The sequence below is a fragment of the Primulina eburnea genome, chromosome 1, assembly GCF_022965805.1.
Source record: "Primulina eburnea isolate SZY01 chromosome 1, ASM2296580v1, whole genome shotgun sequence".
NCBI classification, from domain to species: domain Eukaryota; kingdom Viridiplantae; phylum Streptophyta; class Magnoliopsida; order Lamiales; family Gesneriaceae; genus Primulina; species Primulina eburnea.
Window position 1 is genome coordinate 56889536 of NC_133101.1, and position 60948 is coordinate 56950483.

General features: G+C 34.4%; 7 protein-coding genes across 11 annotated transcripts; 3 read left to right on the top strand and 4 right to left on the bottom strand.

The window, feature by feature from the left end:
- Nucleotides 1-6688: 6688 nt before the first annotated feature.
- LOC140832822 (kinesin-like protein KIN-13B) lies at nt 6689-12509 on the bottom strand. The gene is made up of 12 exons (XM_073197034.1): nt 12169-12509; nt 11831-12049; nt 10999-11193; nt 10779-10880; nt 10227-10304; nt 10030-10111; nt 9156-9315; nt 8763-9065; nt 7958-8176; nt 7535-7880; nt 7384-7449; nt 6689-7199 (listed from the first exon to the last, which is right to left on the bottom strand). Exons 1-12 carry the CDS (start codon nt 12325-12327, stop codon nt 7023-7025), a joined length of 2106 nt encoding a protein of 701 aa, XP_073053135.1. The 5' UTR covers nt 12328-12509; the 3' UTR covers nt 6689-7022.
- A 2964-nt stretch (nt 12510-15473) lies between these two features.
- On the bottom strand, nt 15474-17304 carry LOC140812883 (mitochondrial arginine transporter BAC2-like). Its single transcript, XM_073171262.1, has 2 exons — nt 16855-17304; nt 15474-16465 (listed from the first exon to the last, which is right to left on the bottom strand). The coding sequence occupies exons 1-2, from the start codon at nt 17089-17091 to the stop codon at nt 15797-15799; spliced, it is 906 nt and encodes a 301-aa protein (XP_073027363.1). The 5' UTR covers nt 17092-17304; the 3' UTR covers nt 15474-15796.
- Nucleotides 17305-18955: 1651 nt separating this feature from the next.
- On the top strand, nt 18956-21191 carry LOC140832838 (uncharacterized). Of its 2 annotated transcripts, XR_012118167.1 has the most exons (3): nt 18956-19318; nt 20349-20623; nt 21033-21191. XR_012118167.1 is itself a non-coding variant. In XM_073197068.1 (2 exons), exons 1-2 carry the CDS (start codon nt 19061-19063, stop codon nt 20535-20537), a joined length of 447 nt encoding a protein of 148 aa, XP_073053169.1. In that variant the 5' UTR covers nt 18956-19060; the 3' UTR covers nt 20538-20765. The 2 variants fall into 2 exon arrangements, 1 of the variants encoding a protein (XP_073053169.1); XM_073197068.1 differs by lacking the exon at nt 21033-21191 and having other exon boundaries at nt 20349-20765.
- A 1980-nt stretch (nt 21192-23171) lies between these two features.
- LOC140832827 (trihelix transcription factor ENAP1-like) lies at nt 23172-25291 on the bottom strand. 2 transcript variants are annotated; one of them, XM_073197056.1, is made up of 2 exons: nt 24945-25291; nt 23172-24414 (listed from the first exon to the last, which is right to left on the bottom strand). In XM_073197056.1, the coding sequence occupies exon 2, from the start codon at nt 24359-24361 to the stop codon at nt 23288-23290; it is 1074 nt and encodes a 357-aa protein (XP_073053157.1). In that variant the 5' UTR covers nt 24362-24414; nt 24945-25291; the 3' UTR covers nt 23172-23287. The 2 variants fall into 2 exon arrangements, with proteins under 2 accessions (XP_073053157.1, XP_073053149.1); XM_073197048.1 differs by having other exon boundaries at nt 23172-24524.
- Nucleotides 25292-39584: 14293 nt separating this feature from the next.
- Nucleotides 39585-42545, bottom strand: LOC140832843 (uncharacterized). The gene is given in 4 exon segments (XM_073197086.1): nt 39585-39898; nt 40977-41183; nt 41186-41202; nt 42162-42545. Coding segments are annotated over 4 exon segments (456 nt in total). The 5' UTR covers nt 42386-42545; the 3' UTR covers nt 39585-39890.
- A 1798-nt stretch (nt 42546-44343) lies between these two features.
- On the top strand, nt 44344-54838 carry LOC140832852 (coatomer subunit beta'-2). 3 transcript variants are annotated; one of them, XR_012118171.1, is made up of 26 exons: nt 44344-44497; nt 44753-44773; nt 44887-44948; nt 45240-45294; nt 45964-46000; nt 46107-46432; nt 46522-46653; nt 46740-46888; nt 47024-47092; nt 47452-47602; nt 47680-47745; nt 48210-48398; nt 48593-48733; nt 48834-48908; nt 49005-49181; nt 49277-49368; nt 49508-49624; nt 50409-50523; nt 50633-50704; nt 51423-51619; nt 51696-51789; nt 51917-52023; nt 52313-52442; nt 52885-53113; nt 53706-53769; nt 54623-54838. XR_012118171.1 is itself a non-coding variant. In XM_073197109.1 (26 exons), exons 1-25 carry the CDS (start codon nt 44495-44497, stop codon nt 53723-53725), a joined length of 2751 nt encoding a protein of 916 aa, XP_073053210.1. In that variant the 5' UTR covers nt 44344-44494; the 3' UTR covers nt 53726-53769; nt 54623-54838. The 3 variants fall into 3 exon arrangements, 2 of the variants coding, with proteins under 2 accessions (XP_073053210.1, XP_073053201.1); XM_073197109.1 differs by having other exon boundaries at nt 52885-53038; XM_073197100.1 differs by lacking the exons at nt 53706-53769; nt 54623-54838 and having other exon boundaries at nt 52885-53364.
- Nucleotides 54839-55609: 771 nt separating this feature from the next.
- LOC140832863 (uncharacterized) lies at nt 55610-59277 on the top strand. Its single transcript, XM_073197123.1, has 3 exons — nt 55610-56306; nt 57369-57975; nt 58624-59277. Exons 2-3 carry the CDS (start codon nt 57635-57637, stop codon nt 59018-59020), a joined length of 738 nt encoding a protein of 245 aa, XP_073053224.1. The 5' UTR covers nt 55610-56306; nt 57369-57634; the 3' UTR covers nt 59021-59277.
- Nucleotides 59278-60948: the final 1671 nt, after the last annotated feature.

Here is a 60948-nt window from a genome sequence, read left to right on the forward strand (position 1 = left end):
TATAAGCATAATCGTCGCTAAATATAGCGACGTTGTTGAAATTACCGTCGCTACAATTAGCGTCGGTGTTATTTTGATCGTCGCTATACTGGAGACGGACTTCATCCTACAGACGGTCGCCAAATTGTCACGGTTATTGTGTCGCGTCGCTTGGGTGAGGCGACGACCCAAAAGGTCACGGGTCAACGGCACGTCGCTAGAACCGTCGCTTTGACGAAGTCGCGACGGTTTTAGCGACGGATAAACCCGTCGCAAATCGCTTTGGTTTTTTGTAGTGGGAGGTCCCCACTCAATCCCACCTCTAATTTTTTAAAGTTAATTAGTTACAAAACATCAAATTAAATAAGTGAATGTTAGTAAATGAATAGAAAAAAATTGCTAAATATTGTACATGCATATATATTTGGAACAAACAAAAAGGAAACATGACATATATAATTGAGACGAAAAGAGTATAATTGAAATAACTAGACAAATTAAAAGGGAAATACAACCAATGTATTTGATAAGGCAGTGTAAATTTTTACAGAGTAGGTTTCTTGTGAGACGATCTCACGAATCTTTATCTGATGGGTCAATCCTGCCGATATTCACAATAAAAAGTAATATTCTTAACATAAAAGTAAAGCAAAAACTTGTGTGAGACGGTCTCACGGGTCGTATTTTTTGAGACGGATCTCTTATTTGGATAATCCATTAAAAAAATTACTTTTTATGCTAAGAATATTACTTTTTATTGTGAATATCGGTAAGGTTGACCCGTCTCACAGATAAAGATTCGTGAGATCATCTCACAAGAGACATACTCTAAAAGTAATATTTTTTCATGGATGACTCAAATAGAAGATATGTCTCACAAAATACGACCGTCTCACACAAGTTTTTGACATTTTTATAATCCCTTATTCATTAATAAAAACTCAACAAGCATCAATATTAATTACTTGAAATTTAAAGTACAGATGCATAAGGCCATCCACAATAGTAAATGTATTTCCTCCAAATATTTGTGGGTCTTATAGTCCACATCATCAATCAAATATTTCACTACTCAAATATCTCACATTTCACAATCAAATATCTCACCAATGGGGATTATCAGGAACCATGAGGGACAACCGATTCTTGTCTTTGGTCAGAAGATTGAGAAGCCTTCCTCGATTACTTTTGCTGAACTACTAGCTATTCTAGTTGGTGTTAATATTTCAAGGGATCATAACATCGGGATTCATCTGATTACCTCTGATTCTCTCCTCGCTGTGCAAGCAGTCATTGGTGGAGAAGAGAATCGTAGTTATACTGGGGCCCTAGCATCTGAAATTCGTGGTCTACTATCTCTTCTAGGGAGCCCTTCTCTTAGGCATGTTCGTCGGACTGTAAATCATGTTGCACATTCTATTGCTTTTTTTGCATGTTCCTCCCCTTCCCCATTTGTTTGGAAGTGTGGAGATTTTCCTTTTTGGCTGATTAATCTTGTAATCAAGGACCTGACTCTTATTCAATAAATTACAAAAATTTTCACCGTCAAAAAAAAAAATCTCACCAATGAAATATTTATAGATCTCGTTGTAACTTTAATTGATAGTTTATTTTCATTTAAATAAAATAACATACAATTTTATTAAAAAATATTAAAAATATTTTTGAATATTAAAAAAATTTAAAAAATATTTTTGAATATTAAAATGATTATTAAAATTAGAAAGTTTAATTAAAAGATATTAAAAATATGAATAACCGGTTAGAATTTGTAACTGGTTATTCACTTTGCACACAAATCAAGAGGACACAATTGTGAATATTTGGTGGTGAAAAATATTTGGATGACATGACACCCTCAATACCCACTACTGTGGCTGCCCTAAGCATTAAAATATGAAATGAAGATGCTAAACAATAATTAACAATCCCGGTCCCAAGATGGAAAATAATAAACCAAACTCTATTTAAAAAAAACAAAGAGTAAATAATTTAATCATGTTGTCCCCTAAAATATTCCATTAATCAATCATAGGGCCCTATTGGCCTAAAATGGCAGCATTCTCCCCTAAGTTCTATCATTCATTAATTTTGGGGCCCCATTGGTAAAGAATGACAAAGAATCTTGAGTAGGTCTCTTGTGAGACGGTCTCACGGATCTTTATCTGTGAGACGGCTCAACCCTACCCATATTCACAATAAAAAGTAATACTTGTAGCATAAAATGTAATACTTTTTCATTAATGACCCAAATAGATATCCGTCTCACGAAATAAGACCCGTGAGACCGTCTCACACAAGTTTTTGTCAAGAATCTTGGGTTGCATGATCCACGCGACATGTTTTTTATAATTAAAACGAGATACCAAAATCTCGATTCAGTTTATGCCATTTTTAAATAACATTATTTATACTATAATAGCCCGCATATTATTTTAAATTATTGAATATATCTATATCTATATAAATATACAGATTGAATTGTGATTTTACTCTATTATCTTTGTTAATTAGTTGTCATCATTAAATTTGTACATGACACGTTCTCTTCCTCATCTTTAATTGGTTATCTTTGTATTTATTTAATTGACTCATTTTCATGCATGTACACTTTCTCTTTCACTCACTTTTATATATACATATTTCTTTCACTCACTTTTATATATACATATTTGATATTTGTATTAATTGTGATTTTACTCTATTGTTCTCATTAATTAGTTGTCGTTATTAAATTTGTACATGACACTTTCTCTTTCTCATCTTTAATTTGTTATCCTTTTATTTATTTAATTGACTCTTTCACTCATTTTCATGCATGTTCACTTTCTCTTACACTCACTTTTATATATACATATTTCTTTCACTCACTTTTATATATACATATTTGATATTTGTATTCTGAAATTTACAAGCACGATCATACTTACATATAAATTAATTTATATATGAAGCACAAAAAGTGATAAAAAAAATTTTAATTTTGAGTTAGCAAAAAAATTTCTATGTGAAAAATATTTTAGGTGCAAAATATTTATTTTTTGTTTTCGTTATAAAAACCAGATACGACATAGTTCAAAATATATCAGCAAGTCACTGATTTTTATATAGGTATTTTAACTTTAATGTGACTCAAAAAAATCATAAATCCAAACTGAAAAAGTTGAAAAGAAATTGAACCAAAATGAGATACAAATCATTTTTTTATTCGCGTATAAATATTAAAAATAAAGTTTATATTGTTCAGGTAGTGATATATTTGTCAAAAATAAACCTAACAAAATAATAAAATTTAATTAGATAATAAATAATTTCATTTTATTTTTGTAATATTATATATTTCATATGAAAATAATTAGCCTTTATATTTCTTTTTTGTTTTTGATAATTATTAGCTTTTATATTTCTATGTTTTACAATAACTAATATATATATATATATATATATATATATATATATATATATATATATATATACGCAAAACGATGTAAAAACATAATTCCACCATCAGAGTAATAAAAAAAATATTATTTCTCAGCATAAGCTCATTTCTTTTAACTTTGAAAAAAATTAAACAGACATATATAAATTTACTTTTGCTTCAAATTTAATATTCAAGCATAAGCTCATTTCTTTTAACTTTGAAAAAAATTAAACAGACATATATAAATTTACTTTTGCCTCAAATTTAATATTCATACTCACGTATTTTACTATCAAATTAATCTTTCTTATTTTTTATTTTTTTTCAAAAAACAAGTTACAATGATTCATGGATTGATTTTCTCAATTGTCAATGAATATTTTCGCAAGTTATTGGAAACCAATAAGTGATATACAATATACAACACTCTTATCAAATGCATAGAGTCCATATATTCAAATCAAATGTCAACCCCAAATTTGAGCTGAATTTACAAAAAAATAAATACCATAGTTTCAGAGCTACCTCGGATGCTAAAGATGCCACATCTAACATTTAAATTCAAAGAATTTGACGAACTCGCCAATATCATGAATGCAAAAGAAGTTCTGCGTAAGTTCCCTTATCTTGAATAAATAATTTTTCCAGCTGAAAGTAGAAGTCATATTTATATTCATAACACCAATGAAATGTGTACAGATACAGATGTGATCGGTATACCAAATAAAGTCATGCCATTAAGAAATTTCACAAGACCAGATAAAACAGAAGGTCAAAGGGACAAGTTATGCTTCTCAACATGAGGTAAATTTAAATAAAAAAATGCCACATATAAACATGCATATCTTAAAATTTGTAACAATAAATATTCTATTTAGAATGGAAACTATTTATGTCACTATGTGGGACGACTTGGCAATATACGAAGGGCAATTGATGAAGCGCATTGAGTCTGAACATCCTATTGTTGAATTTTTCAATCTGACCATGCAAATCTTTCTCAGTATGTTATAAAACAAACCTTCTTTCTTCATTTCCTAAATGTTTTTTTTAATAGCTAAAATGACTAATGTTTGGTGTAAATCGAAAAAATGAAATAGATGCACAACATTTACAAACTACGCCGACAACTATAATGATTCTTAACCCACTATGTGACACTGCCAAAAAAATACAAACATTGTACATATTTCTGAATTTCTAACTCTTCGTATATGTGAGTTATACATTTCATTGTATAAATTGTATGAACTTATTTATTATTCACAAAAATTATTCTAGCATGACAACTTTCTTTTTAAATATATAAAATGATGCTAGAAACTAGATAAAAACAGTGGACATTTTGTTTATTATAGTATATGAATACTTAAAGACTATTATTAATAATAAATTTGTAGGTTGTATGCAGATAAAAAACAAGATAAGTTAAAAGAACTTTGGGTTACGAAGACACTCACAGATGCCAAACAAGTGACATTAGATTATGTAACAAAAAATCGAGCTATGTTGACATAGGTAATGCATTTACTATTTATGAATCTTAAGAGTTTTAATTACTAAAATGATACAAAACAAAAACCAGATAATTTGCTCATGCTAAATATTAAAAATTTTAACAACTAACATTCAAACTAAACCAAGATTCGAAATGCTTCTTATTTTTACATACAACAACTACTATTTGATACGGAGCAAGATAAAGGAAATCGAAACAAAGCTGCTCCATTGTATGAAGCATGTGATCATTGTTTCCAATCTGCTACAAAAACAAACAAAGCAAGTTGTGCCAATTGCATCAACTATCCAATTAAATCATTCCAAGGTAATAAAAAATACGAATACCCAACCCAAGGATTAGATCACGGTAAAAAAAAAAAAGAGATGATCACTACTTTGCTTCTTTATGTTGCAGGTATAGAATAACAATCACAATTGAATATGAGAATGAGACGCTAAGAATAATATTATTTGGAAAAGTCGTAGCATCTTTTGTTGGATGTTCTATTGAAGATTTCATTCAAATTCATGAACAGGTATAAGATAAAACAAACAAACGATTTTATATCTACATAAATAGAATATTTAGATTTTCAATCTAACAATGAAAGTTGCTATGCAAAATTTACCAAATAACCCATATAAAGATTTGCTAAGTCAACCAAGCTCCACACATTCTTGTTCAAGTTGGATAATTCAGTAGAAATACATGATGGAGTGTTAAAGATTGTGGCAAAAGCTATTGAGATACATCACAATTATCCAACAACAAATGTCAATATCAGGAAACGGAGATCTCGAAAGATTATCAAGCAAACTAAACAAAGCAATGTACCGTCAAAGGTAGAAAAATCAAATAAATTAAGTCAACAGAAACATAAATATCCATGAAGATAAAATAGAGATTCAAGACGACGAACCAATTGACGCCTACAAAAAAAGAGCTAAGAAGATAAAAATCGATGGGTACAAAAATATTTCAGGGGGTCTTCAAATCAAAGACTAGAAATTGTGATGATTTTAACCAAATAATTATTTATTAATCTATTAATAATTATTCTTATTGCAAAAATAATTCCAACATATTTAAATAAGATTATCATATACAAATTATCTCTATTTCTCTATGTGCAACGCACATGCATTTATCTAGTTGTATTAAAATATATAAAGAACCATTATCAAAATAAGATAAATTAAGGATTTATAATGGAAACCATTATCAAAATAAGATAAATTATACGGCATAAGTATGCCAGTAAAAATTCGTGAAGGTTCACGATGAATACTAAGTTCACTTTCCAAGTACTAAACAAAATCGAGTCAAGCTAAACGAAACATGAATGTCTAGCTATTTTCATAAGCTCTCTTTTCTGTATAGTGCCGAGAGTAACTCGTTGCTGCAATTCTCACTTCAGTAGTTCGGCTCAGGTCTGATTACGGCCGGGTTAGATTGAGCTCAACCTACGAACAGTTGGCCTGAAGTAAGTTCTAGGCCAGACCAAACAGTCAATGAATCGTTGGATTGGCAATGAATCATAATCTTACTAAGCTCATCATTTTGAATTTACAAATTGTAAAACCAAAAATAAGACATTATAGCAAAGAACTAGCGCAAACAACAAGAATACAGCTTATATTTGTTAAACTTGAAACAATCAAAACACCACATTTTCATCAACCATATTACAAATACAACTGCACAAAACGGAGTGGGTAGTGATCGGTCCCAACATATGACTAAATTTAAGATAATTTAATATTTTGTAAATCAACCAAACAAGATACAAAAGGAAGAGTTTCATTATCAGAAATCACAAAGCTGATGAGCTTTACAATATCATATCATCTGGTCTCCTATAATTCGCTGGAATATAAGTGAATAACAAACATGAGAGAAGCAATCAAAAGGTAAAAGAGAAAAAAACTGGACTGGATATCCAGATAATCATCAAATGACTTAGCTGGAGGTCCATATTTCAACTCAGAAGCTTAGTATCACATAGGCTCGCAGTTTACATGCAAAGTTGGGCCAATCAAACACAATGGATGGTACTGGCGTCCTACTCAAGCTGCACCACAACCGACTCTCAACATGCATCATCATGCCAGACTACGGTTAATAGCCAGATGACACAAGAACATTGTGTTCCTTCAAGCGTTTTTGGAATAGAGCCAAGCGATTCTGTAACTGTAAGATACCAGCAGCTTTCTGGGATAGGATTGTGTTTAATTTGGAGATATAGTCATCCAGTTGATTTCCTGGTTGATCTGCCTCAACCAATAGATTCATCTCCTGAAAACATCGGACATGAGAACCATAACTGCGACGAAGGGAAAATATAGGAATTTGTCTCTAGGTCATTGACCAAATAGAATAGTCCAATTCCTGTTAAATATATCACCAACAATGTCCCTAGCAAGGAAGGGTTGAAAACCGAAAAGAGAAACAGTAAATACATCTAGTGACTATAACAGACCTCTCTAACAAGATCCATTGTTTCCTCCACTTGTCTCCTGTGAGCATTGACAAGATCTTCCTCTTCCTAAAAGAATTTCACAGCATGTCTTACTATCAACATTTAAATTGGATAATATTTAGTTGCTCAAAGCAAATTATGTTTTTGTAACCTTCAATAGAGCATCTAGATCGTCATCTGAATTTGAATAAGTCATTTCTGATTTAGGTGGCTCCTTCCACTTCGCCTGGCCATTAGCTCTCTTTGTTTTATCATCCGAAGTTGCGAAGTTAAGTGACTCAGCTTTCGAGTTCTTCAATGACGGCTTCTCTTGCTCATATAAATCTTCTTCATATTCATCCTTCTCAGTTTGTTCAAGCCATGAATCACCTGCTTCATCTTCAAACGTTGATGTTGGTGGCATGATTGAAGATAAAGGCTGTGTTGTTGACTCCTTCAGATTTGCAGTTGAAGATAAAACATCTCTTTTGGAGTTTCCTTTTGAAAGGCTCTTCACCCTAAACCAAAACAAAAGGCATGGTAAAGCCCTAAAAAGGAAGAAATGTTAAAATGTTAGCACATAAAAGATTTCAACCTATCTGCATATCGTAATGTATTCAATGTATGTTCACAAGATCCTGCATTTGGTGAGACACAGGAGATCATTACAGTGCGAGAATTTCCAACAAATGAATCCCTTAAAACTTCTGTCAATTTACTGCCTCGAAATGGAATGTGGCCTTGATCATTGTCAAGTGCTCTAATACACTCCTTCAATGCTAGCAAACTTTTATTTATCTCAGCCCCTTCCATTCTGCACAATTAGAATTCAGAAAGAAGATAGGATGAGAATTAGGAGAGACAATAAACAAAGGGCATGTTTGGGTTCATTTTCCCCACTTCCCTCAGCTCCAGAAAAAGAGCCGAAATATTTTTCAGTTTTCAAAGTATCACAAAAAAATAAAAAAAATAAAAATATATATATATATATATATATATATATCTCCTATGTCACATCACTCACCCGACATTTTTTAATGTAAGATAACATCTACACTAAAAAATAAATACTTCAGAAAATAAAAACAAACATACACACACACACACATATATATATCACTTTGTCCAGAATATTTTTCAAAAAAATTCTGAGACAACATAAAAAAACCATAGCTTAATCTTTTGCTTCAGAAAACATAAAAAACCACAGCTTAATCTTTTGCTTCATAATAAACAACACATGAGGGTGGGATGATCCACATGTTCATTATATTTCTTGAGCAGCAAAATTCTCATGTATGCCAAGTGCAATCATAATAAATTTAATCACTTTTAATACTGTTAAATTTTATGCATTTGGCAGAACTTATTTGACTGATTAAGAAGCTCTTAATATATACCTGGTCTGCTTATCATTATCAGTTGTATCTGCACCCCGTTCGCTTCCAGCAAGGTCAATGAAGGAGAGTTTGCCAACAACCCGAGCAGGTTTGGTTTCACTGACATCAGCTGACCTCTTAACAGAAAGCTGAAGAATGGCATGTGATCGAGATGATTCTTCATTTGCACCTGTGGTGCCAGTACTTCTTGTTGCATTTCCTCGCTCAATAAGTTCCTTGACTGTCTCCACATCTGAAACTCGATACTCTTGCAAGCCAACAATACACACTTGTTGCTTCCCATCCTCTCTCATGCAAAGTTTTCTGCCATGACAGATGTTGGAAGCATTATTGCAATGAAGTGATGTATGGCAAAAGCTACTGACTTAAATAAGATCAAGTGAGACAGTTTACTTTCTATCACTGAGCAGATCAAAGAGTTTTCCTCCATATATCTCAAAGAAACTGACAAATAGTTGAAAGCCTTGGTTCTTGTAAGTGTGATGCATGAGCCTCAAGATATCCCTAACTGCTTTGAGCGGCAGTGGTTTCATTGTATATGTTTTGCCACTTCCTGATTGGTTTCCAGATGGTAGTAAAATAGAATAATTGAGATGGGAGGAAGATAGAAGGGGAAAGAAACGGTGTCAGCCAAAGCTTAGTGATGAATAAAAATGAAAAAAAACGAACAAGTTCACGATGAGTTAGTGAGAGGTATAGAATTGAAAAGATATGCAAACACGATATCTCTATTAAAAAATAAAAGCTTAATCATGCTACAGACATTTCCAAATCTTAATGTCTTACATAGATACAAGTTCCCACAAGTAAATTCATCAATTAATATAAAATAACGGCAAAATAAGTCAAATACATGCTATCAATGACCGGAGATAGCAGGAACTTTTGTAGTAGAATATTAAAATCACACAAACACTAGTCTCATAAAACAGAGAGTTTAGCTCAAAAAAGTCCAAAAAAAGTCTCTAAATAGTCTCCAACCCGATCTCTTGTTCCAGGTTAGCAAACATAGAAACCATGAACTTGTTTTTTAGATAAATCAAGTAATTGAGTGTGTTTCTCCCTGCATCTTTAAATGCTTCCATTGAAGGAAATTCACAGTCATTTGATGAAACTTCAAGAAAGTTGAAGCAAGAGACTTATCAATATTTACAAAGCTGCTCTCCCATAATCTGCATCTTCCAGTATATGGTGAGAAACGAAACTAGCCTAACTACAGGTATCATGTTTACAAACCCTGATTTCATCTGGTGATTTCATGCAATACCTGTTTGCCCATAAGCAAAGCAAGTTGCTTTTGTACGTTGGAAAATGATGGGGACAATAGGCTCCACTGTTTCACGGTACACCTACACAAATTAGATACATGGCACAATTAGAAACACAAAAGTTTAAAAGAGAAACATGATGAGAAACAAATTAAAGCCATCTTGGTATCAGATCCAGCTCATGCCCTGGAGTCACCTCATCATTTGAAACTTCTTCATCCAGCACAGCATCAAAGACAAATTCATGTTTCTCCAAATACTCAGTCAAATCAACCTGTAGCACATTTAAATTCAGAATATTGATTGTTTTAACCAAAGGACTGATACATTAATTGTTTTAACGAAAGGACTGATTCTATTCAGCTGAATAAACTCAGAACCAGGTCATTTGATTTTTCCATAGAATCCTTATCTGGATGAATCTTGTCAAATAACACTAGTTAGTACTCTAGAAATTCTTGGAAAAGCAAAAGAGAAAATTAATCTAATAACGATTCTACAACCAAAAAACAGTGTTTTTCCTACCAAAGTGATTAAAGATAATTAACTGAAAAGTGAAAACTAATTGGGCATATGTAGAAAGAAAAGAATTTATCGAATAATTTTAATCTAGTTAACTCAATCTTTGAGCATACCTTCAAATTCTAGAGAGATTACTCTAAACCACATGGACAAAAGTTCTGTGGAAAATAGTATAGCCTAACAGAAATTTTAAAAAACTATTATTGAGGGATACAGAGATACCGACCTTAAGTTTTGTCTCATGGACCACAAGAGAATTTGAAAAGGTTTCTATAATGTCCTCCTCATTCTTAGCCAATTCCTTTTTGTTAATTGGTCTTTTGCGGACCTGATCATTTATGAGCAATTGTAAGGGCAGATAAGTCGAAAGTTGTATTCAGGCTTTGGTAACCAAAAAATTGAACTATTGAGATATGGAAATTTTGAATAGAGTTGAAAATACTTACCACCACTTTAATCTTTGCAACATTGCTTGCCTTCATATTATCAGATGACAGGCTTTTCAGAACATTGCCCTCTTCCAAGCCCCGAGTTTTGCCAGCTTGTTTGATGTTTCCAAAATATGCATCTGCATCATCAAAGCTTCTTCCCCGTGAAATATGATTCATTGAGGGCACATCATAAAGACCAGGAACTGGAATCTTTCCACAGCAACACACCCAAAACAGAAAAAATAAGAAGAGAATCAGGCAATGTCTAAACAAAGTAACATATTCAGACAAAAAAAAATATCAGGATCAAAACCAAATTCAAGAGACCAACACCAATTATATATCAAACTATTCATGTCAATTAATACTCAAACGGTTAGAAGTTAGTTTTAAAGTAACTGAGTGAATATGCATGGATCCCCAACTGGAAATTGAGGGGTCCCTCCGCCAGCCCCAAAGAGTAAAACTAAGATCAGAGAGCACAAAAGTTGGCCATCATATGAAATGCAACGGTGCATATGACTGGAAAATGAAGCGAAGCATGAGCACAAGGTTCAAGCTACAGAAAGCCAAGCTAATAAACATTGTATTAAAAGGGTAATAAATCATTTTACAGAAAAACATTTAGCTAGAACGCTAAAATATTAAGTTAAATCACCACATTAGACCAATATAAGCAGGATAAAATCAAAAATCAGAGTTCAATACCCAATCACATAATCCACAAATGCACACAGCAAGATTGAAGTCGGGAGTTGTAGCACCCAAAAGAAAATATAAATGTCGCCCATACCATACTAAAAAGCAACAGCTGGAAAACAAATTTGACTCCAAATCAGAAGTTTACCTCCGAAAGCAACTCAGTGTCGAACGAATTCAGATCCAAGAGCCCCGGGCTATACTCATTCAACGGAACTGGCTCCTCCCCATTCTTCCTCTGCCTCGGATACCCCGGAGGCGTCAACGGCTCCGAAAGAAAATCACTTCCCCCTCCGAACATTCTCTGCCCCTGCACACTCCTATACATTCTCGAATCCTGACCCCCTCCATTGAAATACCCAAAATCCTAATTTCCGGGTAAACGAAATGATCAAACAAAATTAGCTGAATAATAATCATGGGTTTTAGATTTTAGTATCATCAGATCTAAATATAATTACAAGTTAGAAAATTCCGAGCATTCACCTGAATTGGAGGAACTGCATTGTTCGCGGACTGCTGGTGTTGCAGACCAGCTGATTGCAGCCAACGGCCATTCGAGGAAGTCTCGAGAAAGTTTTCGGAGTACTGCCGCTGATGGTGAGCCCCCGATGCACCCGATCTTTGCCTTCCCACAGCATTCATTTTCTCTCAAGAACAAAAATGGAGGAAAAACAAAACCCAACAATCTCTCCTCAGCTTCGATCGATTGCGAAAAACTTCAGCCTCGCCAAAAAATAAAAAATCGATATTTTTCTTCCTAGAGTACAGTATGGTATGATTACAGACAAATGTGGGATAATTTTTTGGGAACGAATGAATTATTAAGACGGGTCGACAGGAAAAAAAAAAAAAGGCTTTGAAATTTAACGGTTCAGATCCAATTCACTGTTTCACTCACTGTAAAAAAAAGATGGAAACTCACGCAAATTCACCGCAGAAAACAGAGAAAACGAAAGGATGGGTTCCAGTAGAAATTTTGAATTTTGAAGAGCGGCACGTGTGGAGGGACTGGCGCGTGCGAGAATGAGTTTGAGGGTGGGCCCCACCTGTGTTTTGAATTAAAGGGGGCTGTTTTTGTGCATTCCATGGCTCCACATGGTGGGGGTTGTGCCGTTTACGGACAGCCTCTATTATTATTTTTTTAAAAAATACTTTTTAATTATTAAATTTAAATAATTATACAGACTAGTATTTTAATTTTAATTATATTTGAATAATATAAGGGTGTGTTTAGTTGAGTGTATTAAACAAAGATAGATTAATAGTTAAATACTTATCTAATGTTAGTTAAAATTTTAAGATCTTTTAGTAATCATTTTGACCTGATTTAATATACGATTTTGTGGATAACTATTTGATTATTAATCTAACAAATCAAAGGACATTATCAAAACTCAATAAATTACATTTTTCCTCTCTTATTTCTTAGAGTGTTAAATTATTTATTGAATAAAAAGTTTATTTTATATTATTGTACGTTAGCTGTCGATCCTGATAATTATTATTTTATTTGATTTAAACTTTAAAAAATATAAAGATATATTTTTATTTTGAAAAATAATTTATTTGTATATATTTTAATAAAATAATAAAAACTAAATTTTAATGTTGATTATGATTATCAATAATATTTATATTTTTATTATGTTTAATTTTATGATATTTACACTTATTAATTCAAAGATTAATAATATCTTTATTATTAACATTATTATTATTATCTAGTATTATGTATTGCTTCCATATGTATATGATAAATAAGTAAACTTGCAAGGACATAATAGTAAATTTATTAATATTTAAAAGCTAATAACATATTCAAATTATTGAACCAAACAATCTTAATAGTATCATATGATGTTTAATTAATAATATACCAATCTTACTATCTATAGCATAATCAATCATTTATTTATCTCATCATTCATACGAAACACACCATAAGGCATAGTTTGGTACATGAGATAAGTGAATGATTGATAAATAATCTTCATTATCTAATGTCTGGTATCTTTTTAAAAAGCTCATGATATTGATAAATAATTTTTGAGAAGGATAAAATGTTCCTTCTATTACGTGTGATAATTTTAATTTAAGAATAAAATACACTATAAATGACTTAAGTACCCTCGATTTATATATGATTTTTATAAATCTATGCTAGTAGATAGAAATTAAAATCAAATAAATGTTTTTATTTATTTTTTTATATTATATAATATGATAAGTATATAAATGAATTCGAGATAATTATATAAATAATTTTTATAAATGTCAATAAAATTATTAATTTCACCCGATTAACCTTAAAAATTGATATTTTACTTGACTCGCAAAATCAAGGGCTCAATTATCATATTATATAATATATATAATTAGGAAAAAAATAAATAAATCATGCAAGCATTATCGGCGCATTAACAGATAAAAATATGAACTCAAGCAACAACTTTGAAATTATAAAATTTATTATGATAAAGTTAATTTTGTCATTACAATCTAATATATAAATTTAATCACTCTTATTAAAATAATATCAAACATTAAATATAATATCCTACATCTTATTTATCCTTAATTTATCTTTATATTATATATCACATCCTATCATGTGTACCAAACTATGCCTAAGAGTATTATATTTAAATAAGACATATTTTAGGTTGTACATTTGAATAATTTCAAACCATATTACATAATTTATATAATATTTGCCACAAATTTTATGCATGACTATAATTCTAAAAATATTACAAAATAAAAAAATAATATTGTGAATCTATTTAGACTCATCATTGTGGTAATTTTTACAAAATAAAAAAAATCATATTGTGAATCTATTTAGACTCATCATTGTGGTAATTTTTGTAGCAGGGGAATGAGTTTAGAATTCTAAATTTCGTATTGTAATTCAATAATTTTTGTAATTTAGAATTCAAAATATTACAAAATTAAAAAAATCGTATTGTGATTTTGTAATTGAGTTTAGAATTCAAAATTTCGTATTGTAATTCAATAATTTTTGTAACATAGAATTCAAATATTACAAAATAAAAAAATTCGTGTTGTAATTTTTGTAATTGAGTTTAGAATTCAAAATTTCGTTTCGATCTTCAGATCTTGATTCGTTGACATTCTAACATAATAATTTTGAACACTAAACATTTTTAAAAAAATGTCGAAAGATTGGATTTAAGTCATTAATTTTAACACATAAACTCATGTGGCACGATCTCACACGTCAATTTTGTGATAAAAATATCATGTTTGGGTCACTTATGAAAAAATATTACTTTTGATCGTAAATATGAACAAAATTAACTTATCTCACGAATAAAAATATGTAGATCGTCTGACAAAATGCATACTTTAATTTTAATGACAAAATCAAGTGCTACGAGAAAAAAATATATATATATAAATTAAAAACGCTATTTTGTCCCCTCCTCCCGGGGTTTCATCTCCCTTTGTCTGATCAAAGATGGTTCGAATTGTCACTTCAACTATACCGTCTACCACTACCTTCCAAATTCTAAGTATTTACCACCCAATAATTGATATAAGGGCTTCTGAATCCATCACTGTTTATTCCTCTGGGTATTGATCCAATTATGGTAAAGATCCATATATGTGCATTGTGACAAGTATTCATCCAATTATTCTGAAGGATCTATATTTGTTTTTCACATATATGGATGATTGAATTACGCTATCTTGACGTAAAATCTCGGGTTAGGGCTGTTGAACTAACGCTTTAGGCGTCTACGTACCACTCCAAACACAACAAAAACAACACAAGATTCAGATCTATTTAGCAAGTTTTTGATCTTACAGTGTAGAAATCAAATCATACTTCAATGAATGTTTTTAAATCATAGTTTGGAGAGATTTTCATAATCATGAACAATAAATCCCATGCTCACAATGTCGAATGTATGTAAAGACTGGAGATCAAGAAATGTATCAGTCTCTTCCCTTCAAGTGTTTGCTTACTTCCCTTTACTTGAATGGCAAATCTTGCAGCAATTCATGCCATTTTAGCTTGCAGGAGTCGGCATAAACTCCCCGGTTTCTCTGCATGCGAGTTTCATGCCTATACCACGTTATCTGTTCAAGTACCATTGTCGTGAAACAAGCACCTGAGAGCTACCTCATATGCGGTAAAAATGGCCCCATTCACGATAAATGCTCTAGTAACAGCGGTACCTAAACCTCTCCAGAGCACATTATACCCTTCATCTCTCACAATTCGCGTAAAGCAATCGACGATCCCGGAATATCTCAAAGGCAACGACTGTGATTGGATTCTCGTTTTGATCACATCTAAAGGATAGGAACCGATCCAACTAGCCACTCCCGCAAGACCACCTGCCAGAAGCATGGTTCCAAATGGTTCTTGACCGTTCTTCCGGCATCCTGGATGGAGTTGTTCTCTCATATACTCGTATGTCAAAAAGTACACACCGTGAGCCGGTGCATCTCTCAGAACAGTGATGGTTAAACCGCGGTATAGCCCTCTCCAACCTTCCGTTTTGAATATGAATTTGACGACGTCTATTGGACCCTTTTGGATACTCGATTGGCTGGTTGTTTGGTTGGTTTGCTGCTGCAGCTGTAGACGTATTTTTATCAACTCGACAGGGCTGAGAAGCAGGCTTTGTACAGCTCCTGTGCTGATTCCTCCGAGAGCAACTCCTCTGTATGAGGGTGGATCATCTGCAGCGATGTTTGAGTCTAGTACTCTAGATAGTATGGCATATGTCTGGAAAGCGATGGCATTCTGCATTTGCAAAGGAAGTGACATCAGTGAAGATCGAGTGTAAATTAGCCCCAAAAGCAAAATAATTATCACCATTATACTGCATATAATTCTATGAATTGCAAGTTTTGAACAAATATTTATTCAGTTGTGAAAAAAATGTGACATTTGAAAACTTGGTCAAAAATTGACATGACCCAAAGCTCAAAACTGAAAAGTAGCACGCCGCGTAGAGATCCCACCATTGGAGATCTTCTCCCAGCATAAAAGGGAGCCTAAAGTACGCACATATAGCACAGTAAAAAGTGAACAGTAGGTGACCAAAATTCCATGATCCACGTTAACAAATCCGACACGGATATTCACGATTATTCAATCCCAAATCCCAATAACACAACGAGAAAAGGAACCTGGAAAGTGACAGAAGCAAACGGAGCCGCCATTCCCCGGTACAGAGCGGAGGGGCCATCAGTCGCAACCACGCGGCGGAGAATGCTGAAAGCAGACCCAGTTTTGCCCGATTGCTGCTGCAGAATTCTCAGCGTATCTAGAGGATAGCCCGTGATAACACCGGCGGTGCCGCCGAACCCGCCTGCCACAAATTCTCTGCCCCAACTGCTCGCTAGATACTCCGGCCAAAAATCCATTATTTCACCACCCACGCAACAATTCCAAATGCAATCAGTTTACAGCCAATTTTCTGTGCTTTTATTCATTGAAAATCAAAGAGATTTGGCGACACAAGTGAATGTACCAACTTTGAACTGAAGAAAACCGATTCGCTTTCGTTTCGGTTTCTCGTGATTCGCGTGGACAGTAGTACACGAATGATGTAGGGGATGGGACGCTCACACTGCCGCCTTCTGTGTCCTTCTATATGTTTTTTTTTAATAAAAAATTTGTACCCAAATATAATTTTTTTAAAAATAATGAATATAACTCGCAAACCGCCCTCTTGTGAGACGATTTCACAAATCTTTGTCTGTGAGATCAGTCAATCATATCGAAATTCACAATAAAAAGTAATACTCTTAGCATAAAAAGTAATATTTTTCATTAACGACTCAAATAAGAGATATGTCCTCACAAAATACGACCCGTGAGACCGTCTCACACAAGTTTTGACATTTTTTTATTATAAAAACATTTTAAAAACAGTTGTCCAAACAAGATTTATACTTACAACAAATTTTAAAATTTTTTATAAACTTTTTTTTAAAAATATATACTTTTATTAAAGTGTTTTATAATTATTTGTCTTACCCCACCTCGTCAAATAAGTGAATCGGGTCCTCTCAAATGAATGGTTGCGTGGCCAACAAGTATAAATAAAAATAATATTTATTTAATATGATATTTCAAATATAATTATTAGTATAAAATTGTATGGGAAATTTGGGTTTCATCCCCAGCCGTCATTTTTTTTTTGTGGTTCCGTCCCCTAGGTACTTTTTTAGTACCACATTTTCCACCTGAAGTGTACCACATTTCCACATGAGGTGTACCACATTTGTATGACCCTAGTACCACATTTTGTGGGTAGGGAGTGAAGCCAAAGAAATTTTTTGATTGGGGATTTTTCAAAAACTTCCCCTAAAATTGTATTAAAATAGGGTTTTAAGATATTTTTAAGAAATGATCGTTATCTAAATACCATATTTAACTTTATAACACAATACTTAAAATATTTATCCCCTTCAAATAATTGTGTGGTTAAGTTTAAAACCTACAATATTTTATATAAGAGTGATTTATAAAATAAAATATCAATAAAAATTATATAAAAATAATTTTTTAATCATTTAATACACTGCAAATATTTCATGATATATCTTTATTTTTCAAGATTGATGGAAACTTTTTTTTAATTTTAGATAAAAACACAAGAAATAGATATAGATATAGATAGATATATAGATAATATATAATACAGTAATATTATTTTTTTAATTCTAAAGATCTTTAACGTGTATATAAATTTAATAAAAAAAGTATTTATCAAAGTTTAAATCTAAAAAATACATATATAATCAATATATATAGATAAAATTAGATCAAGACATGCTCTCATATTATTAAAATGATATTTTTAACAAAATTCAAAATCTAAATAATCATATATATATATAATTAAAATAAATTTAAGATATGATAAATACGTTTTTTGCTATATAAGAAAATAATCAAAATTTCAAAAAAATTAAAAAGTAGTTAATCGATCGGACCGATTTTTAAACTGTTCACTAATACACGATCAGACTGACCAATTTGATCGTAAAAACGATTATTAAGATTGGTTCGGTCTGATTCTAGGTTTATTCCATGCTATCTTTGTGAGCACTGCCCTGATTCTATCGGATCCGACTGCATCAACACCATACTACTGTGAAAAAAAGAATAAGATTCTAAAAATTAATATAATAAACTAAAATAAAATTTAAGGATATAAAAAATAAAAATCGTCTGAACGTACCAAAATTATGATTTTCCTTTTTATTTAAATTTAAAAAAAGGCCTGGGTCAAATCTGGGTGCTGGGCCTGGCGGTTTGCGAGTGGATATTTGTAGGTGGAGAAGCTCACAGCAACACCGCATAAGCTTTCGCACGACGCCATACATGGCGTTTCTCCAATTATCCCTCTCTTTATCAAGCAAAATCCCGGCTATGACGCCGGTGTCGTCTCCATGTCTTACTTCAACCTCATGCGAAATGGGGACAAAGACAATGGCGTCTGTTTCTCTTCCTCCGCCTTTGATTGGTTTCAGGAGAATTCGCTTTCCGGTATTGAGGCGAGGAATTCGAAGGTCATTGGTTGTGGGTATGGCTCCGAAAGAAGAGAAGATGACTCGACGCTCCCCTCTCGATTTTCCTATCGTGAGTTCCTCTTTGTTTATTTGCCTTCTTTTTTTTTCTCGTTTATGCTTCTCGTGGGGTGGGGGCTGTGGAGAAATTAGTTATGAAATCCCCTCGTCGTGTCCCCGTCTTGGATTTGTTTTTGATTGATCAGTGGCAGAAAAGTTCTGCTAGGGTGACTTTTGAGTGTGGATATGAACGAAATTGATTCATGGGGATGGCACAAAAGCAGAAGAAAACAGGCATTGTCGAGTCGAGAGTATTTGCACTTGTATTTAGAACTTATTCATGCTCGTGAAGAAGGGTTCAAGAATACTACTCTGTTTGCATGTTCATGTTTTCAGTGGTTCATAGTTTTGCTTCATTCGTTATTTTGGATTCACAAAACATATCTTCTAAGCTTCGTTTTCACCATCCGAAATGGTTGAGGTGTAACTTTCAAGTCTTTGTATCTTCTTTGTGAATCTTTCTTGGCATATTTAGAAGAATAGAACAGAACTAACCGACCATTTTTTTATGAGACTAGAACAACATCCATGTGAAAGAGAAGTTAGATGAATCTTCCTTACATTTCTTGTATTGCTGCTTCGATAAATTATTTAATATATGCAATTGTTAACGGTAATCTTATGCATTGCATTCAAATATCAGTGAGGGAGATAATACTAGTTCATTGACACGATGTGCGTTTGATTTATGGCTCTTTTCTACTTTGGCACTCCTGTAAACGATGTCTATGCAGCGGTCCTTGATTGATATCTGACTCAATTCAACATGTTTAAGCAGTTGGATGTTTCCTCCATGGGACCAGGATTCATAGAAGTGGCCTTTTTTTTTTACCTGGGGTATTTTATTTTTTAACCTCGGTCAACTATTTTTTTAAGAAAATGATCCTTAAGTATAATTAAATACACTTAATGATGTCATTTTCTTAAAAAAAGAGTTGACCGAGGTTGTTTAGCCAATTACCAGTGCTTTGTTTTCTAATCTTGTCGGATTCCTTCTAATTTGAAGCTTGACTTTCATAATTGAGATCATATTGTGTTTTCAGGAGTGGGATAGGCCAAAGCCTGGAAGGAGACCCGACATATTCCCCCAGTTCAGCCCAATGAAAACTCCATTGCCGTCACCAATGCCGGCCGATCCGCCTGAAGAAGACGATGAAGAGGAAGAAGAAAAGGAAGAGGAAGAGGAGGAAGATCCTGATAAAGAGAATCCAGAAGAGCCCGAACAGCTGTAACATAAATCACAGGGCCAGATCATACACGAATTTTGATTGCTTTAGCGACACACTATGCATTTTGAGCATAACCTGTAGGGTCTTGAGTTCTATTGTAAAGCATGTTTTTGCAAGATTGACAGGTCAAGTAGGCGGTGGATCGTAATTGATTTAAACAATGTTGTCAAACAATCCGAGTTACATTTTCACTCCTTTGTATCTTTTCAATCTGGTAATCTCATTTGTGTCTATTCCGCTCGAAATGATCATCAACACACAAAATCCATTGTCCAAGTTAATCATGGTTGATACATGTGATCATTAAAATGTAGTAGACTCCTAATGAACAACTCCTGTCGAGTTTTATCACAAGCAACCATCATTTCTTCCCACTTTTATTCAGACCAGAGCTACCAAATGGACCCTTTCGTTGCGCCTTCGCCTTGACCTCCTTCAGAGCCTGCCAACGGGAGAAAAACACGACAAATATAGGTTAGAGGCCATGGAAAAGAACAGGCATCCAAGAAAAACCAGTGTTTTACCTTTTCTTCATCCTTTTTCTTTTGAAGATTAGCCTAATCAACCTGCAATATACCAAAACCAAAGATATATGTACAAGAAAGTAATTTACCGAAGGCCACTTGACAAACAACATAAACGAATTACGTTTTGTTAGTGTTTCAATTCCCTCATTTTCTTTCTTAAGGTTCGAATGCTCAAACAGTTTGCATTGATACAAGCACTCGAGGTTAAAACAATCGGAAAGAAAACTAGCACTATCTCATGATATCATACACCAAAAATCTGGTCCTAGCATCGAGCACGTGGCGCAGCCCTTTGAAGATGATGGTATCGATCTTGGCAAGAAATCCATATCGAACAGCCCACATAAAATCTATACAGCATTTGGCAGATGACAGCTTTCATCCATTACTTTTCATACTTCATAGGGTGACATTGAGTTTGTGTCTTCCTCAAGCATTTTGAAAAGTTTGAGCGAAAGAAAGGCGCTACCTCTCCATGCACAAAAGGCAAAAAACTAAGAATCCGGAAGACTGATTGATAGGTATGGTTCAAATTTCTCTGCATGCACCATTGAAACAAATAATTCCATCTTTCACAAGCATATATCCATTCACACGCTTGGTTAAATCTACCTCCCTCAATTTCCAATAATGGGAAATTAGTTGCAGAAGATCAATACCTCGTCGTTAACTTTCTTTTCGACCTTTGGTTGCTTCAATGGCTTAGCTTTTCCTCCTGTTTGAAAAGAAAATAAAGGATTCGACAAAATTTCATGTCTTTTTCGTTTAAAATTGGAACAAGATATTGATCAGACAAAAACAAATTAATCAAACGTTAAAAACATATAAATAATTGATCGATCTCAACTTCCATGTTGCACGATAACCCAGCTGCTCGACATGGTTGAATCCTACAATGGGGCTTCGCAATGATCACAAAATGAAGCTCTGAAGAGTGGGAAAATAATCATTTTCAAATAACAATTATGTCAAAAAATGTATACTCTTATAAAAAATAATATACACAAAAACTTGTGTGAAACGGTCTCACAGATAGTATTTTGTGAGACGGATCTCTTATTTGGGTCATCCATTAAAAATTATTACTTTTTATGCTAAGAGTATTACTTTTAATTGTGAACATCGGTAGGATTGACCCGTCTCACAGATAAAGATTCGTGAGATAATCTCACAAGAGACCTACTCAAAAATATATATACTTATATCCTTTTTGATTTTGAATCTTGATTCATCCCTTATTTGTTTAAATATACCCAAAAATGAATACTATTTCAACATTACAAAGAGCAAGCTGCAAACGTTTTAACAACACTGCCCAATAAATTTGGAGCATTTTGAGTTTTTGATCAAATGCTCACCATTAGCTAAAAACAAATTCACGAGGGATCAAACGTTTATCCTATGCGATTGGCCAACGATGAGCATTGGATCGGGATTATTGTGCTGTTTTAATGTCTAATTTTTCCATTAAAGGACCGAACCATGAATTCTATCACTTTGTTTATCCTTTTATTGCTCTTTACCACTGTAGCAGAAATAATGGCTTTTACAAACAATACTGATATTTATTTTAGATTATTAAACAATATAAAATAAAGTCAATTTTAACTCGAGAGGGCTATATTTCATGAAAAACTAAATGAAGCTGGAACTTGAGCTCAAAATGGTCTAACCACCCTGCTTTCTGCTGAATTTTGAAAGTCTACGACAGTGTCTGCAGTGGGGAGTGAAAAGTAATGCAAGATCATCCTCAGCCTTCAGTGAAACAAAAAGGAATGAAAGTTGGTTTAAAATAAAACGCTCCAGATTTCATATTCCAATACCGTAGATCCATTAATTGTGGCTTCTTGTAAAATAATGCGTCAACGGTTCTTTCCATCCTGGTAACAGCCAAATCAACGAAAGGAAGGATAAAATGCAACTCCTGAATTGAAGCTTCAGCAAACAAAGATTATAGAAGTTCATATATTATTCACCAAAATGCGGGACTGACTCCGGATCACTCTACCTGACTTTAGTCAATCTGCGATGATCAATCTATCTAACGGTCATTCAAGCTTATACTATCATGCTAATGTAATAGTCGATACACTCTTTTGTCATTATTAAGTAATCTCTAACTAATATTTCAACCTTTTATTGTCTTGCAGATCAACAATGTTATGATACATCTATAAGCAGTAGATTTTTCAAACACGGCAAAAAAATTGAACCATATACACTAGATCAACCGCTGCCATTCTCATTTCCTTCATCTTCTCCATGGTGTATCTTCGCAATCTCAGCTTGAGTTTTCTCAAGAATCTGCCTCCTCTGCAATTCCAAATCTCTATGGAACTCCATCCTCATATTCTCCAGCTCTACCAATTGCTGCCTCTTACTATTCTCGATCCTTTCATAAATCTCACTGAACTTCAGAATAGAATCAGCAAGCAGTTTTACAGAAGCTCCACTTCGCCTGTATTTTGCAGTCTTCATTTTCTTGGGCGGAAGAAGGTTGTCCGATTCATGTTCCTCACCCTTGGAGGATTCTGAATTTCCAGGGCTATCCCTCATCTCATCCAACCCATTTGAGCGATTCAGATAAACTTTAGGGTTCATGAAAACATATTCTCCCGAGTCAACACCACAAGAAAGACCAGCTTGTTGTGCATGTGATGATAATAGCATATCCATCTTCTTGAAGTACACCCAATCACAAGTTGAGCCTTCACCCTCTCCCGACTTTATCTTCTCCTTTTTGTACTTCTTCTTCAACGTATCCAAACGATTCCGACACTGAGCATTGGTTCTTTCAATTTTTGACTCATGAGAAACCATGTCGGCAACTTCTTGCCACTCTTCAGAGCGTAGACTTTTTTTCCCCTGTTTGATAAACCTATCACCCCAAACATTAAGCAAGATAAAAGTCTCCTTTTCCGTCCATTCTGTAGGTGAATTACGTCCACCATGAGTTGGTTTTGGTACTCTAGGCGCAAATTCATAACTCGACAAGGTCTTTATCTTCCTTTTCTTTGGGTAATTCTGTAAGTTGTTATAATCATCGTCTTCGTGATCATCTTCGTCATTTTCATAATCATCTGGGTCGATCCTTTGAACACCATTCCCTCCATCAACATCATCCTCATTATCATTGTCATCTTCTTCTCCTTCACTATCTCTATTCTCCTCCTCATTATCATCATCGTCATTCTCAACAAACGGACGACCAGGAGAAGTGTTGACATTTTTGGTAGAAAATTTCTTATTTATTGCACCAAAAGCATTGGGATGATAGCTTGCTTCATCCTCATCATCCATCGTACTCCACAACCAAAGAAGCAACTATATAGTGCTGTAACAATAACTATTTTCTTGTTTTACAAAAAAAATAGTTCTTAGAGAACAAAACCCATACACGGGGCCAAGACAAATATTGTGTCTTCTACTTCAAGAAACACGATATTGCTTCTCTATGGAACACCTAAATATTCAGATCATTATCGTTAAAAGATATGACAAAATTTATTTTGATAGGTCTAACCGTACCTAAAAAGGATCCGAATCAGTGAGGGCAAAGCGAAAAAACCATAAAAAAATGTATGTGTAATTTTTCCATGTCCCATCAAAATTCTTGGATACGCCCGAGCTACCATTTAAGTATTTTTTGACAATAGGAACACCATAATATTTGTATCTTAAATGAAAAGTAAGTTTCTTTAGGATCTCAAACCACAAATCAGAGTGTTAATTTCAATGAAAAAATACTGTTTCATATTTATTTTCAATACAATAAAATAACTCATTAATGAAGTAGAACGTCATCCAAAACGCCTAGATCAGACTCAATAACCAATCACGCAAAATTTCCACAAATTGAAAACAAAAACATTTAAATTCTTACCTCATACAGCTCGATCATCCATCACGTGGTGTGATCACACACTCCAGATTATATTTTCTTATTACCACAGATAAGATTCCGACGCAGTCGAAAAGGCAATTATAAATTCAAAGAAATGGTTTTCGAAGAAATAGGATTGAGAATTCTCGTGGAATCCTACAAATTTCGGTGGAATCAAAGAGAAAATGAAAGAAAAATGTTTCCCTTGGCATCGGTTAACGGGGAATGTGAAGGGGCGGTCACTAACATGCGCTTGGGTAGCGCATACCGAGAAGCGCATCTCACCGGATTCGGGTCCACTCCAGCTGCAAGCATTAAGCATTACCGGCTTAGAGGTAGAACCGGCGTCGCATCAAATGTTTAATTTAAAAGCGGTTTTTTCCTTCTTAAAAATATATATTTAATCAAGTATTTAAATGGATTAATTAAGATATAATCTATTTAATTTATTTTAATTCTCGATTAAATATTTTAATTCTCGAAATTTCTATCAAGTAATAAAGGATAATGAACAGCAATAGCCACGACCCACAAGATCCGGAAATATTATCCATGAAAAATTGGCATAATTAAAAAAAGATTAAGTCTCTGATGAGATAATCTCACGAATCTTTACTGTGAGACGGATCAATTTTATCGATATTCACAATAAAAAATAATACTCTTAGTATAAAAAGTAATATTTTTTAATGGATAACCAAAATAAGATATTTGTCTCACTAAATACGACTCGTGAGACCGTCTCCCACAAGTTTTTATCTTGAAAAATTATTGAGTTCTTAAAATAAAATAATTATTGTTAGGATCGAATTAAAGTCTAGAGAAGGTACGAATAAATTCTTTTAATTTTTATTTCAAATTTGGACTACAACAGAACACATTGAGAAATATTATTAAGTTCAGTTCTATATAGAACGAAAAAAACTTAACATAATCTTCTAAAAAAATTGATTAAAAAATTTGTTAAACATTTCAAAAGATATACAAGTTCACATAATAAAAGCAGTTCGTTTGAAACATGTTATGAGACACTTTGTATGCAATATTTTAGTATTTGAAATAATAAATAAAATGCTTCAACAATACATCTCAAAACAACAACAATAAGTAAATTAAATTCAGTAAAATAATGATGCACGAATTTGTTTATGTATAAATGATTAAATTTGCAGAATGTATAATGTCTCTTTTTCTGATGCTATAATACAATATTTTAATATCTTTATGTGAAGACTATCACTCATCGATTATTTGAATCTTAACTCTCATATATGTGTGCATGTGTGTGTGTGTGAGTGACTTTGTGGGTAAAGATTTAGTCATTTACAATAAATATCTCAAATTTATTTTTATATATTGTGTTTGCTCTGATTTTAGCTAGTTTTCTTCAATTCATTTACACATGCTTTGGATCGCCATCAAAGCTTGTTATTTGAACTAAAAACATTGTATTTATGACCTCCGAGAATGATTTTGATGTTAATTATAAGAATATGATCGTTTTGAAAATTTAAGCAATGTTTTACATCAAATCAAAGTCTAGAGAAGGTACGAATAAATTCTTTTAATTTTTATTTCAAATTTGGGCTACAACAGAACGCATTGAGAAATTATATTAAGTTCAGTTATATGTAGAACGAAAAAAACTTAACATAATCTTCTAAAAAAATTGATTAAAAAATTTGTAAAACATTTCAAATACAAGTTGACATAACAAAAGCAGTTCGTTAGAAACATGTTATGAAACACTTTGTATGTAATATTTCAGTATTTGAAATAATAAATAAAATGCTTCAACAATACATCTCAAAACAATAACAATAAGTAAATTCAGTAAAATAATGATGCATGAATTTGAAATAAAAATATCTTAATGGTAAAACATAGAGAAAAAATATGTACTCAACAATATTTATACTTAACTAATTTTCATTTATTGAATTAACTAATTTTTTCAATCGAATTAGTTCGACGTACAACACACGTATATTTTTCTAGTTAACTTAAATTCCCACTTAAATCAACATATGAGGTGAAACTTATACAAAATATATGCAAAATCTAATTGAGAGACAATGATTTAAAAATATGTTATGCGAGAAAGGAGAAAATTTGCAATATTTCAATGAAAAATGGAGAATTAAATAATTTACAATTATAAGCTTTTGTTATGCGTTTTTTTTTAATTTAAATGTATATTTTCATCCGTACGCCTAGGAAAGAATTTGTTTTTTTAAAAAAAAACATTAAATGGTGTTGTGTAAACCAATTAAATTAAGCAAAAACTTGTGTGAGACGGTTTTACGGGTTATATTTGTGAGACGAATCTCTTATTTAGGTCACCCATGAAAAAGTATTATTTTTTATGATAAGAGTATTACTTTTTATTGTGAATATGGGTAGGGTTGACTCGTCTCACAGATTATGATCCGTGAGATGATCTCACATGAGACTCAATCATTAAATTAAGTTGCTTTGATTTGGTAGGCATGAAAATCATAAATCTCAATTTAAATCATTATTTAAAAGAACTTTTTTTTTGGCAAATTCGCTTTAAATCCTCAAACTCAAGTCTGAAACTTAAGTTTGTATTCATTTTGTGTCATAAAAATTAGTTTGCACTCCATGATCCATAAAAAATATTTATGCACTGTATGGATCTACATGCATTTTTTAGATGAAAATCAATATAAAATATTGAAAATATGATATTTGAGTACAAAACTTTCACATTTGCGTATAAAATACGACTTTATTAAAATAAGCATTTGCTACACAATTTTCGATATTTAAATATCATGTATTAATTGTTGGAATTTTGGTGCTTAATGAATGAAAATTAAGCAAATAAATCAATGTGTGTGATTTGGAAAAAATCGAAACGGAGAACGAAGCTTAATGAACGAATATTAAGTTCGGTGGTTCTGAATTAAACTCGAAACGAATTCATCAAATATTGAAAGAGTTTAAATCGAGTAGTCGGAATGTGTAAGGGACGGAAAAGAAAAAAAAATTGCTCGGTGAACAGTGCCTTGCGCGCGGCCGCGCGGGCATGCGCGCCGCGGCGCGCGCGCCTGTCGAGGCAGTGGCAGGCGCGCGGCCGCACGGGTCTGCGCGCAGCCGCGCACGCGCGCCTGCCGAGACAGTGGCAGGCGCGCGGCCGCGCGGCCGCAGCGTGCGAGCGGGCGTGCGCCCCTGCGCACACAGACGCGTCCCTTCGGATTTTTTTTCGAATTTTCTGATGTTTTTTTCATCTCCTTGGTATTGTTTGATGATTGTGATCAGTTACAATGGCCAAGGGACACTCCCTATAAATGAAAAATCATGTCTTTTCGTTTGAAAATAATGAAATGCATGATTATTCAAAATCAAAAACACTTTTACACATATACAAGCATAAGCATATTCTCCTTCTTCCTTTCTTCAACAAGAGAGAGTTCATCCATTTCTTTGTGAAAGAACTTAAATATTTGAGTGCTCATTATTCAAGTGTTGTAGTTGTATCTTGGAGAAGATTGCCACAAACTCTAGCACATTATGAGGGCAAATTCTTCTTAAGGACAAAGTGTTCAACACTTGCCTCTACAAAGTTCTATTCTTTGATTTTCTTCTTGCTTTTCCCTCATATTTGAATACCCCATACAACAATCTTAAGAAGAATTTTGATTTTTGATTATTTGCAAGAATATTTTCAATTGGCATCATCATCTACAACTCAACATACAACCATTACACAAGGAGAGAAACCGGAGAAATTTTCTGGTGCGGACTTCAAAAGATGGCAACAAAATATGCTATTCTATCTCACAACCTTGAGTTTGTCAAGGTTCTTGAAGGAGGATCCTCCCACCGTTGCTGAAAACGAGACAGACACCAACATGAGGGACCGCTTTGGATGCTTGGAACCAAAGTGATTTCTTGTGCAAGAACTACATCCTCAATGGGCTTGACAATGCATTGTACAATGTGTATTGTCAAGTCAAGACCGCCAAGGAACTTTGGGATATGCTTGATAAGAAATATAGGGCGGAGGATGCGGGCTTAAAGAAGTTTATTGTTGGGAAATTTTTGGACTTCAAGATGGTGGACTCAAAATTTGTTATGAGTCAAGTGCAAGAACTACAACTTATCTTGCACGAGATTCATGCGGAAGGAATGAGTCTAAGCGAGTCTTTCCAAGTCTACATGCATTTTTTAGATGAAAATCGATATAAAATATTGAAAATATGATATTTGAGTACAAAACTTTCACATTTGCGTATAAAATACGACTTTATTAAAATAAGCATTTGCTACACAATTTTCGATATTTAAATATCATGTATTAATTGTTGGAATTTTGGTGCTTAATGAATGAAAATTAAGCAAATAAATCAATGTGTGTGATTTGGAAAAAATCGAAACGGAGAACGAAGCTTAATGAACGAATATTAAGTTCGGTGGTTCTGAATTAAACTCGAAACGAATTCATCAAATATTGAAAGAGTTTAAATCGAGTAGTCGGAATGTGTAAGGGACGGAAAAGAAAAAAAAAATTGCTCGGTGAACAGTGCCTTGCGCGCGGCCGCGCGGGCATGCGCGCCGCGGCGCGCGCGCCTGTCGAGGCAGTGGCAGGCGCGCGGCCGCACGGGTCTGCGCGCAGCCGCGCACGCGCGCCTGCCGAGACAGTGGCAGGCGCGGCGCGCGGCCGCAGCGTGCGAGCGGGCGTGCGCCCCTGCGCACACAGACGCGTCCCTTCGGATTTTTTTTCGAATTTTCTGATGTTTTTTTCATCTACTTGGTATTGTTTGATGATTGTGATCAGTTACAATGGCCAAGGGACACTCCCTATAAATGAAAGATCATGTCTTTTCGTTTGAAAATAATGAAATGCATGATTATTCAAAATCAAAAACACTTTTACACATATACAAGCATAAGCATATTCTCCTTCTTCCTTTCTTCAACAAGAGAGAGTTCATCCATTTCTTTGTGAAAGAACTTAAATATTTGAGTGCTCATTATTCAAGTGTTGTAGTTGTATCTTGGAGAAGATTGCCACAAACTCTAGCACATTATGAGGGCAAATTCTTCTTAAGGACAAAGTGTTCAACACTTGCCTCTACAAAGTTCTATTCTTTGATTTTCTTCTTGCTTTTCCCTCATATTTGAATACCCCATACAACAATCTTAAGAAGAATTTTGATTTTTGATTATTTGCAAGAATATTTTCAATGGCATCATCATCTACAACTCAACATACAACCATTGCACAAGGAGAGAAACCGGAGAAATTTTCTGGTGCGGACTTCAAAAGATGGCAACAAAATATGCTATTCTATCTCACAACCTTGAGTTTGTCAAGGTTCTTGAAGGAGGATCCTCCCACCGTTGCTGAAAACGAGACAGACACCAACATGAGGACCGCTTTGGATGCTTGGAACCAAAGTGATTTCTTGTGCAAGAACTACATCCTCAATGGGCTTGACAATGCATTGTACAATGTGTATTGTCAAGTCAAGACCGCCAAGGAACTTTGGGATATGCTTGATAAGAAATATAGGGCGGAGGATGCGGGCTTAAAGAAGTTTATTGTTGGGAAATTTTTGGACTTCAAGATGGTGGACTCAAAATCTGTTATGAGTCAAGTGCAAGAACTACAACTTATCTTGCACGAGATTCATGCGGAAGGAATGAGTCTAAGCGAGTCTTTCCAAGTCGCTGCCATGATCGAGAAACTCCCTCCGTTTTGGAAGGATTTCAAGAATACTTAAAGTACAAAAGAAAGGAGATGGGATTGGAGGATCTCATTGTGAGATTGAGAATAGAAGAGGACAACAAGAGCACCGAAGCCAAGGCAAGTAAGATGGCACCAAAGGTGAACATTGTTGAAGCGAGTTTCAAGGGGAAGAAAATGAAGTTTGAGAAGCAACCACAGCAAGGCCAACAAACACCAAACAAGAAGAAGTTCAAAGGCACTTGTTACAACTGCAGAAAACCGAATCACATGGCTAAGGATTGTAGGAAGCCAAAGAAGGGAAATCCTCAAGCCAACGTAGCTCAAGAAAGGTCGGTACCATTTGATTTTTTTGAACTTAATTTATCTGCAGTTATTTTGGAAGCAAATTTGGTGGAAAACTCCAATGAGTGGTGGGTTGATACGGGAGCAACTCGACACATATGCTCCAACAAGGGGATGTTCTCCACATACACTCCATCGACCGGGAGAAAACTATACATGGGGAACTCCGCTACATCTGAGGTGGTGGGCACCGGAAATGTCGTACTGAAGATGACATCGGGTTTGCAAGTAACCCTTGTTGATGTACTTCATGTACCGGACATAAGAAAGAACCTCGTGTCGGGGTCTCTGTTGGTCAAACATTGGTTTAGACTAGTATTTGAGTCTAACAAGGTTGTATTGACAAAGAATTGTCATTTTATTGGAAAAGGATATCTCGATGAGAACCTTTTCAAGTTGAATGTAATGGCTTTAAGCCAAAATGTTGTTGAAAGTAATAAAGGAAAAAGTTCTATTTACTTGCTTGAGTGTTCACATTTATGGCATGTTCGTTTAGGACACGTAAATTTTAATACCTTGCAACGTTTAATGAAACTTGAATTATTGCCTAAATACAACGTCGATCCAACACAAAAATGCGAGATATGTGTTGAAGCAAAAATGACCAAAGCGCCTTACCACTCGATTGAAAGATGTACAACTCCTCTAGAACTAATACACACCGATCTTGGTGATTTAAAGTTTGTGCAAACTAGAGGAGGAAAAAGATACTACGTGACATTCATTGATGATAATACAATGTACTGTTACGTATATCTTTTGAGGTCAAAAGATGAAGCTCTTGAAGCATTCAAATGTTATAAGACCGAAGTTGAGAATCAACTAGGCAAACAAATAAAGAGAGTTCGAAGCGATAGAGGGGGCGAATACGGAGCACCGTTTGATGAATTCTGCACATCTGTGGGTATAATTCATGAAACGACTGCTCCTTATTCACCACAATCGAATGGCATGGCCGAAAGAAAGAATCGAACTCTAAAAGATATGATGAATGCTATGTTAATAAGTTCAGGACTACCCCAAAACTTGTGGGGGGAAGCAATACTATCGACTAATCACATCCTGAACAAGATACCCCACAAGAAAAATGACAAGTCACCTTATGAATTGTGGAAAGGTCACAAACCTTCCTACAAGTACCTTAAAGTGTGGGGGTGTCTAGTTAAGGTTGAAATACCAAAGCCTAAACAAGAGCGGATTAGACCAAAGACGGTCGACTGCATATTCATTGGGTATGCACATAATAGTAGTGCCTATAGATTTATAGTGCACAAACCTGAAAATGCAGAAATGAATACGAACATGACAATTGAGTCACGAAATGCAGTATTTTTTGAAAATATATTTCCTTGTAAAGAGAGGAAAGAAAATGGTTCTAGCAAGAGAAAACTTGATACGGAGAATGAAGGTCAAGTACCTACACATGGTCCAACTCTAAATGAAAATGCTATATCATTGGAAAGCTCTTCAAAGGAGCAAGAGCCAAGAAGAAGCAAAAGGGTTAGAATCTCAAAGTCCTTTGGTCCAGACTTCCATACTTTTATGTTGGAGAATGAACCAGAGAACATACAAGATGTTATGGCTAGCCCTGAAGCTCCTTATTGGAAAGAAGCCATCAACTCTGAAATGGATTCTATTTTGCAAACCCATACTTGGGAACTAGTGGATCTTCCACCAGGTACCAAGCCATTGGGATGCAAATGGATATTGAAAAAGAAAATGAGAGTTGATGGAAGTATTGAAAAATACAAAGCCAGGCTTGTGGCCAAAGGCTATAGACAAAGAGAAGGTCATGATTTCTTCGACACGTATTCACCAGTTTCAAGAATAACATCCATTCGCTGTGCTCATTGTTATTGCAGCTTTGCATAACCTTGAGATACATCAAATGGATGTCAAAACGGCATTCTTAAATGGTGAACTTGAAGAAGAAATATATATGGAGCAACCTGAAGGCTTCATAGTTAAAGGACAAGAAAGAAAGGTCTGTCGTTTAATTAAGTCGCTATACGGACTTAAACAAGCGCCCAAGCAGTGGCACGAAAAATTTGACAAAGTAGTATTGTCAAATGAATTTAAGATTAATGAGTGTGACAAATGTGTTTACATTAAAGGCACTCGAGAATCTTATGTGATGATATGTCTATATGTGGATGACATGCTAATAATGGGGAATAGCCAAGAGTTGATTAAGGGCACAAAGAAAATGTTGACAAAACATTTTGATATGAAAGATATGGGTATTGCTGATGTAATTCTAGGGATTAAAATCTTTAGAACTCCAGAAGCAATAGTCTTATATCAGTCTCATTATGTAGAAACAGTGTTGAAGAAGTTCAACGCTTATGACTATACCCCAGTAAAAACGCCTTTAGACGTGAATGTCCATTTGGCGAAGAATCGTGGAGAACCAGTTTCCCAACTGGAATACTCCAGAATAATTGGAAGCCTTATGTACATCACAAATTGTACTAGACCAGACATTGCTTGTGCGGTTAACAAGTTAAGTCGGTTTACAAGTAATCCTAGTGATGCACATTGGAAGGCATTGACAAGGGTGCTTAGATATTTAAAGCACACCTCAGAATATGGACTACATTTCACAAGGTATCCAGAAGTACTTGAAGGATACTGTGATGCAAATTGGATTTCTGATACCAATGACTCTAAATCCACCAGTGGCTATGTATTTAGCATTGGTGGAGGAGCAGTCTCTTGGAAGTCATCGAAACAAACTTGCATTGCGAGGTCTACTATGGAATCAGAGTTCATAGCGCTAGATAAAGCTGCAGAAGAAGCTGAATGGCTTCGCAACTTTCTAGAGGACATTCCATATTGGACAAGTCCAGTGCCAGCAATCATGATACATTGCGACAGTCAGTCGGCAATTGCAAGGGCACACAACAGTATGTATAATGGCAATTCTCGACACATTCGTCGAAAACATAATACTGTGCGACAGTTGATCTCTAATGGAGTTATATCTGTTGATTATATTAAATCAAAGGATAACTTAGCGGATCCGCTTACAAAAGCATTAAATAGAGATCAAATGTACTGTCTATCAAGAGGAATGGGTTTAAAACCTACCAAATAAAGTTTTCATAGTGGCAACCCAACCTTGTAGATTGGAGATCCCAAGATCTTGGTTCAACGGGACTACTAAATTATGAAAACTTGTGGAATCACTCCTCATTCCTAAGACGATGAGTGAAGTTGCCTACAAAGGTAGTGAGGTTAAGTATTGTACTTTTAATGATTATGTGGCTTGCAAAAGCGGGGTAAGTAGGATACCCTTTTACAAGGAGATCACCTATGTACGTGTGAGGACGGACCGCCTCGATGAAACACGTATGAAGCCAAGAAGTGTTCCATGGCCAAAACTGAAACGTCTCATGTTCTTGTGTTTAAAATGTACTAATTTTTTTTTTTTTTCGGTCCTTGAAAAATATTTTAATAAAAATATTTTTGTCCATGATCTAGAACATTCGCTAGCTAGCATTTAAAAATCAATTGCAATCGTCATAAAATAAAATAATCGCATGAGTTACCAAACCTAAATAGCAATAATCGTGAAACGCATTTTCCTCTCCAAAACCACTCTAAAGCATAAATAAATGGTTTTAAAAATCTTTTAACGTGAAATCATAATCCATAATCATGAGTGTGGAAAAATAGTAGAAGCGTTGGTCCTCGGGTTGTGTGCACCTTCAGTCCAGTCATCCCATGCGTCAAGCCCTCCCTCAACCTCACCATGCATCCATCACACCTAGTGAGTCTAAAGACTCAACACACCAAATCTTTGTAACGAGTAATAGATATAAAATCACATGCAACAGTGAAAATACTTGTACTTAAAATATCATTTCATGAAAATGCATAAACTTGAGCATGAACATTTTCGTAAATATTTTCATGAAATGCATAATCATGAACCTGAACCTTTACCTTTTTCCTTGATCATAACATGACATGATAACATGATATAATAACATGACGTGATTCTTTTCATGATCGTAACATTATCTTTTTCTTGATTGAATCCAGATCGTTAATTGTGACTTTCCTGACGTGACATGACATGACATGACATGACGATGGTACCATCTACATGAAACCACAGTACTGGGCGGCGGGGACATCAGCGACACAAGATCGTCAACTGAGCATTGGCCTATTCTTGATCATAACCTCAAATCCTGAATTCCTCATAGTCACAATTACTTCACTTTCATCAATGTTTCCATGTTTTCATCACCGTATAAAATCATGCATGAATATATTTTCTTTTGAAACCAAGCATGCACCATGTATTTTAAATGTCAACTTTAATCATAAAATTTCATGGACATTTAAAATAAATCATAAATAAATCATGAACATCTCGTAAACATTTAAACATGAACATAATATCATAAAAACAACATTTAGGGCACTGCCATGACCTTTACTAATTTTTAGGTGTAAAATGACTGTTTTACCCCTAGTCGTGACATTTTACGTTTCTGACTTTTTCCTTGATTTCTTGACTTCAACATGTCTTGAATAATTATTTAAGCTTACATATAATTTTCTCATATTTTTATTTGGCTTAAATCGAGGACTTTTTAATTTAATCTTGAAACGTGACGCATTAATGCGTTTAAATCCCGAATTAACCCAAACCTTAGCATAAAATTCCCAAATTAGAAATTTGGACTTATAATAATTATTTAAGCTTAAATATAATTTTTCATGATTTTATGAAGCATAAAACTAGACTTTTCGCTTAATTCGTTCGTTAGCGTTTCATGCGGCGATTAAATCCCGAATAAATCCAAAACTCGTTATTTTGACCCCAAATTTTAAACAAAGCATTTTTAAGATTTATTCTACCTTTCCAAGTCATGAACCGCACCCGTGAACCCATGGAATCAAATTTAGCTTTTTTAATTTTCGTTTTGACACCTTATCGAACGCACCGAGCCATCTCCTAATTTACTCGAGCCACGCCCGAGCCACCTCGAACCAAAAGTTAGCCAACCCGTCTAGGGACCCTACTGTGTAAGCCCAGCCCGAGAAACAAGCCCTGGCACAACTTAAAGCTTGCTGGAAATCGGCCCAAAGTTCTGGACTTGTGTGAACCTCCCATGAACCGTATATACTCCTACCTAGTCTAGGACTTCTACCAGCCCTTAACCAACGACCACCCATGACCCTAACCTTCCCTGGACCACGCCCAGACCAAGCCCAGACCTAGCCCAGCCCCTGAACCCTCGCGTGAGCCACCTGGATCAGAAGGCAGCACCGCGCGTAACTTGCTTCTCTCACGTTTTACCTGCTTGCTTGTGCCAGCAGTGATTACAGTCACTCCAGCTCCTGCCCCAACCATGGACCACCCTCCTTAGACCCTAAAGGACCCACCTGGCTCGCCCCCAGGCCAGCCGCGAGCCCCCTTATCTCAGCCATATCAGAACCTGCGCTATTTCCCTTCCACTACTCGGGTGGGAGTCCTAGCTTGCTAGGACTCAACCCAGCCCTCTTGGCTCGAGTCCTAGCGTGGCTAGGACTCTACCCTGACCCAATACATCCCCTGGCCGAGCCCTGGCTCAAGCCAAGACCATGCCAGCCTCTCCCTCATGAAACCCGATCACCCCAAACTCCTTGACAGAAATTCTCGGTTTCTGCTTGTTCTTATTTCCTGTTGTCTTAGCCGTGAGTTATGTGGGTGTGTGGGACTTCAATTCCTATAAAAGCTTTACTGAAACATGCTTAGACATCATGGCAGCCCCCTAAAACATGCAAGACATGAATCGACACAAGAAAACGTTAGTTCGTAGCATGTATACGTAAAAACCGAATTTTCCGAAATAAAGTTTCATGTTCCTCGTGCATCCATAATTTAAATAAATACTATGATGTAATGGATGAGAAAAGGAAGATATTGGCGTGCCTTTGCGTCGTAAACGCACGAAATACCGACGACGACGAAGAACGGAAAGATCCGAGGCTAGTTTCCCTCAAAACTTTGAAAGAAAAGTTGTTGCTTCTCACGGCCGAAGCCTGCTGTTACCGCCGAGGAAAGCTCTTGTTTTAGTAAATTTGAGCGGCGTGACAATTGTGTGCTTAGCTTAGGGTTTTTAATTCCTTTTTGTATACTAAACAAGTTTAATTAATAGGCTTGGGGCCTATTAACTCATAATTAAGCCCACTAGTGCAAGCTAGGCATTAATTAAACTCATAAATTTTAGAAAAGACGTTTTCATAAAGATATTTAGTGAATTAAATAGCCGGACTGCTTAAAAGATCGAATTTTAGTTGAAAATCCATTTCTTTGATTTCAAAAATATGAGAAAATTATCACCCTTAAATTAAATAATTAAAATTAATTATTTAATAAAACATTTTTCAGCCTTTGGTCTCCGCTCCTCGGTCGTCACTTGAATACCCTTTTGCAAATACAGTTTAATGCAACTATGCAGAAAATATATTTTAAATATGTCAAAATGCACCACATAAATAATTCGTGCGATAAAAACATTTAATTAAAATACAAGAGAATTTAATAATTGCATGCACATGGTTTACGTGAACTTTAAATTTTCGGGGCGTTACAAAAACGGACACAACCGATAACACAAAATGGAAATGGAAGAAAGGTATTCATGTGGGTACAGTTGTCAGGGTTTACATGAACCGCCAAGAAGTTCAAGACATCACGTTCACTTCGTGGCCTAGTAAATCCGATTGTATTCCACTAGGGCAGGTTCAAAGCCAAAAGCTACCTCTCCTGATGTGATAATTTTTCGTATATACTCTCTCTTATGCATCACGAGCATTCATGCATTAATTTCATTCATGTGGGGGATTGTTGGAATTTTGCTGCTTAATGAATGAAAATTAAGCAAATAAATCAATGTGTTTGATTTGGAAAAATTCGAAACGGAGAACGAAGCTTAATGAACGAATATTAAGTTCGGTGGTTCTGAATTAAACTCGAAACGAATTCATCAAATGTTGAAAGAGTTTAAATCGAGTAGTCGGAACGTGTAAGGGACGGAAAAGAAAAAAAAATTGCTCGGTGAACAGTGCCTTGCGCGCGGCCGCGCGGGCATGCATGCAGCCGCGCGCACGCCTGCCGAGATTGTGGCAGGCGCGCGGCCGCGCGTGTCTGCGCGCAGCCGCCCGCGCCTGCCGAGAGCGCTCGGCAGCGTGCGAGCGGGCGTGCGCCCCTGCGCACACAGACGCGTCCCTTTGGATTTTTTTTCGAATTTTCTGATGTTTTTTATATCTCCTTGGCATTGTTTGATGATTGTGATCAGTTACAATGGCCAAGGGACACTCCCTATGAATGAAAGATCATGTCTTTTCGTTTGAAAATAATTAAATGCATGATTATTCAAAATCAAAAACACTTTTACACATATACAAGCATAAGCATATTCTCCTTCTTCCTTTCTTCAACAAGAGAGAGTTCATCCATTTCTTTGTGAAAGAACTTGAATATTTGAGTGCTCATTATTCAAGTGTTGTAGTTGTATCTTGGAGAAGATTGCCACAAACTCTAGCACATTGTGATGGCAAATATTTCTTAAGGACAAAGTGTTCAACACTTGCCTCTACAAAGTTCTATTCTTTGATTTTCTTCTTACTTTTCCCTCTTATTTGAATACCTCATAAAACATTAATGTCAATGTGAAATATTTGAAACTCAAATATAATATATTAGTATCATATTTTCAATTTTTGTACAGATCTTCCTCTATGAAAAGAAAATGTTTCATTAATATCAATACATGTACTCAAAAATCATATATTCGTACTAAATCTGAAATAAATTGTAGTCAAATATCATATATTAATATCATATTTTGTATTGATTTTCATCTGAAACGTATTTTAGTACTCAAAAATCATACATTAGTATCCGACCTGAAAAAGTAGATGCTCATATGTCATATATGAATATTATATTTTCAATATTTGCTACTGATTTTCATTTCAGAAAAGACACGTGGACTCAAAAAATATAACATTTTTTTGTGGATCAGATAATATAAAATATATATTTATTCTGATTAAGACTGAATGCAAACTTAAATTTAGATATTTAATACAAACTTACCATTTGTTCACCTCTTTTTCTTGACATGACTTATCCATTTTAAGTCAAAAACCGCACAACATAGGAAAAATCTAGCACGTATTCTTCACACATAAGCCACGAGACAGAAAAAAAATCATTAATATATGGAACTCATTGAGTACAGTTCTTATCTTTTCTATTGCCAATGTTTTTAAATTTAGGCCGGAAGAACGATCAGACCGGTTTACCCATTTCTTTTAAAAAATTTATAAAAATTTCGATTTTTTTTTAAAAAAGTTTATTTATTATATATAAATTTATTTTTTTTTTTTGTTAAATATACGTGAATTTTGAACTTTATTAAAAATATTGTTTTTAACATTAATAATATTAAACATTATTTCGATTTTTTTTTTTTAAATTTATATATATAATCATATTTTATAAATATGTTGTTTAGATTTTTAAACTTGGATAAATATAATTTTTTATTATTATATGCATATTTAAAATCTTTACTAATAATTTAAATACATTATATTATTATTTTATATAATATAACGATTTTCCGGTCCGACCAATGACCTGTTGAACCGTTTTTAATGTAAACCACTTCGATCATCGATTCAATTATAAAAACATTGTACAAACTACCTAGAGTTTGAGTTGAGTCAAATAATCTACTATATTTTGAATGGCAGGTCATGAGAGCAATTTCAATAGACAGAAAAGGAAAAAAAATGTTTCAGAAATCCATATCCTCTGTCAGATGACCGCAACAGCGAAAAGGCAGTCCGTGACAAGATTGTAGTTCCATTTGTCAAACATCTGCATCAAATTTAACGAAAAAAACTCAGTTAAACATGCAGGATTGGTTAGAATGGCATTTGACAAGTGCATAGATACAGGAGTGCATGGATCAGTAGAAGGTAACTGAATTATTCAACACTCTTCATCAATGTTCCCAAGCTGATTTGATATTAGATGTAGCTACATCTTTTTACATAAACTCATTGGCAAAAAGAAAGTACATGTTAGCTCATGACATTGTAATAGTCGAAGCTACAAACTGTAGAGTTACATGTGTATGGACTTCAATTGCAGGTCCAATTGATCTTTTATTAACTCGGCAGTACACACAATCCCTTAAAACACCATGGACACTCAGAGTTACTACCTTATGTGCAAATATGGGTTTCTCGAAGGAGGACAGTCAAAATTATGCTAGAAACTCGAATCAGTCAGAACAGTAGTCAACTATTTTTTCCTTGAATAATTATGTAAATTTCATTATTAAAAAAAACCATTTCTCAAATCCACGGAGCCTTTCGTATCATCATGGAGAAACTACAGAACTGAATTTAGCTAGGAGTTCCTCTAGCACATTAGAATTAGCATTCCTTTAAGTATTCATGATCTTCATCCAGATAATTAGGAGAATTGCTTTAGTTTTCGAAGTAACTAAACCGGTGATTGGAAAAGACAAACCTCGTCAGATGTTCCTTCCCCAAAACGTGTCATTAAAAAAAATAACTCAAGATCATCAAAACCAGTTCTCAACAAAATAAATAAAAATCAGTTTATTCATTAGCAATTGTTGGTAATAGTGAACTTTTATTCTTCTTTTGGCTGTGATCCCGCACACAAAGAATGTAACAGGAAAATAAGAAAAGAGAACCCGGATAATTAAACTAAGTCTATATAATGTAAGAAGTTCAAACATTTGACTATTTGAGGTCCTATTTTTAAGGCATGATAAAGTTCGAAGAAAAAAATACAAAAAGACAAGTGTTGTGTGGACTAAAGAACCTACATGAGGGAGAAAGTGGTCGTAACAATAGAAGCTGTTTTGACCAAAAATTGATCATCATAAGATAGTAACGAGTCAAAATAGAAAAGGGCTCACCTGAACGATATCTTGAAATAGGAATTTCCCGCAATTCTCGTCTCATGCACAAATATTCACTTAACAATGCCATTATTGCCAGGCTGGTGATGTTCACGACCCACCATGTCATTGATGACGGCCACCCACCATATAAAATGCATATGAAGAGGTGTGTGATATAAAGGGTAGCAGAAAAATCCAGGCATTTCTTAGCTCTCTCCACTAATAGAGCGAAAACCCAGCACTGCTTAAATAAAAAGCAGTTTGTCAGTGATGAAAATTTCAAAAATCCATCACAAGTCTAAACTATAGAAAAGTTCGGCACATAACATAAACATATCCAATAAACAATTGTGTTTTAAAGTGAATGTCAAAATCACGAACCTGACACAATGATACGATTGCAGAGCACCCGAAGAAGTTAAGTTAGGTAGTTAGAGTTTGAGTTAGTTGACAGTAGTAGTTACAATAGTTGAATATAAATAAGAGGAAGTAAAAAAGAAATAACTGTATATTCTTGTAATTCAAACTCTATTCTTGTTAATAAGATTCTCTCATTTTTACCCCAATCCTGTCTCTTCTTAATCTATTTCTTAGAGATTAGCGATCTAGAATTCGCTCATGCATCAGATAATCTCCGCAGAAAGTTACACACTCACACACACACACAAAATGCAGGCTTTCCAGGTGTGCAACACACAAAAATGTGCGACTAAACGCAACTCTTGGACTTCTAGAAAACTAGGGGATTGAATGAATCAAAAGGAAGCAAAATTTGAATGTTCTCGGTTTGCTTGAAGCAATAATCTACCTAAACTCTAATGGACGACAAATATTTAATAGAAACCAGAATATTTGAGGAATGAAATTGAATCAACATGACTTCATTACAGTAACATAAAGCAGCACAGCTACAAATGCTGAACAAATTGGCAAAAACACTATAGAATGTTCTGAAATTGCTACAGAATTATGCTCATGAATTTATAATTTATTTCCCATATCAAGATTCATACTACAACTCCAGACTGATCTATTAGGTGGCAAATCTGAACATGATGGATAACAAGGATAAAATTTAGGCTGAAATTTAGGCACAACACCACGAACCATAAACTAAATCCAACCTAAATGACTATAGATTAATGCAAAAAACAAAAAACATCCCACAATCATATCAAAGAAGTGTTAAAACAAACTCACCCAGCAATAGAGCTGAGAAGAATCGAAGAAATTATGCACCAACCAGTCACTGTAGAAGCATCAACCGTTGCATAATCAAAGAAATACACCAGACTCATCCTCGAAACCCGAGTACCAACAAGAATTGACAAAAATATTCCAAGTGTCAGATAGTGCAGGCTCTGAAGGCACACGATTTGGGCAACAATCAGCCATGGATCCCAAGCCACCGCACCATAGAACATGACTTTCAATTCAATTCACTTCCCCCTTTCTGTGATTTCTCAGATTAACAAACAAGATTCAACTATTCTTGATTTTTTTATCGGAACTCTGATTTTTTGTGGGTTTGGCGCTGAATCGAGGAGCAAAAAGAGAATCGCGTGGAGATCTTCCGTCACCAAGTTGAACTTAAATCAATTTAGTTTAAATTAATAATTAAAAAACTTAAATTCGGTAAAGCCCCAATCACCAGGCCCAATTCGCACATCTAAATTGTACACCGGCCCATGTTTTATTTTACTCAATTTTATTCAAAATATTCATAAATACTAGTAACCGTTGCACACACGTTGCGTGTGTCCTAAATACATGTGGCTAATATATTAAATATTCATGATATTACAACATAATGACGTCACAACATAAAGAAGAGAGTTTATTTTTCACGGTCGCTAGTTTGGAGAAGAAATAATATTATTTTTCACGTGAACAGTTTCCATATGACGGTGAATATAATATTATTTTTTTAAAAAAAATATAATATAAAAAATGAGAAAAGGTAAAATAGAAAAGAAAGTTAGTGTCCTCATAGAGCGGTTATTATCAGGGGCTCAAATATAATAAAATAGTAAATAATAAATATAAAAAATTAAAAATGGTAAAACAGGAAAGAAAGTTGGTGTTCTCGTAGAGCGGTTATTATTATGGCCTCATACTTAATATGATAGTATAGATTATTATATTTTTTAATATGTGTCTAAATAATTTTTTTTTTTATTCTCTCCTTATATTTTCTTTGGCTCATAATTATTTTTATTATATTTATACCATGTTTATTTATATCTCTACTATTTTATAAAAATTGAGCATTACAAACAAACTTAATTAATCCGATCTCGTTACACCAACATCATTTTGCAGAATTTATCTTTAGAGAATAATCTTTACATCCTAAAATTAATGGGTAAAATCGAAAAAATCGTACCCACCATCTCCACCAAATTCATGCTCACGTCTTTTCATCCACTATTCAACAATCTCATTGCTTCCACTTCACAGATATATTTATCTTTACATGACAATTACTCAACTTCGAATTTGTTTGCCTAATTTATACGTAAAATCTTTGTACACACATCCATGTATTTGGCGATTTTGAACGATTCGTTTTGCAGTTAAATTTTGATTTATCCTTCATAAAGCAGTTGGATCTAGTATCCATTTTGATGAGAAATATCGTGTTTGCTATGATGGACAGTTATTAGGTTTAGTCTTGGGTGAATTTTTTTTGTTAAAGTGATAGTTCCCCAAAATACTTGTTGTAACCCATGCTTGAAACACTATTCATCCACTCGAGCTTCTTAGCTATATGTCGAACTCGGAAAATTATTGACATGATTATTTTTTGAAACTACCTAAATTTTTTTATACAGAGTTTGTCCTTATTGACATGGTTATTTTTCGATTTTAAAAATTAAAATATTTTAGATTTTAAAATCCAAACCCATATTACAAATATCTGCTTTTGTTGTGCAGTACTACGAGTATCCCAAAACAATAAAAAAAATATAGGAAATAAATGTATCTTTGGGATTGAAATCCAAATTGTAATCACAGATATCTCACGTGATCCGTCTCGCAGATTCGTGAAATTGTCTCACAAGAGACTTACTATTCTTTATATTAACTCACGACCCACCGACGGTGAACATACAAAAAATAATCAATTTAATTTCGGATTTGCGTAAACAATCTCGAGTAGGCATTTTGTAGGAACATTCTTTTTTCATATCCAAATCGAAGCAATTAGAAAATGTGAAGAATTTTCAGAAATTGACAAATGACGCACCAATCGAAATCAAGACCGTTGATTATAGCAGGTCAAATCCATCGACGGCCAATACTGCATCAGATTACACATCCTGTCTCAGGACGCCTTCAGTTATGCTTTACTACAAAGCATATTTATAAATTTCATCCGCCTTCCTAATTTTTTCAGTAGTATTTCCTCAATCACTCTCTCTACATTTCTACACTCTCGAGTTCGTGTTTTCTCCACACACCGAGCCACTCGTCGATCTTGTTACGCTCGGATCTCAGGGTTTCCCAGTTGCATCACTCAATCCGCAGCAATGGCGAGTCATTTTTTTATGTTTTATGTCTGAAGTTGATTTTGTGTTTTGTTTATTAGATCTGGTATCGGAAATTTTTGCTTATTTAGATCACAGTTTATGGGGGAGGTGGGGATTGTGATGTGTTTTTTTTCCTTCTCAATTCACGCGGAAGATGCGTAATCTGTTTGGATTTTTAGACTGATTTGTTTTCTGAGATCTGACCTAATCTGCGATTGTTGTTCTATGTTATGAACTTTGATGTTGGTGCCGCTGCAGCCGCTCAGACTCGAAATCAAGGTACTGAGAAACATTTAAATCGAGGGCTACTGTTTTAAATAGCGTTGTTGTAATATGTGCGTGCTTGTGACTGGAGAATTTGTTTTGATGCTGACTTGAAATCTTTCCACCAGAGGAAACTTGCTCAAAGATCAGAAAGAGTGAAATGTGTGGATCTGCACCCATCGGAGCCATGGTACGCATCTTGTGCGATCAATCTATATTTCTTTTACATTCCTTAGTTGCTGCTCCTGGCGTTTTATGTTAGGAATGGATAAATGATTCTTGTTATTTCCCCATTTATTTAATTGTCTCTTATTTTTTTAAACGTTTAAGCATCCTACTACTTCATTGACATCCCACTACAGCATCTTTTTGAGGTTTCCTGTGCTTTCTGGTTGAGATGTTTGAACATAAAAAGCTTCACTATTCTCTATTGGTCAAATTTCGATGGGGTTTACTTATTCATAATGTTTGTTCCTCACAGGATGTTGGCAAGTTTGTATTCAGGGACTGTTTGCATTTGGAACTATCAGACCCAGGTGTGTAAATTGTAGCTGACATTATTATTTATACGCTGTGACTCATGAATACTAGTTTCTGATGAGTGTTTGCTATTGAATCTCGCTTGGATGTTGTGTATTTTCCATTTACTTTCTAAACTTAGTATGGATTAGATTATTGTTTGAAATCTTCGAGAATTTGGCCGAATCATGACTCTGATCCTACACACTGATGACAGTAATTTGTTAGCTTGATATTAGCTTTTCAGTTTACGTAATATACAAGTTTTCTGCTTTAGGAGGAAAGTTTTGAAAGGAGATAAATGGACAAAGAATATTATTTCTCTTTAGTGTGTATCTGTATGAGAACAGTGTGAATTATGTAAGGAATTACAAAAGAAATTCTTTCAACAAAGATGTGAATTGGGTAGGATTGGTCGACGAAATATAAGTCTAAGACTGAACTTGGATATACCTCAGAACAACACATTTTTGTTACCATGAGACATATTGACAGCCGCTGATAATTTGATTGGACTGAAGTTGGAATGGGTGCACTTGAAGATATGAATGATTTAAAAAATAAATGTAACCCATAATTACCAATTTTGTTGTGCTCTTGAAGCTTTCTCCAAGTTGCTGTTGTCTATCTTTTGAGGGGGTTTAAAGCCTAAATGACTTTTTAAAATGTTATTTTTTGTGTTGCAGACAATGGTGAAGTCTTTTGAGGTTACGGAACTACCAGGTGCATGATTAGAATTGAATGTTATTTATCTTTTACAGTTGAATAACATTTTCTATTGTAACAAGGAGCATTTTCTCATGCTCTATCCTACCGTTTAATCTCACAGTTAGGTCTGCGAAATTCATAGCACGCAAGCAATGGGTTGTTGCTGGTGCTGATGACATGTTCATTCGTGTGTACAATTACAATACGATGGATAAAGTCAAAGTGTTTGAAGCTCATACTGATTATATTAGATGTGTGGCTGTTCATCCCACTCTTCCATATGTTCTGTCATCCTCTGATGACATGCTCATAAAGCTTTGGGACTGGGAAAAGGGGTGGGTATGCACTCAAATATTCGAGGGTCATTCCCATTATGTGATGCAAGTAACATTCAATCCAAAAGATACCAACACTTTTGCAAGTGCATCGCTTGATCGGACAATTAAGGTACAATCTGAATGCTTTTTCGATGATCCTTCTCCAGATTTTTCTTACCTTGACCTCAATATTTTAGCCAATAATATTTATTTTTGTAGATTTGGAATCTTGGAGCCCCAGACCCAAATTTTACGCTTGATGCCCATCTGAAAGGAGTCAATTGTGTAGATTATTTTACTGGTGGGGATAAACCTTATCTAATCACGGGTTCTGATGATCACACTGCTAAGGTTTGTACATATGTTTCCTTTCATCTTCTGTTATATTCAGGGTTTTAGAACAACATATGAAATCATGTGCAATTTATGCCGAACAGGTTTGGGATTATCAGACAAAAAGCTGTGTCCAGACGCTAGAGGGTCACACACACAATGTTTCTGCAGTTTGTTTCCACCCTGAACTTCCGATTATAATAACAGGCTCTGAGGATGGTACTGTCCGTATATGGCACGCTACCACATATAGGTAATTCTTTGCTATAAGATGGCTCTATACTTGATAGTTGGAATATGCCTACGTCTATTTCTTTTACCTTTTCTGCTGTAGAAAGTCATCTTCAAATGTTGCCAAAGTATTCTCATGATGTTTGTCATCTTGCAGACTTGAAAACACATTGAATTATGGTCTCGAGAGAGTTTGGGCAATTGGTTACATGAAAGGTTCAAGACGGTAAGCTTTTGTGCTGTTAATCTAATGTGCTTCTGAGGCTTTTTTGATGAATCTGAAAGTCGGGTATTGATACTGGCAGTATTCGCCCTTGTTGATTCACTAGTTATATTTGGCTAAAATTCCTTTACACACACCTTGTTCAAACATGTTAGTACAATTTTAAAGCTTGTTTCTGAAAGAAGCAGTTGTGAATTGTGATAAGCCTTCAACTCATTTTCCAACCTGAACAGTAAAGACTCCCATTCCAAAATCATAGTTTTTTTGTCATAGCATATTAGCTGGTGAAGATAAATCCTTTTGGTGAATTATGTCTTGATTTTTATTTTACTTGTGGATATATATCTTACTGATGAATGCAGGGTTGTAATTGGCTATGATGAAGGATCCATCATGGTAAAGCTCGGTCGAGAAGTACCAGTCGCTAGTATGGACAATAGTGGAAAAGTCATTTGGGCTAAGCATAATGAGATTCAGACGGTTAATATTAAGAGTGTTGGAGCTGATTATGAGGTAACACTTTTGCTGGAATTTAACATATCGGTTTTCAATCAAATTGATGTTCTCAAATTACTTGGCGTTTTTCCCAGGTAGCTGATGGAGAAAGATTGCCGTTGGCTGTTAAAGAATTGGGTACATGTGACCTCTACCCGCAGGTGATTGATTATTCCTTGATTTGTGAAAGCTGTATTTTGTAGTGATATTTTTAAGTGTGATTACATATTATGGTATTCAGATCTTGATACATTCTCAATAGAGCCACTTTTTTGTCTTTATGAATGTTATTGTAAAGAAAAGTTGATGTTTCATCCATTTACTTTTAAAATTTTATTTGGTTATTTTAGTTCTATGTTGTTTTGTGTGGTCTAAAAGTGAAACCATACGGCCATTCTATCTAGCAAGGAAGCTAAATGATCTTCCTATTGCCTTTTTAGAAGAATTTTTCAGAGAAAATTTCTGAAGTTAATTTCTTTTAATGATTGGGGCGGAAGAGGAGTTCTAAAAAGCTGTTCGTTATCTTCTTGGTGCCAATGTTTCAAATATCGAATTCCATTCAGCTATAACAATTACTCACGACTCTGTGTTTTGGAATATTTACTCGAAATTTTCTTGTACGCAGAGCTTAAAGCATAACCCCAATGGGAGGTTTGTTGTTGTTTGTGGAGATGGCGAATACATTATTTACACAGCTTTGGCTTGGAGAAACAGATCATTCGGCTCTGCGTTGGAAATTGTGTGGTCAACTGAAGGAGAATATGCCGTTAGAGAAAGTACATCAAAAATTAAAATCTTCAGTAAAAATTTCCAGGTTTTTCTTCTTCTTCCTTCCTTTTCATTATTCCTGAGCGAAATGGAAAAGTCACTGAAGCGAAATGGAAAAATAAACTGCGATGGCTTTTTGTCTCCCCCTTCTCTTATTTCAAGTTTAAAATTCTAAACATTAGTCTGGTTGGAAATCATATGGTTTGTCCACTATCATAACAGTAATATCACATTTTTCAGGAGAAGAAAAACATCCGTCCCACATTCTCCGCGGAGCACATATTTGGAGGAACTTTATTGGCAATGTGTTCAAATGATTTTATTTGTTTCTACGATTGGGCTGAATGCAGGTTGATACGACGAATTGACGTGAATGTCAAAGTAAGAAAGTTATAGCTTGAGTTATAGTATGCTTATGTCTCTAAGGTGGCAATATTGATTACGAAAGTTAATTTATCTGTCTCTTGGTTACGTAATCCAGAATCTTTACTGGGCAGACAGCGGGGATATGGTGGCTATTGCGAGTGACACATCATTCTACATACTCAAGTTTAACGTAATTTTTTTTTGTTTTTCTTCTGATTCTTATGAATTTACATGGTGGTTCTTTCTAGTGAAGTTTAAGCAATCCGATTTGCTTTTTGTTTTGCAGCGTGATGTGGTTTCTGCCCATCTGGATAGTGGAAGATCCTCAGATGAACAAGGCGTGGAAGATGCTTTTGAGCTTCTTTATGAAATTAATGAACGAGTAAGGACTGGACTTTGGGTTGGGGATTGTTTTATTTACAACAACTCTTCCTGGAGACTCAATTACTGCGTAGGTGGTGAGGTATGTTGTGATTTTTCAAATAATCTTATTATCATTATATTCCGTTTCTTTCTTCCTTGAGTAAGAAAGCAACGATTATCTTTGTGACTTTGTAGGTGACAACAATGTTTCATTTAGACCGGCCAATGTACTTACTTGGATACCTTGCTAACCAGAGCCGTGTTTTCCTCATAGACAAAGAATTCAAGTTAGTTGTTCATTCAAAATTTTATAATTAGCGTGTGTTGATTACATTTGTTATTCGCGTGTTTTGATCACATTTCACATTGGGAGTGGTATCAGAAATATAGTGTTTTTGTTAATTGTGTCTATTGATCTATTTGCAGTGTTATAGGATATACTTTATTGCTCAGCTTGATTGAGTATAAAACTCTTGTAATGCGTGGTGATCTGGAAAAGGCAAATGAGGTTTTACCATCAATCCCAAAGGAGCATCATAACAGGTTTGCCACCTCTTCATTTTTGTTATTATGGTTTCTTAAATCTTCATGCCATATGCATGACTGACTTTTATAACTTACTAAAACCTATTTGTCTGTCACTGTCATTAACAGGAACAACTATAGCTCAAATTCTAACATTATTAATTTCACATTACTTCTGCATGATGCCATGACACTTCAATTGCTTTTCTTCGCCATTTTTCTCTCGAATCAAGATCCTGTGTTTGAAATAAGAACTATATTGCATGGGTACGGGTACTGGTACCATATTGAATACAATAGACACAATGATGCTATAAGTTTTGAAAATATAAGACACGATACGACTACGATACAATAATTATTAAAAAATAAGTATAGTATAAAAAATAAAAATTGTAGAGATATATATGTTTTTGTAAATATATTGTATGGATATATATATATTTATGTAAATATATACAATGTATAACTTCAGAGTAGTGATTTAAGAAGAAAAAGTGATTCCGTATCCTAGCTGTGTACAAGACGTATCTGACTGGTCAAACCCAAAAAATTCAACGACACGGATTTTGCCGTATCCTACACGTATCAGCGTTTCATTTCCGTATCCTTGTTGTACGCGTGTCCGATACTTCCAAAAAAAATAAAATTAGGAGCCCGTGCTCATAGGATAAGGATAATGTTCCTTAACTTGCTGTTTTTATTTCTCAGCTTATGTGCCATTTCTTATCTGGTTTTGATTTGCGGATTCTAGAACAGTTATTTTAACTTAATTCTGGATATCAATTAATTTTGTGCCCAGTGTGGCTCGTTTCTTGGAATCCCGAGGAATGATAGAAGATGCCCTAGAAGTTGCTACTGAGCCGGATTACAGATTTGAGTTAGCCATACAGCTGGGTAAACTAGAGATTGCAAAGGTAAATGACTCGTTTATTTTGTTTGCATGCACTTGAATTATTACGATATTATCTCTCATATTTTGTACTTTGGTGAATGATTCGGTTCTTTCAAACATTTTCTACACAGGAAATTGCTGCAGTAGCTCAGAGCGAATCTAAATGGAAGCAATTGGGTGAATTAGCTATGTCTACTGGAATGGTATGCACTCCACCATTTAGCCCTAAATTAACATGCATCACTTCAGTAATTTTAAAGCTGATATTTCTTAAGTTTGATGTAATGCTTTATATTTGATGCCTTGAGTTTTGTTAATGCACAAATTATTTAACATCAGCTATTGAGGAGAGACCTTCAAGCCCCAAACAGTCACCATTACAACTTTCCCTTTACCTGTAACATGGTGAAGTATTGTCGATAACAGGCAATGGCAGTTATAGGATGTCTAGTTTACCCTCTCTTTTTAATTTTTAGAAATGAAGATGTTATTCATGCATCCTTTACCCGGAAGAAACCTTACTAAAAACCACAATTATCCATATCCTTTATATCCCGTCCAAATGAGACAGATGGAGCCCAAATTAGAACCCTATAACGCACAATGTTATTTTTTAGTTTTCAGTCGAACTGAAGTTTGACGCTAGGAACATTAGGCTTCATTTCAACTCAATGAACATAAGGTTTGAGCAGTTCAACCTGAATATGAAATACAAATGTCGTTTTACTGATTTGACTCATTTGCACAATGAGATATATCCTCATGGGAAGGTGGACCAAATGACTTCATGATAATGTATATGCACGAGAGGCGAGAGCATACGACGTTTTCCTTATCCCCCCTCTATCTTTGTTGATTTAATGAGGTGCACTTGTAAATCCATTTGGTACTGGATTCAAATGCTTTTGTTGATTATTGCAGTTAGAGATGGCTGAAGAATGTTTGAAGCAAGCAAATGATTTGAGTGGTTTGTTGCTACTCTATTCTTCTTTAGGAAATGCTGAAGGAATTGCCGAACTTGCATCTCTTGCCAAAGAGCATGGGAAAAATAATGTTGCGTTCCTCTGTCTTTTTATGTTGGGTAAACTGGAGGAATGCCTTCAGCTATTGGTTGACTGGTAACTCTTTTTGATTGTATCTGGTTGTTGTTTTTATTTGTTGCCTTGATTCATATGAGTACAAAATTGTTTCCAGCAATCGGATACCTGAAGCTGCATTGATGGCTCGTTCTTACCTCCCAAGTAAGGTGTCAGAAATAGTCGCGCTTTGGAGAAAGGACCTCGGCAAGGTTGCTGTCATTTTATATAAACTGTATATTTTTTTAATTTATAAAAATTGCTGTTTAATGGAGTGTAAGAGGGTTATTGGTTGATTGTGCTGTTTGATCTGATTCTATGATTGAATGCAATTGTCAGATTAATCAAAAAGCTGCTGAATCTCTTGCTGACCCTGAAGAGTATCCAAATTTGTTTGAAGATTGGCAGATTGCGCTTGCTGTTGAAGCTAAAGCTGGTGAAACACGGTATCTATTTATGTTTGGCAGATGAATTTCTCATACTCACTATTCAATGGTACATATTATAGTATAAGAAGTAGAAATTTGACCACATATTGTGATCGTGATTTTTTTTTCACTTTTTTTAATTTGAAAGGCTAAGTGTAAATTTGATCCAAGTGGGATGTAGTATTTGGCTTTATTTTTTATTGTTTGGAGTTTCCTTGTCTAATGTACTGAGTTTGGGACAAGCTTTATAAGTTAATGTATGAAGATGAGCCCGAGAGGAGTTCATATCAACTTGTTTTCCATGTAGGGGTACATATCCTTCAGCTTCTGAATACGTGCACCATGTTGATAGATCAACTGCAAGTCTTGTAGAAATATTTAGAAATATGCAAATGGATGAAGAAGAACCACTGGAAAATGGAGACTTGGACCATGAGGTAGAGCAGAATGCATCTTCTTTGTTCCGAACTATTTGTCGATCCAATAATTAGCACTTTTTGCACTTTACAGAAAACTAAAGATGATATACAAGAGCATCCACTCGTTAAAAATTTAGTAGTTTTGTCTGTAGCTATATTCTGTCAAGTCTTGATTGTGGAATATTTTTTAAAAATAGGTATCTGCTTCACAAAGGATTTCCGGCCTTTCTAATATTGAATGTGCTAGTTGTCCGTTATGCATCTTGTGGAATGAAAGGGATGTTTAGGTCTATTTTATGTGCTTAAGGTTTTTTTAATTGTTCGATAGCATTTGGCTGCTAGAATTCTTTATATATGCTGATATGAACCTGAAAAATGTTGCATCAATTTTTTAAAATTTTTAGTCTCTTATACTATCGACACTCAGGAGTTGGTGTTTTTCTTTTCCAATTTTGTATAGGCTGCTGAGCAGAATGGAGATGAAATGAAAGACGAGCAAGGTGAAGCACATATAGAGGGGCATGATGAGGGCCAAGATGAGGCTGTTGTGGTGGATGCTGACTCTACAGATAGTGCTGTACTCGTTAATGGAAATGAAGCAGAGGAAGAGTGGGGTACGAATAATGAAGGAAAACCATCAGCCTAAAAGCAATTGGTTGTGCCGTGTGAAATTCCTAGTTTTGATGCTGGTGATTAATTGAATTTCTTTTAGTTGCTTCGTAGACTACCAATTTTTGTAGTGTTTATGCAATCTTGTGTTATCAATTATGTATTCATCAGGATCCCATATGCATCTTCTTATCAATACATAGAGTTTTAGTAGCCAGCAAACATTGATTACTAGTGTGAATAAATAACCTAATGTAAGTGGGATGAGTTCCCTTTTGAGAGAAAGCATACTAGTGTTTGAACTGCTGTTTTATGACATATCCTTTAGTTTCTTGTGGAAATGAGGTAAAATGGAGATCATGTATGCTCATGCGATATCATTATCTATCTTTGATTATGGTGTTTCTTCACTACCATGGACGCCATATATTTTAATGGCACTTTCATTTCATGATCAGTTGCAAGATCTTTTTCTTCGACCAGTTTGGTAATATGCTTTCCATATGAGTCGTCGTATCATATTGCTTTGGCAACTTAATGTAATTTTGGCTGGAAAGCAAAACTTAGGTGCAGAAAAATTATATAATGAAATTTTATATTATTTTTATGTAACAGTTTTAATCCTATAACAACCTAATCTTAATTTTCCTTCCTTTTTGTCTGAGTTGACAGTGCTTACACCACATCATTAGGCCCTCTGAAGACATATGGCTCCAGCGATGTATAACTTCTCAGGGTAAGAATCGAGGCTTTTTATGAAATGTATTTTAGTTGCAATTCTTTCATTTGTCAGATACCAAATATATATTAATTTGCTACAAGGAGGTATAGGAAGTGATTTTCTATTTTTTGGTCTACTTAATCTGAAATGTATAACTTTTGGCGTTATAAATTTTTTTACTGAATATACTACTGCTGATGACATTTTCTATATTTTGTGCACATTAGGTAAAAAATGGATTTGAGTACAGTTTTTCTTATTAGTTATGGTAAAAATTGATTATCGCAATTTTATACACCGTGAATTTGATGCCTAATTCTTGTTAGGAAAATCAAAACATTTGGTCAGCTGATTTGATGTAACGCTTGATCCTGAACTTATGCTATTCATTCTTGTTGAAAATATGTATTTGTTTGAGCAATATGCTGAATCACATTCTCGGATGTTCTCAGAAAATAAAACATTCACGAGTGTGTCAAATCATTTCACTTGTGTTTCAAAACTCAGCAAGCAAATACTTATTGGACTAGGGATATCTAATTTTACATTATTTCTCATAGTTGAGGCTGACTCTGTATTTAGATGGCCCGTTCTGTTTTGTCGTTCGTATAAACGAAAGATTTCTCCTAATCTGGCATGTGGCTGACAACCAAGTTTGTATTCTCATAGACCTTGAAGCACTTTCTCATATTAGCTACTAATTTAGTTTTTTTATGTCGCAATTATTGTTTCATCTCATTTAAGTAGATAGAGTCGTGACACGTTCGTACTCGTATAACGATCCCTATTACTTTGATACTGTGAGAGAATTCATCTGTGTCCCCTCATCTCTTTGCGCACCGATGTACGAGTCTGATTCTTGTTCCAGGTACTTTTGAGGTCGCCTGGAGTAGTTCATATCTGGGGAATAGTGTCTTTTCTTCCTGTGGTGTGATAAGCACAACGAATTTTGTTTCGTAATCGTAGCAGGCATACAAGGTGTAATTTCCAGTTTTTATTTAAATTATAGTTGTGGACTTTTTTCCTACTTACTACATACTTGTTAATACCATTTTCAGTTTGGAATGATCGCTTGCTACTGCGATTTGTGAGTAATAGATACAAATAGAGGTAGTAGTATTGATATGATTCTTCAAAAACGAAAAGCAAATTATTAGTACTTCACGTCCGATCATATTCGTATTAAGTATTGCGTGCTTGATTCCATATGCTTGGTTTTAGTTGGACTTCGGTCCCTTTTTTTTTATATTAGAGCGCGGATTACTGTTTTTTTCCTAAGAAAATTATAAAAAGCAAAAAATATTCTTCCTTTTATGTCATTCCAAATATGTTTCATGTCATGTCCATATCCATTTTTTTTTTTAAAAAATGGTATTTCATGTATCTCCAAGTTCAGAATTCGTTTAAAATGCATGAACGTAACTCATCGAACAGTGACAAGTAATTCGGTTCCATAGTAGCTTTGACGTCCAACGAACGCTCTTAACCCATGTTTCGCTCTACATAGACCATAGTGGAGGAATTTCAATACCACATAGAACAATCATCTCAAAGAGTGAGTATGATACCGAATATAAATATAAAACAATTAAGAGTCCGTTTGGTTGAAAAGATCAATTTATTAAAAATAGTTTTAAAAAACAAAAAAAAATACTTTTTTTAAAATGATAGTATTTGGTTACAAAAAATGTTTTAAAAAATATATAAAAATGTGTTTCTTTTTAAGAAACTAGAATTTTTGGCTTTTGGGTTTTTTGTTCTACTTATATTTAAAAACTAAAGCAAAAATGGCGACCCAGGATCAGAACCAATGACGATTTTATCTTTAGCTGCGTTCTTAAGCTCAAGTAGGATTTCTTCCTTAACCATTCCATTGTGTTTGTATTGATAGCCATTCAAATTTTTATAAGTGATTTGGATCTATGGAGATGTAGATAGGTTTGAAGTTGTCGCCTTTTGCTTTTCTATTTTCTGTGAATTTATGAGATGATGAAATAATTAATCATCTAAAGCGAAGGTATTTATATCATTAAGATTTTTTCCCGGCTGTTTCTGTGTATAGATATAATAAGAAAGTATACGGGCATCCCCCTGTCTGAAAATATTAGCCTCTTGTTGCTTTGGGTGCCTACTTCTGAACATTTTTTTGGTATTTGCCTCTTATCCATGTTTACCGTGAGTTGATCTTGAAATTAGAGAGCATGATTTTGTCATTGGATAAATGAGGAAACGCGTCTCCTCATCGGTGAATTATTTCCGGTATATACAGTTTGAAACGAGTGACCCTGCCTTATTCATAATTCTCTTCTGATCGGCTCTTTTTTGTTTCTTGGCAACTTTTTCGTTATTCCAGCGTATTTTTTCTTCTATTTTTTTCAATTTAAATGATGGGAAAAAATTGCCTTTTTATGCTTTTGATGGTTATGGTCAAGTGCTTGGCATTCTACTTGTATTGAGGAGCTCTTTTGATGGAATAGGACATGTTTTGAATTCAAATGATTATCTGATCTGCTGGCGGTGATTAAGTTTCCCCTAGCAAATATTAAAAGAAAGTTGTGGAGGGAAATATAATTTTTATATTAAATTTATTTATTAAGATATATTTTTCTTTCTTGATATGATATTTAATATTTAATTATGATTTGTTTTTCTAGATAATTATGTTAAGATGTTATTGTGATATAATATCTTTCTTAAATTTAATTTCTTATTGATAAGATTATGTGGAATATTTGGTTTTACTTTTCTAGTATTATCTTTACGATAAAGATCTTCTAGATATAATATTTATGATAATGATTTACATGATATGATATTATTGATTTTGTTTCTAATAGAATTTTTGTATATCATATTTTATAGATTTCCGTTAAGATAAATCATTGAAGAAGAGACATTTATAAATAAGAGATGTAGCTTCAAAAGCAGAGTGAGAGAGAGAATAGAAAAATTCAGAGAGTTCACGTGTATGATTTTCTGTGGAAGAGATTTTCGTGAAGGGAGTTTCGTAGAGATAGTTTTTCGTGGAGGTGATTTTCGTTGGAGTTTTTCGTGGGAGATTTTCGTGGTGCTCTCATATCTCAATCATACATACTTACACGCACGTCATGAAAAAGTCAGAGAAATAATCCTTCGAGTGACGTGCTGTTTTGAAGAGTGCAGATAGCGGGTGTTGCCTTGAATATTGAAACATCTACAGACAACATCCGTAACGAAGTTGGCTGAAGATCGTTTTCGTGGCTCCTCTTTTGGCATCACGTTTTTTGCTTTCTTGTCGACGTTTTAATACTCGTGGTTATTTTAGAAAGCTTTTATTTTCTCAACGTGTTAAGGAAATTGATTTTTTGAAAATCAGTAGTGATAGATTTTTGTAAACGGTTAAATTTTCTAGTGATTAATTTTTGCCCTGAAGCACCGCACAAGTATGAACTTGTGCAAATTTAATCTTGTACATCTATTTATTTAAAGTCAATTTCTCTTCAATATTATGCTGCATGTTGTCGTAAATGTTGTAATATTTAGCACAACACTTAATTCTGATAAAACACGAATTTACTGTCTTATTCTACTATTGATATATTTATACACATATGTCGAACAATATTTCTTACAAGTTGAAATCCTCGACTCTGAATATGGATAAGTGGATCATAAGATTTCTCAAATGTTTAGCAATGTCACTCCGTGATTATCTTGTGGAATTTTAGCTTGCATGCCATCGCAAATAGAATTGATAATTAACAGAAGGTTGATTGTAGTGGAATTTGTTGAGAGTTGAGACTGCAAGATCTGGGAGAAAAACCTCGTTAATATATGTCGACTTCCTTCACTGTTGGATAAGCTTGGAGAAATATGTATATTAACTGATCAAATCTAGTATATGGGAGAAATCTTAACGTTTTTGCAGTCCTCGTTACTGCAAAGATCTGAGCATCACTTGGGCATTTCGAGGCAAGTGCAACTTCATGTTGGTCGCCGGCAAGCGTTGTCAGCCGGAGCCGTGGCTCTGAGTTTTGTCCCGACAAGGTTGAAGAAAGTACGAACTATTGGTTCTCTCTATTTGGAAGATAAAGCTGGTTTTTTCATAGATTCAAAAATGTCAACCACTTCTCTCCCTATTTCTGCTGGAACAGGCAGTGATATCTTACTAGATTCTAGTGGTTCGAATGACAATTATAATGGTGTTAATGGTGATGAAGGTGGTGGAAGTGGCAATGGTGGCAAGACCATCTCCAATCATGGCCCCACATTGGTGCAACACCATTGTGGTGCCATGATTTTTCACTCCAATCCAGCACCAAAACTGGCGCTGGATTGGAGCAGCTCGTAGAGCTGCTCCAACATTGCTGCGCCACAATTTTTTTTTATTTTTTTTAGTTTTTAATTTGATTAATTTAATATAAGTGTTTAATATTTAATTAATTGATATTTTTTCGAAATTTTAATTATAAAATTTTTAATATTCTGATTAGAAATTAATTAAGTGTAAAAATAAAAACTAAAAAAAACACAGATTAAATTAATAATACGTTAAAATGGTACAAATTACGAACAAAAAACAACAAAAATTACGAAAAAATAAACAAACCACGACAACTAACAAACCATAAAATTACGAAACATAAAAAAAATTACGTCAAAAAAAGATTTTTAGTAATACGGTAAACCAGACCCCGATCCTCCAATTATATTAATATCGATTATCATTATATTATCAAATTATAAATAATTAACATAAAACAGAAATATTAATACTGAAAAAAAAAAGAATATTCTTGGAATATTCTATTGTAGCGTAAAATGTAGTGCAATGTGGTTGGAGATGATTTTAGTGTAACACCAATGTAGTGCAGTGGATTGGAGATGGCCTAATGATAATGAAGATAAGGGTGGACCAGGTGAAAATGATGGTCACAATGGTGGAGATGCCAAGAAAGTGGGCATGTCAATGTCCCAGAAACTCACACTCGGGTATGCTGCCTTGGTTGGAGTTGGTGGTGCAATGGGCTATATTAAAGGTGGAAGCAAGAAGTCATTAATTTCAGGTGGACTGTCAGTTCTTGTATTGTATATTGTTTACAATATACTTCCAACAAAACCTGTTTTGGCGTCGTGCTTCGGCCTTGGTCTATCGTTTTCTCTCCTCGTAGTGATGGGTTCTCGCTTTAAGAGGTCAGCAAAGATCTTTCCAGCTGGTGTTGTCTCCTTGGTATCCTTAGTCATGAGTGGTGGCTATTTGCACGGAATATTACATAGTACGCACTAATCATGCTCAAAGTATGTTGTTGGGTCCAACTATACATGTATCCGGCAGTTTGTTTCCTGGTCTGTGACCTTGTCACTTGTCGTCCAAAATACAGATACGAGGACTTCACATTCTTTGCATGTCAGGTCTCTGAATTTGCGAAATTTGCTCTTGTTTTGTTAAAGTAATAACAGAGAGGTGGGTTTGAACTCGTCTGTAATATGTATCTTATAAGGTGGATCTGATTATATTTGATGCAACTGTAGCTGTTAAATGGAGTATCTTATATTTGCATGCTTCATAACTTTGTTTTCCAGGGTTTTACATATTCTTGTTAGTTTATCTCTACAGAGCTTTATTTACTTGCTTTAGTCTTTCAGCGAGTGGCTCATTTTTAATACAGAGGTGCACTGTGCTAAGGTGTCTGTGAACTATCACATCGATGTGGGGAAAAGAAACATAGAGTAAAATGCAAGTTGGTTGTTTGTTTGCAGCAAGTTGTACTAGAGTTTTGTGACAATTTCAAGATTAAATTATGTTGGAATTAGATGAGAGAAAGGATTTACACTTTTCAATATTATTTAGTCGAACCGGCTTAAGACAAATTTATATAGAGTAGCAGTTTGTGGGTGATTTTATATTTTTCACTATTTTTAATGTAATCTTTTATGAAGCGAAAGCTCTATGAGGTTAACTTCGTTAATTTGAAGGCTAGAATATTTTTTTTTTGTACAAGAAAAAATGATGGTTCGAAGGTGATTGTGGTTTACAGTCATAGACAGTGATTGTGAATGGAGATTGGAAGATATATGCATCACCACGTAAATCTGATAATCTCTTTGGCAATAGGAAATGCCATTTAGAACATAGTTGTGTAGAGGACAATTTGCGCAGTCGACTGCATCCTAGTGCTATTCATCTTGGGTTGCGAATGTTGTCAAGGATAGATTACGAGCTGAACCATAGTATCGTCCATGTGCAATATCAGGAATATGAGATTGAATTGGATTCTCACAAAGCGGGATGGGGAAAGAATTTGCAATACATGATATTCATGGTACTGATAAAGGTGCACAAGGAAAATTACAATAGTGTTGTCAAAGAAACTAACTTGAACTAGTATATTAAGTGGAACAATGATTATCCATCTTGGTACACCAAATTTCTCCTGGTGTGGAGTCGTAAATGGAGAGAGACGTGAATTTGAATCCACGTTCAAACAGAAAAAACATATCTCATTTTCAAAAAAGCCAAATTTTTCGCGGTGTGGAGACATAAATGGGGAGGGAGATACGTGAATTTGAATCCACGTTCAAACAAAAAAAACACACTCATTTTAATTTTTTTTAAAAAAAAAAATTCTCAGTACAAAGCAAACGAAAATATGATTGCAAAGTAAAAGCTCTCTTTATCGGGAAAACGACTAACATTGTACTTAAAATATAATGGCGACAGACAAAAACTGAGCATACGAAGGAGTTTGTGTTGGTCCCACGTGCGAAATTTGAGATAATAAAACCCGAAAATAAAGAATAAATTGGACACCGAGATTTACGTGGAAAACCCCTAAAAATTATTAGGGTAAAAACCACGGGCAAGATGAAAAGAATTTCCACTATAATATTTTGTTGTGTACAACTCACTCACTGTGTTTCCAAAGAGAACACACTCTCTTAATACAGGAGAACAAAACACCTCACAAATATTATAGAACTAATAGGAGAAAGAGAGAAAACTCAATATCTTGATTGAGAATGGGATACTCCAATTGATGAAGGAATGCATCTATTTATAGATGCAATTCCTCATCTGAACAAAAGCTTCCGTTTCCAACTTTGCATTGCGTTTGTCTGCTCATTTCTTCTGCCCAATTTCTTTGACCCGACATGCATTTAATACAAAGACTTTTCTTGCCGACATTTCTCCCACTTGGAGATTTGATTGAGAAT

What these genes read in the sequence shown, in the direction of transcription:
- LOC140832822 (XM_073197034.1), bottom strand. Translation starts at nt 12,327, where the DNA reads ATGAATGCTGTGGGAAGGCAAAGATCGGGTGCATCGGGGGCTCACCAT. An exon ending in ATGCAGTTCCTCCAATTCAG is followed by an intron (nt 12,050 to 12,168) that starts GTGAATGCTCGG and finishes CCCGGAAATTAG; the next exon opens with GATTTTGGGTATTTCAATGG. An exon ending in ATCTAGATGCTCTATTGAAG is followed by an intron (nt 7,450 to 7,534) that starts GTTACAAAAACA and finishes AAATTCTTTTAG; the next exon opens with GAAGAGGAAGATCTTGTCAA.
- LOC140812883 (XM_073171262.1), bottom strand. Translation starts at nt 17,091, where the DNA reads ATGGATTTTTGGCCGGAGTATCTAGCGAGCAGTTGGGGCAGAGAATTT. An exon ending in TTGCTTCTGTCACTTTCCAG is followed by an intron (nt 16,466 to 16,854) that starts GTTCCTTTTCTC and finishes TTGCAAATGCAG; the next exon opens with AATGCCATCGCTTTCCAGAC.
- LOC140832838 (XM_073197068.1), top strand. Translation starts at nt 19,061, where the DNA reads ATGGCGTTTCTCCAATTATCCCTCTCTTTATCAAGCAAAATCCCGGCT. An exon ending in CCCCTCTCGATTTTCCTATC is followed by an intron (nt 19,319 to 20,348) that starts GTGAGTTCCTCT and finishes TTGTGTTTTCAG; the next exon opens with GAGTGGGATAGGCCAAAGCC.
- LOC140832827 (XM_073197056.1), bottom strand. Translation starts at nt 24,361, where the DNA reads ATGGATGATGAGGATGAAGCAAGCTATCATCCCAATGCTTTTGGTGCA.
- LOC140832852 (XM_073197100.1), top strand. An exon ending in TTTGGAACTATCAGACCCAG is followed by an intron (nt 45,295 to 45,963) that starts GTGTGTAAATTG and finishes TTTGTGTTGCAG; the next exon opens with ACAATGGTGAAGTCTTTTGA. An exon ending in ATGGAGACTTGGACCATGAG is followed by an intron (nt 52,443 to 52,884) that starts GTAGAGCAGAAT and finishes AATTTTGTATAG; the next exon opens with GCTGCTGAGCAGAATGGAGA.
- LOC140832863 (XM_073197123.1), top strand. Translation starts at nt 57,635, where the DNA reads ATGGGAGAAATCTTAACGTTTTTGCAGTCCTCGTTACTGCAAAGATCT. An exon ending in GGTGGAAGTGGCAATGGTGG is followed by an intron (nt 57,976 to 58,623) that starts CAAGACCATCTC and finishes TTGGAGATGGCC; the next exon opens with TAATGATAATGAAGATAAGG.